Here is a 72,089-nt window from a genome sequence, read left to right on the forward strand (position 1 = left end):
CTGATCCCCATAATGTCAGATAACTATGCTTATACTATGTAACAATTTGCTTTCTTCTTGATGGCATTCTCTGTATACCAATTCAGAGGCATATTCTAGTTATCACAACTTATAGCTAGTATCAGAAGAGATATCTGGCTGTTAAATCCATTTTCAGTTGCTCTCTATAGATTGTTTAAATGTAAAAAAAAAAGAGCATATTTAAAAAAAAAGTATTTATTTTTAAGAATATGTTTAAAAATAAATAATTCACAGAAGTCAACAATGCTCACCGAAATATGAAATCCATCTCGACATACTGGTACATACAAAGCCATGTATGTACCAGTATGTCATGTGTGCTTGGATCATTTTTTTTTGTGTTGAACAAAACTGAATGTTTTATGTAAAATAATTGTTATCAGAATTGAAGACTAAGGAAAGAGAAAACTAAAATATTTATTATGAAACAGTTCTGATGTCTTTATATGAAACTATAAACTATTTTTGTTCTGTTTGTTTGCAGACCTTAGAAATGGAGTTGAAGCATAGAAAAGGGTTAGATGAAATAATCAAAGATGAAGATCCTAATAAGAATGTTTTTAATGATTCTCTTTATGTCATTGTGTTTAGTCCAATGGCAAAACAGGAAACAATTCACTGGCTGATTGACTTAATACAGAGCAGAAAGAATGAGGGCGGGGCAGAGCTTCTTGTGAGAACCACACCCGGTACTGGAGACAAGGTACAGTTTATAAATAGCAGTTTACTTGTAAGTTATTAAGCTGTCACTCTACTTTTGCATGCCTTTACTATTTCAGTTTTGTTAATATTTGTGAAATGCTTAGTACATATCTAATAGTGGTTATTTCTATCTCCCCATCACACACACACACACACAAAAAAGAATTATCTTTTGAAAAACAATCTTTTTACTTACTTCAGTCCTTCTTTGACACTTTTCACATTATTCTTTAAAAACAATCTCTAACAAAGGGTAGAGCACTTGAATACTACAAAATTTCTGTAATCATTTTATAGCGAAACAGTGAAGTGAATTCCATTCAATCGTCTTTTTATCCAGCCATAAAGTGTCAGGGTTCGATCCTTATTATGGGTGTGCAGTGACAGTACAGAAATAGTCATAAACTTTTTTTATATAAATACTACACTAAGCTTTTTTTGTGAAATATCAGGGATAGCCTTAGGCAATAGGTTTTCAAACTATAGCTTAGGGCACTGTATTAGGGTTCCATGAGATTTCTTATAAGGGTGCTTTTAACACCTTTTTTTTTTTTTTTTTTCTCTCTTCAGTGAAAAAGCAATAGATAAGATAACATAAAAAAAGAAGTTTGGGATAAGAGTTTGAAAGATATTAATTCATCCAAGCTTCAGAACTGTCCAGAGTGGTGGTTTTCAAAAGGACCCAAGAGGTTCTGTGTATGTTCTGTTAATTTTTTACTATTGATTTTTTATTTAATTTGGATGCATTGTTTTATTATTAACTACTATGATTTTAAAGATGTTAAGGTTTTTCATAAGATTTAGCTTCAAAAGGGTTTCTACAGCCAAAAATAAGTTTGAAAACCCTGTCCTACGTGAAACACATACTCTGTGTCCTTTCACCCACTTCTTCCAAACCACAAAAGCAGATGTAGGCTGTGGTTTCTGGTAAACTGGGAGACATTTTTTCTGAATCAGAATTTTATTGGTTATCAGAATTGTGGAATGGGTCACCCTTTGATTCCATGTTGCAAATTAAAAAAGAATGTTTATAAAATATTTACTTTTGCAGTTAATAAAATATTTAACATATTAATGAATTTTTGAAAATGCAGAAAAATTAATTATAGTTCATATTTCTTTTATATTAGCAGGGAAATTGAAATGGTGCCTTCATTATTTTATTTGTATTTTTTGTTCATCGTTTTCCTTTTCATTTTAACTTGTTTTTTGCTGATTGTGTCCAAGGTGACCACCTATTTTGGTTATATGGGTGGTCCATTCCTTGAAATTGATTTGAGATATGTAGTCAGTGGAATCTGGAGGGAAAGTACTGCTTTTTTTTTTTGCTAATTTTTTTTTATTTATTTATTTTTTTTGATGCAGAGGAAACAGTATTGGTGATGTACTTATGCCAAGAGAGATTAGAAGTTGTAGTAATTCCCAATAAAAATAGTCTTTAATAAAGATATGTGATCCTGTCTAGAAATCTGAATGTTACTGAAGATAAGCATGAAGGCAGCAGGGGATGTCCTATGTTATTTCTTTTTTGCAAGAAGTAATGCAGGATTGAGTTTTAGGAGAATTGAAGCTGACTAGATTTTTTCATTCCATTGAAGGATTACCTGGAGATTGGCATCTAAGGAATTGGTTGTGGATATTTGAGAAATTGAAGCTGTTGTTGCAGAACAGGATATCTCAAAACGGATGGTGGAATGTAGTGTGTTATCCCTGATAAAACTGTGGTTAGGATTTCCAGTAAGTGGAAGAAGGTCATTAATATACATGAGAAGAGTGGAAGAAAGAACTGAACCTTGGGAGAAAGCTAACATTAAAAGACAGAGCCAGCTACCATTACCTACAGTGAGAAAGAAAACTGGCTACTCAGTTGCAGAAATCAGAAGGCAAGTGATATGATGGGAGCTCATTTATAAGACCTTAATGCCAAACTCAATCAATAGTAACTACTTAGTTTCAATGAACATTTCCATAGAATATCTTCAAAGATGAGTAACGCAAGTCATGATATCACTCATAGATCTCCATGTTGCTTGCTTGCAAAGCTGCAGCATATTGCAGTATAAATACTAATAGAGAATAATTATAAAATGTTGTAATTCTTAAGTACAGTTCTTAACTTTATATTCAGTAATTTATTGATTTTTCTCTCTTAATTATATTTTCTTTATTTAGGGAGTTATTCTGGAGCTCAGTGCACAGCCTAGTCACCTACTTGAACTTGCAGAATTAATGGAATTAAAGAAAGTTGATAAAAATGGAGTTAAAAGAGAATTTACCCTTTCAACCATTGATCTCTTTCTACGGGATGGTAAGCATTAGCATTAGTAGAGGCATATGATGCAAGAAAGCAAGCTTATATAGAATCAGCCAAAAAAAAAAAAAAAAAAAAAACCCTTCCCATTTCATCCATCCATTCACTCCAAATGTTTGTCTAGTTCTGCCTTGAATTTATTTAAGCTGTCAACTTCTACAACAATAGATGGAAGTTTGTTCCAGCAATCAACTACATGCTGGCTAAAGGAAAACTACTGCACATCTATTCTATAACTGTCTTTCCTCAATTTGAATTTGTGGAAAGACAGTTTTAGAAAGTTGTGCACTGTTGCTGTATGCTTTGTTTTTCTCTGAATGTTGAGTAATTCTTTTCAGTTGCACTTAATAAATGAGTTTAAAGTATAAATAAAATGTAGATTGAGGTGTATGTATATTGAAATAACAGTATTTATATTTCAAATATTGTATTGCAATTTATATTTGTAGTTTGTTACATTGTTCATGTTTTGCTAGTATATGTTTTGGAATCTTGCAGGAGTTCATATTGGAGTAAGTTCCAGCCAAACTAAGTGTAATAATAAAATCAAATATTGTATCATACATTTTAAATGTTTTTATGTATATATTTTAACAGGTTTTATAGCTGCTATTAGTAAGTTTAAAAGCGTTGGGGAAAAATTAAGGTTAGGCTTCTAGCTTGCACAATATTTTTATATGAAATATACCTTAGCATTAATATATTTTGATAAGGCCTCTGATTAAGCCTGTAGAAATAGAGCTGCTACCTAACTATAAAGTTTCTTCAGTATTTGTGAATATTTTTCTATTATTAATATTATTTTCTTATATTATTAGAGAGAGGTTTGAGATTCTTGCTTTTTAATAAGTTTTTTAATAACTTTATTTTATATAATATTTATATTTATATTGGCCACTCGTGTTTATTTGATTTTATTCTTTAATATATTTATGCTGATTATATAATTTTCAATAAGAAAAAAAGTGTTTTGTTTTTATTCCATGACAACCTATGTCAGAGGAGTTTACAATCATTTTGACAAAGATGCAATCATTACCATATTTAGCAGTCATGTATAAGATTTTTGCTTATTAGTCACTATGTGCATTTGATTATTAGAAGAGCAACTTTTTCTATAATTTTTAATAAATAAATAAAGAGCTTACTAGCCCTGTTTTGAAAAATCTCCTATTTACTCTAATCATAATTGAGTAAATTATGATTAGAACGAAACATGATGGCTTATGCAAATTATATATGTGGATGAGATATACAGTAGAGTGTTGAAAATTTTAACGTCAATAATTTGAAATGTCAATAATCCGAATGAGCCAGCATTTATTTATTTTTTATGCTGGTGCCATAAAACAATTATAAATGCCAATTACTGTGATTACATTTGCAAATTGAATTTTGATTCTGTTGGCAATTCTAATTAAGCGAAAATTGAATGACTATCCACAGGCTATAAAAATTAAGATATGAAGCACAAATTTGCACTTTTATTTTACAGCTTACCAATTAACAAAATTAAATGATACGTGAAAATTGACAAACAAACTGAATGCTGAATCGACAAACGATCAACAAACTGAATGCTACCCAATTCAGCTACCCTTGCTGAAAAAAAGTGAGAGATCTGTCACAAAGAAACAAAGTTTGAAAAAGTTGCAGCAAAAAATAAGAAGTAATTATTTTTGTTAAAAGCCTATACTTGTGTTATTGTGTATAGTTCCATCTGGTTGAAAGTTCCATTTGTTTTGTTACCTATGAATAAAAATATGTAAGTAGAACTTAGTGATTTTATAAAACTATATTTCCAGAACAGTATTTTTGATAAGTTCAAAAATCCAAACAAATCAGAAGTCCAAACTACTCCCAGTCCCAATTAGTTTGGATTATCAACTCTTTACTGTAGTTGTAACAGCTTTAGGACTTTCTGATCCCCACCCCCCAACAGATTGTTTCCTTTTACTTGTAATTTTTTATAGGCCAGTTAACATTATAATATTAGTTATATTAGCTGGCAAATAATATTAGCTATATTATAATATTGAAACATCATTACAGCATTTTTTTTTAATGTATTTTATCAAAAAATATGTCAAAGAAAATTTTCTGTTTAGCCATGTTAATAAGCTTTTAAATGTTTGGGTGCAAAAATTAGCCCACACAACAACTTGACATGCATTTTTTTTTTTTTTTTTTTTTTTTTTTTAGAATATATGAGATTTGAGCCAAAAGTTCCTGGAATGGAGCAATAAAATTAATTTAGACTTACTTTAGTTACATTTTAGCATTGTCCCAATCAAAGAAGTAGTGCCCTCCAGAGTTTATACGTTGATCTCAGCACTTCCCTTGCTGTTTGTGGCATCTGGGACCCCTGTTTTATGATGCTGTCCAAATACCTGTCTGTGATTCAGATTGAATCTCTTCAAATCTTTTGTCTTTTTTAACTGGATTTTCATTTTGGGGAACAGGAAGAAATCATAGAAGACCAGATCAAGAGAATAGATGGGTGTGGGATCATAGCCATTTTGTTCTTGGCTAAAAAGTGCAAACTAAGAAAGTTGTGCAGACTGGCATGTTTTCGTGATGCAGAAGCCAATCTGGAGTGTGTCAATTTTCTGAATGTTTTCTCCTGACATCCTCTCTCAAATGCCTTGGGATCCTGATGTAGAACTGGTGATTTACAGTTTAGTCTGGCAGAAGGAACTTGATTAACAATTCCCTCACCATCAAAAAAAAAAAACAATTGGCATGCTTTTATTTGATCTAACATGCATTTCCTTTGTTTGACATGGTGATGATTTGGACAATCGATGATGCATTGAAGTGTAAAGCTTTATTTTTTTATAAAACTATATTTTCAAATACAGACATTGATTTATCATTTAATATCTTAGGAGTTACAGTCGAAAATGTGCTAACAACATCTGAAAAACAGTCTCTCATTCTGGAGGAACTGATAAATTTACAGTCTCCTGAAAAAAAAGTGATTGTAGGATATTCTCATATTAAACTTTATCCTGGGCAGTCTATAGGTGAGTACATTTGATATATGTTGCATTGTGCAATGTTTAGTATATAAATTAAGTAAATAATTTTAATTCATATCACTTTTTTAATTTCTGTTATCTTGTTTTTCCTTCCAGGGAGTTAAGCGAAATGGCCTGTTCTGGCCACATTCCATCTCTTATTTTGTCTACTGGTTCATTTCCTTTTATATTATAATTTATCAACTAGTAATTTATCATCTCTCATTTTATTTATATACTGAATGTACTGTTTTCTATATTCAAAAACTGTTTTTATTATTGGATTTACCTATAATTCATTAGGTATTTTTTCATTTTTTCTATATCTATGCATATAACCTGATATTTTTTTTTCACTCTGAATCCTGTTTTTGTGCTTCTTTTGATTATCCATCATTCACTTCTATAATAATAGAGGTCTAAAGTTTATATCTGAGATGTGATGTCACTCAGATATCAGGGATGCAGAATTTGAATATGGGGAGTATAATGTATACAGAAAGGATAGACAGGATAGAACGGGGAGGACTTATGCTCTTAGTTAAAAAGAACATAAAATCTAAGGCAGTGCATCCAGTTGACATGGGTGGCCAGTGCAACGTTGAGTCAGTTTGGAGACTTAAGCACTGCAAAAGCAAAAATGAGAGTAGGAGTGTTATAGGCCTAATGACTCTGATGAATATAATGAACAACTGTATAGAGAAATAGAGTGGGCCAGTAAATCAGAATGTCTTTTAATGGGGGATTTTAACTTTCCAGATGTTAATTGGAACTTGTGGGTTTGTCACTCACAGACTAGCAGGCCTTTTGTGGATTTATTGGATTGGCTGTTTTCTACAGTAGCATATTAGAGACAACAAGAGGGAGTAATACTCTTGATTTGATTATCAGCAGTGATTCTTCAGCTGACCGGGCTAGCCAGGTGGGTAAAGTGCCTGCCTGGCAACCCAAAGGTTGTGGGTTCGAATCCCGCCTTGTGCTTGGATCACAGTAAAATGCAAAAACTTTGGGGGGTGCATTATGGCCACAGAAGCCGATGCGCTAACAACTAACAAAAAAAAAAAAAAGAAAGAAAAAAGAAAGTGATTCTTCATGCATTGAGAATCAGCAGGTAAAATAACCTAGGTGATAGTGATCACAGTATGTTGATTTGGGATTTACTTAAAGGTATAACTACCATCAAGGGTAAGAGGAAGGGTTTTTGCTTTCATACAGAGGACGTCAGCAGTCTCAGACAGTTTTTAAATTCTATATAGTAGGACCAACTGATGATGATGATATTACAATCAGCAGATTCTAATTAGGAAGATTCAAGGAATTAATCTTAGAAGCTTAGTCTTTTCATGCTAACTAAGAAATACTCTTCAAGGTATAGGCCTAAATGGATGTCAGATGAACTGATGAGACATGTGGCAGAGAAGAAAAATGCATGGGATTCACATAAATTATCGGACGACACAAAAGCATATAAACTAGTCTATAATCAAGTCACAAAGTAGGTTAGGCAAGCGAAGGCAGATTACAAAAAATCTCTGAAGAACAGAAAGATAAACAGCAAAGACTTCTTTACGTATGTAAACTCTAGAAGGAAGAGGATAAATCAGATTGGTCCGCTTGATATCAAGGATTTGATTGTTGATGATCCTGCTCAGGTAGCTGACAAGCTGAATGAGTATTTTGCATAGATGTTCACACATGAGGATTCTTTAGAGAAGTTTATCAAACTCTATCAGAGAGTTAAATGATTTTGTAATAACTGAGGGAAAAGTGGAAGAGAAAAAGAAAGGCACCCAGGGTGGATGGGATCTATCCAATTCTATTAAGGGAGGCTGTGAAGGAAGTAAGCAAACCCTTAGTCATAATTATGAAAGCATCCTTGGATTCAGGGAATTCCCCAAAGAGAAGAGATGTGTGAATGTGTCCCTATTTCACAAAGGTGATCAAAGGGTGGCATTACTCCAGAACATATTCCTGTTGTTAATGTATAGACAGTTCTCTCTCTTCATGTACATTACACAAACAATTTAAAATCTTAAACACTTCAGTCAATTCTTCTTGTAGATGTCTAGTTTCCAAATGCAGCAATTTATAGAATTCAAGTTTTTCCTGGTAAAGGTACCCTTTTGTTTCCCTATTCTTGTTACTCTTTTCCACCTAACAATTACTCCATCCAACTGATGTATGTCCTTTGTAAAATGAGACTTCCAGATTCTGTATGCAGTATTCAAGGTACAGCCTAACCTAGGTACAGCCTAACCAAGCTATTGCCTTAGATAAGTGGGCTTCAAACTTTAGATACCCGAGGAACCCTTCTCAACGTGAAAAATCAGTGCGGAACCCATTAATAAATACGTTTTAATGTAATACATTTTATTTGAACAAAATGTTACAATTAAAGTTTCAATAATACATTTCATACAATGTAAACAGGAACTATTTATAAATGCATTAATGAACCCATTTATTATTTAGTAACTAAATAATACTAAATTTACTGATTATATGCTAAATTTTAGTATAACATCACTAACAAATAATATAAAAAAGTATACTTCATTTTAATGACTTGGATATGCTTGTATTTTGCCACAAAGAAAATAAAAAATTAGTATTATTGATGACAGTTGCAAGCACATTTCTGGTTCTGCATCCATTTTATTCCTGTATTTTGTTTTTGTTGCTGTATACATGGAAAAAGCCTTTTCACATAAATAAGTTGTGATAAAAGACATAAGAATCTTTATTGCATGATCAGACACTTCAGGATACACTATAAATTTGCAACCAAAAATGGCAGATAATTATCTGCCATTTTTAGTTTTCATTTTCAGTGTTAATTTTTAAATTTGAATCGGTAGATATATCAATTAACTCTTCCCTCTCTTTCATTGATAAATTTTCACTTTGGCACTGATTAAATGGGTTTTTAATCCAGTCATATGATTCTGTTTACACTGGAAAATATTCTCTGATAGTTTTTTGTAGATTAAGCAAATGCTCTATTATGTATTCTTGAACAATTTTTTTGAAGATTCAGATCATTTTATATCAAGAAGTCACTTAATTTTTCAAAACAGTTTACATCGTTTTTCGTACATATGAAATCCATAAATCAAATTTCAAAATTAATGCATTTATTTTATCATTAACTTTAAATATATGAATTTTACTTCCTTGGAGGATATATTTACTTCATTTAAAATTGAAAATATATCTGCAAGGTATGTCATAATCTGAATCTATATGTTGTCATGTAATTTTGAGCAATAATCATGTTTCATTTGAGTTTAAAAAAAAATTTTCACTTTTTTTTTTTTTTTTTTTTTTTTTTTTTAGCTCATAAAACCTGCTCAAAATTTTTCCTCATGATTGCCAGCATACCTCTATGTGTAGGAGCAGTGTTTTGTGAGAACTAGATAACTCCTTGCAGAATAATGAGAATAATCTTGAGTTTAGCTTCCTGGATTTCATAAAATTAATGATTTTCACGATGTCATCTAAAACATCTTTTATTTTTTCTGGAATTTGTTTTACAACAAGAGCATAATGGTGCAGACAGCAATAAGAATGTTGAATATGTGGGGCTATTGTTTTTATTCTTGATATGACTCCTCTCTTTGCACCCAGTAAAGATTTTGCTCTGTCAGTACAATTGTGAAAACATAAATCCCAAGAGGCTTGCACAAAAGAATCCTCTTGGACAGTTAAATTAAAAATATAGCCAAACCAGCAACGTCTGAAGATTCATCTAATTGCATTGTGAAACCATGGGGACAAGATTTTAATTGCGATATTAATTCATCCTCACAAAAAAAAAGTGCCATATTTCTGATGTGTATAGCAACCATGAGAGAGAGAGAGAGAGAGAGAGAGAGAGAGAGAGAGAGAGAGAGAGAGAGAGAGAGAGAGAGAGAGAGAGAGAGAGAGAGAGAGAGAGAGAGAGAGGTACGCTTTCAATTTCTTTGGCATATTTCTCACAAATCTTACAGGTAATTAGATCTTTGGCCACAAGGTTTTATTAATTTTTCGCCAAGTGTACATGCCTCCCCTTTAGCAATATGACAAATAATGAGGTAGGAAGCCTCAAGTGATTTTTCATTATCCTTATACATAAATTTTTAAAAATATTTTTTCTTGCTTTTGAGCTCTTCATATTTACACTTAAAATATTCTGTTTTTGCCTATCAAATGTGGGTGGTTACTCTCCACATGTCTTCTTAATTTTGCGGGATTTAGACTACTATTGCTTACAACTTTTTCATGTTCGGCACATATTCCATTCCGCTCGTCTTCATTTCCAGACCAAGTAAATCCAAAACTTAAGTAACTTTCATCATATTTTCTTTTTTTCGAACCACCTTCATGTAATTTCTGTTTTTTAATAGGCTTCCGAAACGGCTGTTTTGCATGTTGAGTTTCCGGAAGTAGATGGTGAAACAATTGCAGATGCTGCTGAAGAATTTTCATGTTTTTCTTCTGTTTGTTCAGCTTTTTAAGTTTTCCAATTTTTAACCAAATGTTCATAGTGAAGTGCAAATCTAATAAATTAAAATTCTTTAATGAGTTTTTCAGCTATCATCGATCACAAAATCTGTTCCATTGTATAAATGGAATTAAAATGAATGAAGACCTTACCTTGTCGCTGACTTCTCTCTTTTAAATGAAACAAAGATATGAAGATTTTACAATTTCACTGTAATCATAAGAGTAAACTGTCATGTTGAGCTGACCAGCAACAACTGCTTTTAAAAAAGGCAAATATGTAGAGAGGTGTGGGAGAATGAGATTAAATCAACCTTCGAGGTTGATTACAGTCGGAAATACCTACCTGTTTTGAAAAGGGTGCGAATTCAAAAATGATGTTTTTAAAATTATTTAATGCAACCAAAACGATCAATTTTTATTAGTGAATTCAAACTGTGTTCTGTGGAACCCCTGGATGATTCTCATGGAACCCTGGGGTTCTGCGAAACACAGTTTGAAATACCACTGCCTTAGACAATGGGTTAATCACCTCTTTTTTCCTACTGACAAAATTCATATATATCATTAATGGAACCTCATGAGAACTCTTAGCAGCATGTCTGCTGTGCTTAGGGAATTTCATGTCAGATTACAGTTACCTCTAGCTCATTCTCCACTACCTTTAGTTTGATACCATCTAAATGGTATGTTATTCTGCAATTGTTACTACCCAAATGCAGTACTTTTATTTTTTGATATTAAACCCAATTTGCCATTTTTCAGCCATTCTGTGTGATTTATCCAGATCTTAGAGTAAATACCTTGATTAAACATACTGTCCTCCTTTGTATCATCAGCAAACTTATAAAGTAAACTTAATGTGATGCTGCTCTTCTCCAGTTTTGTACAGCAATTGTTCATATGGAACAGTATCTGAGTGTATGATGTCAATTTTTTTCTTTTTTTGCATCCAGTTCGTTTGTAGCTGCCCTATAGTTATTCAAATGGGCCAGAGGTCTCTTCCTAATGATCCATGTGATTGTTGTATAACTGGGTTCCTGTCAAGGTGATCCTATGCAACTTCTTTAGGCATTGATTGTACTCTTTTGTTCTGATATAGGAGTCAAACTTACAGGTCTTTAATTAACTGGATAAAGCTGATAGTTGGCTGGAATTGAAACTCTTTGTTCATTTCTCTTATGTCTACCTTTTATATGAAAGAGAGAAATGACTGCATAAATGAAACTTGTATCTTCTGTACTAGCTTCACATGGGGGTGAATAATTACCATAAATAAGAAAGAGAAACTTTTTATTCTTTTGTTTATGTCAGTAGTCTAGCTCTGGTAGAATGTTATATGAGAATATAATAAATTAGAAAAAAAACATAAATGAAACAGTAGGTTGACTGAGACCAACTTCTCATCACTCATAACTGTCTTAATAGTGGAGTCAAAAAATGCAGGTTCACATGATCCCAATCAAGCTTGGGGCAGTACACCCATAGACGTGTATGTGTATATATATATATTATTTTAAGTAATATAGTTTTTTATTGGTGGTTTAATTTTACATGATATATTAACAAACTCCCTATGTTAACATATGCTGATTTCTCAGTGTGTTATGTAACTTCTGTGAAGTGTGTGTCTAGTAGAACTTAATCAAAAGTACAAAGTGAATAGCTTTGATTATTTTCCCTCTCTTTTAAATGCTTTCTCATATAACTTCATTTTTTTAGTACAGGTATTGAAATACTGGAGGGTTATTAGTTACATATTTCCACTTCATAATCACAATGAACTAGAGCTATTGGAAAAAAAGTGGCTTACTTTTCCATTTCATAATCAACCTCTAGGTAAGCATTTTTAGTGTTAACCTTTATTCTGTCCTTTCATTTAATATGAAAAAGTATTATTTTTCTTTTAAAGTGGAAAGCATTACTCTCATCTTTAAAAAGGAAAGTACACAGAAAGCAATCGCATAGTTAAATGTTGTTAACTGTTGCCATAGTTTCACCAGTGCTGAAACTATGGAAACACTTTAATTATAAAGGAGTAGTTGATGCTACTTCATGCATATTTATCATGATTTTCAGCTGCAGAAGTGTGTAGCACTCACAGTGATAGGAACTCAGTACAGTAAAAACTTTTTTTATTCAGTGCTTAGATAACCAGAAGGGTCTTCTAATTAGCATATTTATATTCTAGAACAAGAGTGGGGATCATTATTTACAATATATTTTTTTTTTCAGTCTATATTAGCTAAAAATGTAAATGACATACAGGTTAGTGCAAATGCATCATTTCAGTGTGCAGAAATCTATTAAAGTAGTTAAGAATTGGCATCATGTAAGTATATCTCATATTGTGAATACCTTCACAAGTTGCCATGATATTGCACTACCTTGAATAAGTAACACTTCACTAATGAAGAAGACTATTATTACTTCTTCTTGGCAGATACCTCCACCCAGATGGAATCATTTTGAACCTTATTGGCTTCTCATTGGTGGTTGGTCAGGTACCCTGGTGTTGCAATGAAGACAATCCAGTTATGAAGTATAACTCCACAATATGAGAGCTGCCTGGTGGTGTGCAACTAGTTATCAGGCTGAAATCATTTTAGGACTAAAGCCTCATGTTGCATAGAAATTTACTGATATACTGACATTAGTGAAAATGCATCATTTTAGTGTGCAGAAACCTACTAAAGTAGTTAAGAATTGGCATCACCACCCACTTCAAAACATAATTCAAATTGAGGAAGGATTTTTGCAAGAATGATGTGTAGAAGTTTGCCTTCAGCCAGTGGATGTTGATTGTTGGAACAAACTTCCATTTGTTGTTGTGGAAGTGGGTAGTTTGAATAAATTCAAGGAAGAACTAGATAAACTATTGGAGGAGATGGATAGGTGATGTGGGAAGTTTTTTTGCTGGTGCTTTATAAGCTTGCTTTCTTGCATAATTTGCCACTACTAATACTAACATACAGGTGGAGTCCAAGTTTTTTTTTGATTATCAATCTTAGAACTAAAGTATAAAGAACATGTACATTTAGTAATACTGTAGATTTTTTTGTTGTAAACCATCCATCCACACACACACACACACACACACACACACACACACACACACACACACACACACACACACACACACACACACACACCAGAAGTTGTCAGATACTTCCTTTGCTTTTGCTTAGGAAGTGTCTGAGATCTCTGCTTAAGCATTTTAATAATACAGTGCTAAGCAAAACATGGAAGAAATAAACAATATGTAATAGATATGTCGATAAACTGTACACCTATTCACACTACAGTTGTCTTTCCATTTCTGAAAGAGAGAGGCTGGAGGCAAACAAGCTTCAACATGTTAACCCTCCCCAACATTACTGTCATATATGAGCAAAATATTAATTATTATTTGCAGATAATACAACAGATCAGTGTCATATCTACTTCTCTAAATTGTAGTAAGATACGTATTATGTTTAAACACAAAAACCTGTATGTGTAGAAACTGTGATGTGATGTGAAATTTTAAGAATTATTTTCAAAATCTACACATAAAAATTGATTGTAAACAGCTGATATATTAGTGGAAGTAAAAATCATGTTGGCCAGTGTAATTAATGTATAGTTGGTCTACTAATTTTAGTTTGTTTATAAAATCAAGGGATTTCAGTTCATTTTTAGTTTTGCCTGACTTTTGTGCCTTTCTCTGTCATAGTCTTAATGATGATTTCCCAAAGTGGGATCAGAAATATATCCTGAAAATTGATTTCAGATTTAGATTAAAATCCTCCCATGTCTAACATTCAGTAACGCCACTCCACATTTTGAAAATAGTTCACTGATGTTTTCTCAGAAAAGGACATTTCTGAATCATTTTCTAATGCTGATTTCAAAAATGACTTCCATTTGTTTCCATCAGATCGTTTCTTCAAAAATCATGAAAGAAAAATTTGAGTTTTTTTCAAATTTTTATTAATTTTGGCAGAATTTGTTCACTGAAATTATAACAAAATGCTGCTTTTACCAGATTTTGATATTTAAATACATTGAAAACACTGGTAAAAAGGGCACCAAATACTACCTCTAATTTAAAAACTGATCTACGATGGGTCAAATTTTCATTTCTCTGATATTCTTGCAGATCCCTCTACTTTAGTCCCTCTTCAGCATCCAGCAATAGTCAGCCATCGTTTGACCTTCCACCTCCCCTGGTATCTCGTCTCTATGTCTTTAATGTCCTGGTGAAACCTCTCACCTAACACTTCTTCACTAACACTTCCTTGACTTTCTGGGAAGCAGACAATATGGGAGTGTAAAATATATACCTTGACACTCATGTTGTAGCCCAGCTTCTTAAAGTTTGTTAACATATTTCAACTATATTCTTATATTGTGGATCCTTGTTCCCTAAGAAGTTCTCAACAACAGGCTTGAAGCTAATTCTTGTTTGTTTTTCTCTTTTATCATGGTTCCCTCAAAATCTCGGTCCCCTCATCTGTTTACAAATTTGAGGTACAACAGAAATACCTTGTTTTAGCTTCTCGTGGGTGATTGATGGGAATTTAGTACAAAGGTAGTTGAAGTAAGGAGCTTTCTGAGGTAAAGCTTTCACAAACTTTTTCATCAAACCCAGTTTGATGTGCAAGGGTGGAACTTTTGGGGTTTACCATGGTTTATGACCTATGTTCTTTGATTCAGGCAACAAACTGCCCCTCTTTGGCCAAACCTTGACATCCTAGTGCTTACTATACTTGATAGGCATGTTACGTGGACAGATTGCTATCCAAGTAACATGCCTATCACTTTAAAGTCAGTCCAAACCAATCAACCATGTTTTTCATACTTAATATTTGCTAACAACTTCTTCAAGTTCTTATATGTTTCTTTCAAATGCACAGAGTGAGCTACTGGAATTGACCCATATTTGTTTCCATTGTGGAGAAACACCTTTGAGCCTCCTCTTTGCTGACTCAATAAAAAGTCTCCACTGTGTAGAATTGTAACTAATTCCTAAATAGTTCATCAAGTCATTTATATTACTACAAAAAACCATAGAATCTTCCTCAGAAAAGTAGGGGACTAGTTCTTGTTCTCTGTGTCTGTACCATGAGAAAAATGTCCCATGTGCTAGAAGATTTTTCTGACTTAAGTTTAGAACCAAGGAGTTCTGAATATTCCTTTATTAAATTTAAATCTCTTACCAGATGATTGAGTTCATGCTGTGAAAACAGTTGAGGGCTGGACTCAATGTCTCCGTAGCCAGGTGGGCAGGAGCAGCTGTGCGTAGCACACACTTCTTGATTAGACTGGGGTTCAAGCCAGTGACCACCAAATACGGAGGATGCGGAAAAGTCAGGGAATGACCACCGCATATCCCCGGAGCAATATGGTCTTAGTTGTTAATGCTCTTTAAAACCAAATAACAAACAAAGAATCCCGGTGTAGACTTCACTTTCAACTTCAGAATCTCCATTTTCAGCACTCTCTGCTGCTACATTATCCAATATAAGTGGTGGACATGGAATCATCAGGTTATCTCCATGTGGGACTGGTCTAATGGCAGATGGAATATTAGGATACACAATGCCCTTCTTACTCTTTGCATCCCTCTACATTAACTAGAGAAAAGTAAGTCATCACAGTGGTTTGTAGGCTCCCACCAAATCATGGGAATTACAAATAGCCTTCTTTTTACCATTTTCTCACAATCTCAATGCTTCAACACAGGCTTAGCAAACTATGTGGAGCCCATTGTTTATCTTGATCACCGAGTTTAACTCCAAAATAAGTACAATACACTTTTTTTTTTTTTTTTTTTTTTTTTTTTTTGAAAATTCTGTAATATCTTGTCTTTGCTTGAAGACTACATGACTTCCACAAAAAGCAAATTAAGTTTGGATTGTTCAAACATTTGTGTGAAGACGTACTTACTTTTCAGCACAAGTTTGACATGATAACCTCAAAAATAAACTGAGCTTACACTGATAAACACTGCTGCATGGAGCTCTCAAGGTCAAGAAACAAATGACTGAAGGCAGCACTGCCAACATATGAAGATTTAGTTTACAAATTCTCAGCATTTACTCCTATCTTAATACATTCAATAATACAACTCATGACATCAACTTAAATGATTTGTGAAAAAATGGTATGTTATAGAAAAAAAAAAATCAAATAACATTTATGAAATCAGCATAAAAACTGGCTTAGAAACAGTTATTAGTTTATAAACATTGAAAACCATGCAGAGTGGTGTAATCTAATTAGTTAGTTCAATAATTAATTAAGTTAATTAATGTGGTGCAGAATGTTTTCATTCCACAAAGAGCTTATCCTTGCTGTTCTGTGACTCAGGGTCTATTGCCATGCTATTTCATGTATAATGTGAAACTATCAAAGTATCTTGAGTATCAAAACTGATGTGTAATAGTCACATTACTTTTGATACTCAAGCATAGTCTTAAATTTTGTTGAAGCACATCTGAAACAGGTTGTCAAAAACAAGAGACCCAGGTGTTGATAGAATGTTTCATTTTGTTACAGGACAATATGTGTGTGCATGTGCACACACACACACACACACACACACACACACACACACACACACACACACACACACACACACACACACACACACACACACACACACACACACACACACACACACACAGTGTCCTTAAATGACTGCTGGAGAGTGCTTGACCATCCCATTTGATGTTAGATGAAGCTGGTTGTGCTACAGTGGTACCAATAGCAACAACCAAAAACTCTTTTACAACCATAAAACACTTGGAGAGGTTGGATAAATGCCTAAACAGTTATGAAGGTTAAGAAAATTTCAGAAATAATGGCTCTTTGGTCAATAAACAAATCTTTTTGTTTGACTCACCCTCATATAAATTTAATTAGTTGAAATGTCATCTTTCACAATTGCAAGTTTTGGTTATGGTGAAGTTTTAGTTTAATTTATTTAAACCATTTATGTTTAGATAAGCTCTGAGCTTTTGAGATTATCAGTTACTACTGAAAAATACAATTTAATATAACGTTTGGCATGTTGCATTGGTTGTTTTTATCTAAATACTTGAAATGAAAGCACTTAATTTGTGTAAAGTTTAGAATATGTTTATTATTAATAGTCTAAACTTCTTCAGTGATTATAATCCTGCTATTACATCCTTGGAAAAGTACCAAAAGACCGAACTGACAAACTGTTGGAGGGGGAGGGAAGAGAAAGATTAAAGAAATTTAGTCTGATTATTTTTTTTCTTTACAGAAAGCATCAGATGTTATTTTGGTGAAGCTCTTGCATTCTATTTTGCCTTCCTTGGTTACTACACTTGGGCTCTGCTGCCACCTGCTGTAGCTGGTGTCATTCAAGCTGTACTGCCATCAAGCTTTACACATGCTTATGCTATTTTTGCTGTGTTCAATCTGATCTGGGTGACTTTATTCTTGGAAGGGTGGAAAAGGAAATCCAATGTTATAGCTTTCAACTGGGGAACTTTGAAAAGTATAAATCTTCCAACATTCCACCCAACTTTTCGAGGAAGGTCATTAGGAACTGACCCAATTACTGGAAATCCCATTCCTGTTTATCCAGCTTATAGAAAATATTTTAAAGTAAGTTTTACATATTTTTATTTAAACATATTAATTGTAAAAATTGCTTAAGGAGTTTCTTATATGATGGGATGAGGTTCTCCCACTCCAATGTCCTGTAAGCATCTGATGTTCATATCATGTTATTTTGAAATAGCCTATAATGGAAGGCACCTTAAAAGTAGTGATGGGCATAATCAATTATTTTGGTTATAAGCAAATAATTTGATTATCAAAAATCATTAGATTATTTTGATTTCAATCACATCATTCAAATAATTCATTCAATTATGACAATTCATTTGATTATGGAAGATCATTATTTAAGTGATTTCATTCAGTTATTTCGATTATTGAAATCTCTCGATTACTAATCATTCAATTATGCCCATCACCCCTTAAAAGATAATTTTGAAAAGGTTAAATGTTTTTGGAAAAAAAAAAAAAAAAAAAAAGTGTGTAAAATATTTTTTATTAAATAATAAAAGTAGATCCAGGACCAGCCTATCTGAGACCTGTGAAATTATTGGGATATTAATTTTCCATTTTTTCCTCCAAAAAATTAACCCTATAAATCAATGTTAAAATAAAGCAATAAATACAATGGACATTTCAGACATTTCAAATTGGAGCTTAAAAAATTAAAATTATTTAAAGATAACTTATTTATGGTTAGAGGAAATGAGGGCTATTACTGTAACAAAATTATCAAGTGATATAAATTATGTTTGACAGAACTTTTGCTATTTACTCTCTCCTCCATAAATGAGAAATAGATTAAAATATTCTTTGTACACAAAATCATGTAATCCAATATAAATATTGTGACATACTTAAACTATACACAAAATATGTTAAGTACATTTATTAGTCTAGACTAGGTCTGTTGTCCACCAGTGGTTGTATGCTAGGAGAGTTCTGGAAATTTATTTTAGATATTTATTATTGTTATTATTACGTTTTATCTATGATTTTAGTACTGTGGCCTGTGTGTCAAGTGTCAAGGTAGAGTTTGGTTCCCTTGTGGTCAGAAGATGGCCAACCCTGGTTTAAAGTTTCACGGGAAATTCTTGTTTTTTTAGCTTTTATTATATTTTTTAGTTTTATTTGGTTTATTAACTCATTATAATTTTGTATTTTAATTATTATTTTTATATAGTTTTATTTTCTTAAAATTTTATTCACAATCGATCAACTGGATATATGAAAACTTTCTTTTAGCCAAAGGGTCATCAACTATTAAAACAACCTACACAATATGCATTAATAATCCTGTTGTTATTGGCTTCCTTTGTCTTGAAAGCATTGCCCAAAACAGTTCAAAAACATAGATGATCTGTTTTCATGCTTGATTTTATTTAGTTTAGGGTGCATTGTTAGGTGCTTGAAGGCACAATCAAGCCTGAATACTTTTTGTATTGAGGCTTGATTGATTTAGGTTTAGGGCCCCTGCCTATGTGTAGTTTGTTTCACTTGAAGGTTCAATAAAGTTAATTAATTAACTAGAAATTATGTGAATTAATGTAGTTCATTTATTTGGTGATGTTTCTTAGTCTGATGATCTTTTAAACAACATTATTTTGGTGCAAGTCGCATCAAACAGAACAAGAGTTAGAAAACAAATAAAATAATGAAAAGAAGTTTAGAAAGAATGAACAAACTGATTGCACTTTTAGTTAATTTTTTATTTTAAATATATTTATATTTTATTACATGTTTTAAGTTTTGTTTGTTAAATTTCAGCTATATTGTATATCCACTCCAATCATAGCATTGTGTCTTCTTGGTGCCATCATTGTTATGCTAATTTATTTTAACATGGAAAGATATGTAATGGATCTTTACAAAGGCCAGACTGATATTGAGGCTTGGATAGTTATTCAAGTGCCTGGGGTAATTTATGCTATCCTTGTTGTGATCATGAACTTAGTATACCGAAGGTTAGCAAACTACCTCACTGAGTGGGGTAAGTTGTATTTTATTATTTTATCATCAGAGATAAAAAGAAATTTCATATTATTATTGAATGTAGTTTATGTATGAAGTAACTTTCCTTTCTGCTCTGGCTGTAGTCTGGCTGTGCAAGAGTACAAAGTTCTTTTGTAGTGTGTGTGTGTGTGTGTGAGAGTGAGATTATGAACAAAATTCTTTTCTTATAGAGAAGTTATGGTGACATATGACGTAGGGAAATATCTGAATTTTTCTATAGGCTTTATGAATTCTCAATGTTCAAGAATGCTGTCAAGGAATCGAACCATTGACTCTATGATCCTGACTTGCTCCTACTTATTTCTATCTCTTCTGATATTTGGAAGCATTGAACTACATTCACTCTCTCAAGTGTGATAGATGTTTAATACTCAAGTATTGTGACTGAATGGCTTAAAGATCAAACTTTTAAGCCATTCAGTTGTTAAGATTATCAACCCTAACTCGAGTTGGGTATGCAGGGTCAGTGAGACCCTCTCAATATTTCAGCAATTTGTGCTCTTCATCTACTTTGTTCATACAACTGAAACAACTAATAACAGTTTTTGAAAATGTTTTGTTTTATTTCTGTACTGAAAATTCCAGAGGGATCTGTTAATTATCACACAATTAGCAAAAATTCAGGAATTAAGTTAAACCTAATTATATGCACACATTGAGTGTTGTCTTTACTTACAGTTATTGATAGTGAGCTTACTTTACTGACATGCACTTTCCTCCAATCTCTGGCATTGTGATGTTGAAGGAATCAAACTGTGGCGGCATGTGCTTCATGTTTCATGCAGCGAGCACTCCTGTTATTGACAGACTGGCGTCCAGTTGCATGCATTTGTTAAAGCATGTGGGTTTTTTAATTGCATTTTGCTTGCCAACAGATTTAAAGGGAGTTTTAATTTCCAAAATTAATTAAAAATATATGTTTTTAATATAAAAAATGGATTTTTCACAATTGTGTTCAGAAAAGATTGAAAATGAAGATGGCATCAAAAAAGTTAAACAGTTTTGAATTATTTTTTGCCAATATTTTTCAGATACACACACATACAAGGCTGAAGTGGCCTCACATGCATAGAGGATGGACAGTCCTTTTTGTAATTAAACTCAGTAATTTTATTGAGTTAAAGTTTGCCTGTGGGGCTGGAAGTTGTACTTACACAGAAAAAATATTTGGTACAATTTCATATCATGTATATTCAAGTAGATGACTTTTTTTTGTCTGATAAACATGTTTTTCCCTTTCCCACATCATCCAGTGATTTCATCAGCTGGAATTCATTAATTCCACTGCCTGAAACTGTATAAATTGCTATTCAGGGTTTTCACTACATGTTTTCTTCACAAAAAACAGAAGTGCCTATAAACAAGTTATCCAATCTTACAAGCTACAGAGAAGTTATGCACTCCTACTTATACAGGCTATTCCTCTCTTATATAATTCATATACTATTACTATTTCATATGTTATACTGTTACAAACTATTCCTCTCCAGTATAATTCATATACTGTAGTTCAGGTAGTCATTTAATAACTTTTAGATGAGAGTAGTTGGCTATAAAAAATTTCTTTGTTTTACTTTATGTTTACAATACTATTTTTATTATTGCAGAAAATCATAAAACACAGGCCTCCTTTGATAATCATAGGGTTGTGAAGCTGATTCTTGTAAGTTTATGTTCTGTTCACTAAATTTGTATTATTTATATAATACAGACCATGAATAAATAAGGTTAAATAATAGGACTTTCATCATGATTTTATAAGCCAGAAAACTCTTAATTTGTTAAAAATATTTATTTTTTGATCCACAGTTTTTGATTGACATTGACCAAACATGTATAAAAAGGCAGTGATTAAAAAAAAAAAAAAAGTCCTTCAATAAAAATTATATATAATCAAATTAGAGATGCTACTAAAATGTATTACTGTATAATATATTTTGATGAAATATATTTTTTAAAAACAATAAAAGCTGAAATAGAAGTAACATAACACTGAAAATTTCAAAAGCAGTATTCCTTTTTTTACTTCCATTATTTTTTCTTATAATGCATGCAATGTAATTTACCAGACTGGCAGGTACGGGTGTTCTTACCAAAACTACTATACTATTGCTGGAGGACAGCATTTTTGGGATGCAATAAAATGTATGTTTGGTTGTCATGATTGCCATTTGTATGATTTCTCATATTTCCATTAATTATGCATTTTTCCCTTTGGGAAGATAGTTATGGCAATTAGGTATATTAGGTAGAGTCTTTTTATTGAATTTCATTCACAGAGATATATATCCCATCTAAAAAATGCATTTGAACATTTCTGCAACCCAAAATACATTATTTGCAAAATTCACAAGTGATGCAGTTTTTTGTCTGCCACTGTATAATGGTTTTATAAACTTGAAAGTTGAAGTGACTAATGATTTAATAGTTTTGTTCATTGGTTATAATTTTTTAACATGACGAATAAAAGTTTTGTTTCATTGCAAATAACGGGTGTAAAAACATTTTTAAATAAAAAAAATATATATATATATTACATTTAATAAGTATTAAAATCCATTAGTAAAAGGTCTAGCATTACAAACCATAATTTGATTGACTAATTATAAAACAAGGATGAAAGTGCTGATTTTTTTAAATGTATTGTTACTCTTAACAAGGCATAAAGCTTCGTAGATACTGTTATTCTAAGATTTTTATGTATACTAAGAATATTAACCCCAGAGACTCACATCTGGTAGTATGGACTTGGCACACCCAGAGCCCGGAACTGGATATCATCATTCTTCTCTTCCTTGGTGATTCCCTTCTACTTCTGACTCTTGTTCTTGTTTTCTCTCTCTCTCTCTCTCTCTCTCTCTCAGGGTAACTCAAATTTTTTTTTGGCTGGTGTAGAATAAGCCTCAGGCTTCCTTGCACCATATGGCCAATAATGATAATAACAATATGAGTGCACTGAACATCTGTAACCAAAGCCAAGGTAGCAGTTCTATGCAGAAGAAGGAAACATGGAGTTTGAATGCCAATTTATTTCTATATTTTGGCACTGGGAATTATCCAGTTTTATTTTCAACTTTCCCTAAATTTGATATTTTGTATATCATTATGACTAAAATTAAATATTAGTTTTCATAATTCTTAAATAACAATTTTTTAATTATTGCCTGTTTAAATCCTTATAATGCATTAAATGATACCACTGCAGAATTATTGATTTTATACAAGTCTGCATTATATAAGATAGTTTTTTTTTTTTTTTTAAAGTTTGCTTTTTTTTTTTTTTAAAGTTTGTTTCTTTTTTTTTTTTTTTTTTTTGTCTTCGGTTGATTTCAGAGTAGTGAGCATAATATATAAAAGCACTGTAGCTGTACATCTTAAATTTTCTTGTATTGCAGTTATAGAAACTTTCTTGTAACAACTTAAATACAGAAAATTTGAAACAAATCATAAGCCTTTTAATATTAAAAATTAAATATTAAAGAAAGGTAGGAAAAACTAGTAATGAATATTAATACAAGAATGAAATTATGTGAAACTTTCTCATAAAATATTTTAAAGACAGAAGTTGTAGTTAACTTATAAACAGTCTTTATTAATAAAACTTTTTTTATTTTTTTATCAGTTTGAATTTACGAACAGCTTTATTTCCATGATGTATATTGCCTTTTATGTTCAAGATATAGAAATGCTCAAATGGGTAAGAGAATTGTTTTTCACTAATACCCTTGACTTTTAGTTTTAGAACTACTTCTGCTGTGTAAGATATTAACAGAAGTGAAAAATAGACTAGTATAAATTATTACTGAGTTTTAGTGTAATGTCTTTTTATGAACCCGGTATATATAATAATAAAAGTATCCAGAATAACCAATCCACTTGAACCCTCTAGTATTCAGATGATTATCTTAAAACTTGATTACATTGTATATTCTGTGTGTATTTTTAAATATATATATCACTGCAAGTTTAGTTCATAGTTACTTTCAAGTTTGTTTTTTCTTAGAATCTTCTACCACCTTACTTTGAGTAATTTTTTAAATAAAAAAAATACTAAAACTGCTAGAGAATATGAAATGAAAAATATGTTCATTCTATTGTTTTTGTAAGAGAGAGAGATATCTTAATTATCTAAAATAGTTGCTAAATTTCAATAACAGCTGCATTTCAGATTATGCATTCAGATAATCTTCTTTGTCTGTCTTGAAGGAACATTCTTGCAGCGCTAAACATTTTGTCTGCATGGTCCAAGAATGGGAGTCCTGTATTGTAGGATAAAAATGGAGATTTCATAATTGAAGAGATGTCTTGTAGAAATTTGATTGTAGTAATTCTTGTGGTAATTGATAAAATAATTATTGAGTTTCATATTTTTGTTGTCAATATTTGTTTTAAAATTAAAAAAATCATTTTCATCTTTGGTTTCCATGACAGTTTTAGGAAAAGATTTTTGAGTTTACTGCCAAATGACATTCGTCCTCTGGTAATGATTTATTTTCAGAATATATATTATAAATTGTTGACAAAAATATTTTGCACAATAACTGAAAGTTCTGAATAAATTCTGGGAGTTTTGTATAAAAATTTCATATTGGTATCACATTAAAATACCACAATGCTATTTAGTATATAAAATTTTCTAAATGTTTAGAGTTAATGACAAAGTATGACAATAAAATAGTAGAGCCTTTCCTTTGAGGGAAAACTGATAAAATTGGCAGTTTTTGGAATTATAAATTATTAAAGTAATTTATAACTTTTATCTTAAAGTTTCCAGAGTTTCAAGGTTAATTTTTATACAGGAATGAATTACCTTGCTAGGCTGTTCTGGAATGACTTTTTGTTTCATATTTTAACCCACAATCTGAAAAAAGACAAAAATAATTAAACACTCCTCAAAATACAAACTTGTTATTGCTTTGGGCACTGATTAGATTTCTAAATTAGAAATCAACTTTTATTTTATGTTTGTAAAGAGTAGTAGGATCTTTTCTAGAAACAGGAACATGCAGTTGGGCACAAGTTACAGGTTGTAATTATAAAATCTGTCCAGTGGTTGAGCACAAATTACATATTTGATTGTGGGATCCTAGTAATATTTTTGCACAGGATTATATAGGCCCTACCTCACTTAAAATACTCACAGTTCAGGAAATTCAAGTAAGCCTTCTGATAACGAATTTTTTTGTTATTAATTTTCATTTAGATTTAGTTTTCTTAAAGAAAAATTACAAAAATGCAAGGCGTTATTTTTAAACTAAATTAACATGATATATGTTACTTTTCAAAATTTTTCAACTTTCTGAGTTATTTAGTCAATGAGGTAAAAAAAAAAAATGTATTAAGTTAAATTTACAAAAATAATCACTTAATAATAACTTCTAATTTAACTTAACTTTTTTTTTTTTAATTCTTTATACCTCATTACTACCAAAGTCTGACAAAAATGCCTAGAGGTTTAAAGTCTGGGAATCTTAGAAGGTATCCATAAGTTTTTCTGTAACTCACCCTGTCTTATTTTTCAGGAAATTGTGTTGAAATGGGCATAATTGTACATGTGACTGTGGGTGCATGATTCTACTAAAAGTACCCCTATGTATCTGGAAACAGATTTTTATTCTAAACTGCATTATTCCCTGACATTCCAAGATAACTTTGTTCTATAACAGTATGTTGAAACTATCTCATAAAAGAAAAGTCCCATCCACATGGTAATTCATAGTAGATTACATCATCCTATAAAGAGAGAAATTTATGGATTTGCATTAGATAAATACACACAGTTGTGATAATCACATGCTCATTTAGTTTGATCATCACTTCATTCCCTGTGGTTACTTTCTTGAAATATCTACCTTTGTCTGTCTTTCTCACAAAATTGTACATATCAATTTGGATCATCTTCTTGTGTTGCCTGCACCAGTCTTGATGTATAGGGTAGTTGACATTTCGGGTGATTGCTTTTAGTTATCTCTTGACAGCTTGGATATTTTAATGTTGTTAACATTTCTGTGCCCTTAAAAGTTATCACACAGATAAGGCGTTAGTATTAGTAGTGGCATAATATGCAAGAAAAAAAACTTTTATAAAGCATCATCCAAAAAACAAAAAAAAAAAAAAAAAACCTTCCCACACCCTCTCCAATAACTTTAGTTCTTCCTTGAATTTATTCAAATAACCCACACAACAGATGGAAGTTGAGTAAATCCCACATCAGTATACTGTAATCACTGCCACCCAGTGGGTCTTTTATCTGCAGATTCTTAATGCATGAAGAATTGCTGCTGATAATCAGATCAAGAATATGGCTTCCTCTTATTGTCTCTCTAACAGAGGCAGACTGAGTCAAAAAAATTCTAATTCTTAACAGGGAAAACAAACACAATGTATTGGAGCTCAGAATGTAATATTGAAAATCACATCATCTTCCAGCCCACAGAGGTTTCCCCAATAAGTCTTATGGCCAGTCTGTCCCTGCTCTCTAAAATGCTGCTGTAGAAAACAACCACCCAATAAATACACAAAATTTTGCTAGTGCAGGGGTCAGCAATCTGCGGCTCTTTAACTTTTAGTGCACACGTATGACAGGTGACCTCGATGCTTGAGGTGAGCAAAGGCTTTCCTGGATGGTACATTGCAACAAAAAGGCAGCTGTGGCACAACTCTCCAGTAATTGGAATGCTGGTGATGGGAGTAATGTGTCACAACACACGGTACATAGAACCCTGCTGAAAATGGGGCTGCGTATCCGCAGGCTTCTCAGAGTGCCCATGCTAACCACAGTTCATCATGACAGTACCTACAATGGGCACGCAAGCATAGAAACTGGACTTTGAGTGATTGGAAGAAGGTCGTCTGATCTGATGAATCACATTTCCTGTTGCACCATGTGGACAGCTGGGTATATGTGCATCATTTACCTGGGGAAGTGATGGTGCCTGGATGCACTGTGGACGAAAACAAGCCGGTGGCGGCGGTGTCATGCTTTGGGTGATGTTCTGCTGGGATACCCTGGGTCCAGTCATCCATGTGCCAGGCACTCTGATGTCTACCACCTACCTAAACGTCATTGCTGACCAGTACACCCTTTTATGGCAATGGTCTTCCCCTCTGGCGGTGCCGTCTTCAGCAGGATAATGCGCCACCCTGATTGTTTGAGACTGGTTCGCAGAACATGAGGAAGACTTCCAGGTATTGCCCTGGCCTCCAAATTCTGCTGACATCAATCCCATCGAGAATCTGTAGCTTTTGTTGGAACAGCAACTCTGATCTGCAGCATCTCAACCACGGACCTTACCGGAGCTCAAGGATCTGCTGATTACGTGTTGGTACCAGATACCACAAGACACATTTAGAAATCTTGTAGCGTCCATGCCTCACCAGGTATGAGCTGTTTTGGCTGCATGTGGAGGACCAACATCATATTAGATAGGTGGTCATACATATTTGGCTCATCGGTGTATATTCATCACAGCAATTAAGCCTATAAAATGCCCCTCTCTTCATTTTTGTAGTGCTTATGTCATAGCAAACTGACTCAACATTTTCACTGGCTACCCATGTCAGCTGGATGCACTGCCATAGATTTAATATGCTTCTTAATTAAGAGCATAACCTTTCCACCTCTACTGTCCTATCTGTCCCATCCCTGTAAAACCAGTCTGAAAAAAATTCTACCCCATGACCCTTGCACCTACTCTCTAGGGCTGAATTGGATTGACAAGGCTCTCAACGTATTCTCCCTCCTATTGGTTCTGGACAGAATTGCAGACAATTTTAAATTTAATCCTAACTCGCAACTTTTTTCCCAACATTGCCCTATACTTGTTAAAAGTTTTTGTTAGTTTTTACTCTTGTTAAGAGTTTTTGCTCTTCTTAAGAATTTTTGTCTCATATCGATACTTCCATATAGGACTGCACATTTTCCACTTTAAAATACTTTCCTCTGCTCAAATGTTATTTTCTTATTTTCCCTATCAGTCAATCAGTCACAGATTTACCTAAAACATGGGAATGTTAATTACTTGTTTATTTTATGTTTGCATTTTACTTTATAAAATGCAAATATTTTTATTCAAATCAATTATGGCTCTTGAGAGTTGAAGTATTTATATTACAAATTTTGTGTCATATCAGTTAAACTCGGGTATTTTTGTTTGAAAAAAAATGAAAAAAATTTTACAAGTATGTTGCCAGTTTTATCAATTATTTGTATGTTTATAATATAAATGTCTAAAACTGTATTTTATAACTTTTTATATTTATTTCTATTATTCTAGCAAATAGCCATTATGTTGATTGTGTATCAAATACTGAACAACATACAAGAGGCTATATTTCCTCTATTACTGCTCAAACACCGAAAATATATAAGGACTAAAAAGAGAGCAAAGCAAGTCTCGGGAAGCAAACAAAGTTGTCAAGCTATTGAAGAAAGTGATTTGATCCCTTATGAAGTAATTTTACTTATAAAATATTGTATGTGCAATTTATGCTAATGATATATAAGTATATTGATTATACAGTTAATTAAAGGCATATTAATATAACGATTAATAATAATCAGTGTTATAAAGCATGAAACAACATTGGCTACTTCATTCAATTTTTGTACTTGTTTCCTTTTTGTATATCAATGACTGTTGCCTTATCAGGCAGTGTTTAGTAAATGTGGATTTTTCCCACTACACATTTTGAGGGGCATGAATTTTGTATTCATTTATTATTGATAACTTGATGCAAGGAAGCAATTCTTATACATCATCAGCAAAAAAAAAAAGCTCTTACCCTTCCCATATTTCCATTCCATCCAGTCTGTCCCCAAATTCATGCAACCCATTCCAACAATAAATCATTTTCTGACCAAAGGGAGACATTTACATATCATTTGGCAAAACCCTTTTTCAATTCAAATTTGTATCTTCCTGTGCTTGTCTGAAAAATTGAAAATGCCATCAGAAAAGATGGCATTTTCAATAAAGTAATTTAAAAATAATTTTCAACTAATAAAAAGTGCGGAGAAAGGCTCCACACTTTTTATTAGTTGAAAACTATTTTTGTATCAACCACTATCTTAATGTTATTTTAGATATTAGTTAGAGAATACTGGAATATAGAGAAGCCAAATCACTTGAGAATAGCCCATTTAGTTGAACTTGCACAAACACACATACCATAATAATTCAACAGCTGTAAGGTGAATAGCCTTGTTTAGGCAAATCACTTTGGTGAAAGTGGAGAATATTAAGCACTAGTATTTGATAGTATGCCAGAGCTTTCTACTGCCAGAGCTGTAATTCTCAATACGTTCTACGTTGATATCAATATTGTTGTAAGATTTTCGATTTTTTTCATTTTAATTGCTGGAGAGTATCATACAGAAGTGTTCTACATATTATATTGAAGTAAATTTCTCTTATTATTTTACAAATAAGCTGTTATTATTTTACAAATAATAATATTCTGTATAATCATTTGTATTATTATAGGAGGTGTGCAATATGGAAATGCAAATGTCCTATAATCAAAAGAATATGTATATGAGTTTCTGCTTGTCTTATGCTTTACCAGCAAGTGGGGACTGAATTCCTGCAGTATATTTTTTGCAGAGTTGAATCCTGGTGCCACTGTTATCAGTTATATATTAAAAAAAAAAAAAAAAAAAAACTTGCAATAGAAACAAGAGCTTTCTACTACCAAGATGAGTCATGGCGTACCCTACATCAGCATGTTATGAATTTCTTGCTCACATTTTTATTTATTGGATAACATTATTTATGGAGTTTCTGCCATGTGGCATCACAATAATTACCTAATGGTAATGCTGCAATATATTTGGTAGGCAGTAAAGGTGAGGCATACTGAGTACTGGTGTGTTACTGCATGGCCATTTGCTCTCCCATGTGGTGAAGGTTACAAAGATTACACTAGACAATTTTCTGTGGAAGGTGATTGAACATCCTCTCCATAGTCCATATCTTTCTGCTTATGATAATGTTTAATTTTGGTCTTTGAAAAAAAATTTCTGAGTGGTTTAAAGTATTTTCACATGGATATGATGTGAAGATTATTGTAAGAAGGCGATTTAATAATTAGTCTCTTGTATCCACACCGGGAAAGTGGATTTCTTTTTAGTATTAGTATTAATATTGACAAATGATGAAAGAAAGCAAGATTATACAGCATCAGGCAAAAAAAAAAAAAAAATCCCAATTCACCTATCCATCCCCTCCAATAGTTTGTCCAGTTATTCCTTGAATTTATTCAAACTATCCACTTTCACAACAACAGATGGAAGGTTGTTCCAGCAATCTGCCACCATCCTTCCCTCAAATTTAATTAATGACCCCTCATGAGCATAGTCTGGGCAATAGGAAGGACCCCATTAGCATTGGGCTGGCTCAATCCATTCAAAGCCTTAAACACCTAAATCAGATCACCCCACAGCTGCCTAGTCTCCAGACACAGCAATTTGCAGGAATTAATCCTTTCTTCGTAAGAGTACCCCTTTGTTCCTCCTCACCAATCTCACTGCCCTTCTCTGTACCTGCTCAAGTAGCTCTATATCCTTCCTAAAATGAGTCCTCCAGACCTGTATGCAGTACTCAAGACGTGGCCTGACCATTGCCTACATTGTATTAAGAAATAGTGTCTCTGTCTACACGTCTCTGGTTAACAACACAATTTCCTTTCTGTATCTCATTTAATTTTCGAAAATTAAATCGAAAATCCTGATATATTTCCTGATTTATCCTCATTAATTAGCATTAGCATTTTTTTGTAACATTAAGACAAATGTCTAATATGTGGTAATTTTTTTTTTATAGTTTTCTTTATAATATAATTTTGTCAAAAAATGACTACTTGAATTGAAATGTCTAGGTACTGTGCGTTGTTATATAGTTGAATAGCAAATAAAATCAATAAAAAGGTTTCCAGTTGTATATTATTATTATTTTATTTATTATAAGAATATTATAAATTATAAGGATTAATAATATATTATTAATAAAAATTTTAATGTAATATATTACAAATACTTCTATATAAATATAAAATGTTTTTTTTTTTTTTTGTTTTTTTTCTTCTAAAGGGGACTTATGATGACTATTTTGAGATGTTTATTCAGTTTGGGTATGTGTTCTTGTTTTCGTCAGTCTTTCCCTGGGCAGCTCTCCTTGCATTTTTAAGTAACTTTTTAGAAAGTTGGTCAGATGCATTTAAATTATGCAATGTTCACCAGAGGCCTCCAGCAGTATCAGCAAAAGGAATAGGGGTGTGGCAGGTTTGTATTTCTTAGAACTAATTCTTTTTCTGTTAGGTACTGAAAGATTTTGAACTGTATTGCATTAAAAAGTATACGTAATATTAAAATAAAAATGTTCAGAATTATTGCAAAATTTGAAATTGCATTAGGTCCTGATATAATTGGATATCTTGAAATATTTAGTTTATTTCTCTCTAATTTTTTTTTTTTTTTTTTATAATGAAAACCCCAAACACAAGAGGTATTAGAACATATAGTACTTAGTACCATGCATGGGTTGAAGGTTGAGAAGGTAAAAGAAAGTATTTGTTTACATTAGACTTGAACTTCTGTAGATTGTAATTTTCAGGAATTTACTTCTGATTGCAATTTTCATAAATCCGATTTAATTCTGTTATTGAGTAGTTCTTTGAATAATGAAGTCATCTACATTTATTTTTCTTTCTACATTCTTGAAACATTTATCAATAAATATTATCCTCCGGCTAGAAGATTGCAAAACTGAGAACTTTAAATAAAGTAATAAGTATCAGAAATGATTACGAATTATTAATAGATGAGTGGTTTATGATGTATATTAATAATTTGTAATGAATAACAACCACATAACATCCTTCCCAAACTGGCGCTTCCATAGCCAGGTGGGCAGCAGCAGCAGTGCGTAGCACACGCTTCTTGATTAGACCGGGGTTCGAGCCCGTGACCACCAAATACGGAGGATGCGGAAAGGTCAGGGAATGACCACCGCATATCCCCAGAGCAATATGGCCATAGTTGCTAATGCTCCTAAAAACCAAATAACAACAACAACTTCCCAAACTATATCAGAAATTAATTATAAATATGTATGGTATGCATGATCCTCCTTCAATTATGATTTGTGAAATTTGTGAGATAATTGCATTAGCTCAAATCTTAAATTTCTCAAGGCATTTTTCATAGTTGGATTAAAGTGTAATCAAAAAAATTCCTCATGATTCATCACTAATTATTGATGCGATTCTTGCATTAAGGAGTTTCATGGCGGTGTAAAGGAGACATAGCCAATTTTTGTGCAGCATTGAAAACACTAGTAATCAATAAGATTGTGAAAAAGTAGAACAAAATAAAAGTTAACTTTTATCACAGAATCCAAAAAAAATGCCTGCATAAATGTATCAGAATAGAAATATTTCATATATCAAGGTTCCCCATGATCCATCACTATTTGTGGGTCTGGCATTTTTATGATAAAAAAAATCGGAGATTAACTTGATTAGGATGAGTTAAAAAAAAACAAGACTACTGTTATCTTCAATATAGAAACTGGAAGAAATGTAAGGTGTTAATTTGTGATAAGTTCTTTTTGTCCTGTGGATTGTGCCAGTTATATCTTGAAGTAATCTTGGAACTTGATATGTGTAAATTCATATGCCCTTTCTCTCGTTGAATGTTTTTTATGCATATTTGTTTGTGACCCCCCCCCACCTTCTGAATTGTGCTCTGCTTATTGAGTGATGATTCCCACTTCTATGACACAAGTCTGAGAGCAACAGTGCGTAGCACACGCTTCTTGATTAGACCGCGGTTCGAGCCTGTGACCACCGCATATCCCCGGAGCAATATGGCCTTAGTTGCTAATGCTCCTAAAAACCAAATAACAAACAAACAACAAACAAGTCTGAGAGTGAAATGCTTTCATTACAATATGTTCTTTTTGCTTTTTGTAGATCTGTCCCTTTATGGAATAAATTCTGTGGCTATTTTGTTTGTGTGTTTGTTTATTTTTATTTTATTTTTTTTTGTATTTGGTTTATATGTTTGCTAAATGCTTAAATAACAAGATGTATATTATTAGAATTTCATAAACTATTGTACACATGTCAATAAGTAACTCTTACTGTAACTTGGTGTTATTTTACCATGATTTTTTTTTAGATGACCAGTCTATCCTTAGCTAGATTTCTGAAGAAAATATATTGCTATTCTGCTATAACAAGTATCAGTATAAAGTGTTTGGAATGTCACCAGTGGAGAATCGGTGCAATACACACAGTGTTTGCAATTTTTGTGGTTCCTTTTTTTTTTTTTTTGTGTATTTACTAGTAAATACACTGAAATGCAAATACACAAATGAAATATTGTTCAAGGTTTAGGCCTGAATAGATGTTAGATGAACTAATGAGACTTGTGGCAGAGAGGAAAAATGCATGAATTGCATATAAGTTATCAGGTGACACAGAAGCCTATGGTAGATATACGCTAGTGTGTAATCGAAGGAGGTAGTAGTAGTAGTAGTGGCATGTGATGCAAGAAAGCATGTGTATGAACTTATACAGCATCGGCCAAAAAAAAAAAAAAAAAAAAAACATCACACAATTCCCTCCAAATGCCTGTCCAGTTCCTCCTTAAATTTATTCAACCTATCAACTTCCACAACGACAGATGGAAGTTTGTTCCAGCAATTAACCACCCGCTGGCTAAAGGCAAATTTCCGCACATCTATTCTACCTCTGTCCTTCCTCAATTTCAATTTATGTCCCCTTAGGTTCGTAATCTGAACAAGTGGAAGGATCCCATCAGAATTCAGCGTGCTCAACCCATTCAAGGCCTTATATACCTCAATCAGATCACCGCGCAGGTGCCTAGTCTCCAGCCACTGCAATTTGCAGAACTTAAGCCTCTCTTGGTAAGAGGATCCCTTCATTCCCCTCACCAATCTTGTTGCCCTTCTCTGTACATGCTCAAACAAATCTACATCCTTCCTAAAATGAGGCCTCCAGACCTGTACGCAGTACTCAAGGTGTGGCCTGACCATTGCCTTATACAGAGGGACATTCACCTCCTTTTCCCTGCTAGCAAAATTCCTATATATCATTGACAAAACCCATATGACCTGCCCTGGCAGCCTGTCTGCATTGCTCAGAAAACTTCATATCTGACTGCACAATCACTCCCAGGTCTTTTTCATTTTCTACCACCTTAAGTGTAGTACCACACAGTTGGTATGTTTCTCTGGAGTTACTTCTACCCATATGCAGTACTTTTGCATTTGTCAAGGTTAAACTTCAGTTGCCTGTTCTTATCCCATCTGCCCAAATTATCTAGATCCTGTTGCAGTAGCACACTGTCATTACTGTCATTAACAAACCTGCCAACCTTTGTATCATCTGCAAACTTCGACATTAAGCCTGATATACCTTCATCAATATCATTGATAAATGGGTGCTGCTCTTCGTGGACTAATAACATTAGTCCACGAAGAGCAGCACCCATTGATTACCACCCTCTGTCTTCTCCCACTTAACCATCCTTTTATCCATTGTAGCAACTTACCCTTAATACCATTCTGCTCCAATTTGTACAATAGTCTTTCATAACATTGTCAAAAGGTTTCCTGAAATCCAAATATATGATATCAAAATTATTTTTTACATCCAGTTCCTTTGTAACCACATCATAATATCCTATCAAATTTGTCAGACAAGACTTTCCCTTAACAAACCCATGCTGTGTCTGAATTATTCCTGCAGTCTTGTCTAGATGATCCTGCAATGCATCTTTAACCAGTGACTCCATTATTTTACCCAGAACAGAAGTTAAACTAACTGGTCTGTAATTACTCGTCACCCTTCGATCCCCCTTTGTGAATTGGGGATATATTTGCACATCTCCAGGTTAGGCAAGCGAAGGCAGATTACGAGAAATCTTTGGAAAATGATGCTAAAAGAAACAGCAAGAACTTCTTTAGTTGCATAAACTCTAGAAGGAAGGGGATGAATCAGATTGGTCTACTTGATATCTATGGTTCAACTGTTGATGATCCTGCTCAGATAGCTGACAATCTGAATGATTATTTTGCATCTACATTCACACATGAGGAGGTGCCTCCGTAGCCAGGTGGGAAGGAGCAGCAGTGCATAGCACATGCTTCTTGATTAGACCGGGGTTCAAGCCAGTGACCACCAAATACGGAGGATGCTGAAAGGTCAGGGAATGACCACCGCATATCTCCTGAGCAATATGGCCTTATTTGCTAATGCTCCTAAAAAAAAAACCAAATAACAAAAAACAATAACACACATGAGGAGTTATTAAGGAAGGAGAATGCTAGAAGTTTATCAAACTTCAACAGGGTGCTTAATGATTTTGTAATAACTGAGCAAAGTGAAGGGAGAAATTGTTGAAGTTTAACATAAGAAAGGCATCTGGGGTGGATGGGATCTATCCAGTTATATTAAAGGAAGTAAGCAAACCCTTAGCCATAATTGTGAGAGCATCCTTGGACTCAGGGGAAGTCCCCGCAGACTGGAGATGTGCAAATGTATCCGCAAATCACAAAGGGGATCTAAGGGCGACATGAGTAATTACAGACCAGTTAGTTTAACTTCTGTTCAGGGGTAAATAATGGAGTCACTGGTTGAAGATGTATTGTGGGATCATCTAGACAAGGCTGCAGTAATAATTCAGACACAGCATGGGTTTGTTAAGGGAAAGTCTTGTCTGACAAATTTGATTGGATACTATGATGTGATTACAAAGGAACTGGATGCAAAAAATAATTTTGATATCATATACTTGAATTTCAGGAAAGCTTTTGACACTGTTGCATATGGAAGACTGCTGTACAGATTGGAGTAATATGATATTAAGGGCAAGTTGCTACAATGGATAAAAGACTGGTTGAGTGGGATAAGACAGAGTCGTAATCAATGGATGCTGCTCTTCATGGAGTAATGTTATTAGTGCAGTCCCCAGGGTTTGGCGTTATGCCCACTGTTGTTTTGTATACATTTAGCCCGATTTACACTGGGGTTAGGTTCCTGGGGGTGGCAGGCACAAATGGAATCAGCGCAAATGGAACCCTTTATATAATGTAGTCAATTGAAAATCACAGGCTTAGGTTCCGAGCACCAAACATTTTACCCACCACTTTGCATTGATTGTTTTATTTTATTAGCATTCTTCATAGTTGCAGTAATAGTCGATGGAGGCATATTCATAGCCCTACACACATTAGGGCAGCTTTCACCAGCTTCCGTCCTCCTAATAACCTCCATCTTATTTTCCAATGTGATAGATCCATGTGCCTTTTTCATGCTTTCATTTCCACTAGGATTCAATGAACTTCTTTTATCAGACATGCCGTTTCTTTATTCTATTAAATTAAAAACTTTATAGCATGATTGGCAAAAACACACACGGCTCTCACTATTATTAATTATTATTTAATTTATTAATAGCACAATTAATAAAAAATGTTAGCATAATAAATTTCCAACATGTGTAAATGATGTAAACAACATCCAACTGAATGCTTCACCTCATGGACCTTTACCACCCGCATCCACGAGTTTCTGCTTTGAGGGTGGGAATTTTTTTCATCTCTTATTGGCTATGATATGGATGCTCTAATTGTTGGTTGGCTCAGATTGTCCTAAATCACGTGAACAGTGCATGATACATAGTATAGTACAATGCTGATAAATTTTGTCTGACGATTTTATACTTTCAATTTATAGAAAAAGTTGCAAAAAAATAAAAATAAATAAAAATAAAAATGGCCTTGTGGTTAGTGATTGGCGCTATTGCGAATCGGTGCAAATCTGACCAGCGCAAAACGAGAGCTACCTGTATTTATCAATGATATTGATGAAGGTATATCAGGCTTAAGGTCGAAGTTTGCAGATGATACAAAGATTGGCAGGGTTGTTAATGACAGTAATGGCAGTGTGCTACTGTAACAGGATCTAGAAAAGTTGGGCAGATGGGCTGAGAGTGGCAACTGAAGTTTAACATTGACAAATGTAAAGTACTGCATATGGGTAGAAGTAACCCCAGAGAAATGTACCAGCTGTGTGACACTACACATAGGATGGCAGAAAACGAAAAAGACCTGGGAGTAATTGTGCAGTCAGATATGAAATTTTCAGTGCAGTGCAGGTAGGCTGCCAGAGCAGGTCATGGGGTATTGTCAATGATATACAGGAATTTTGCTGGTAGGGAAAAGGAGGTGATTATCCCTTTGTATATGGCAATGGTCAGGCTGCACCTTGAGTACTGTGTACAGGTCTGAAGGCCTCATTTTAGGAAGGATGTAGAGTTGCTTGAACAAGTACAGAGAGGGGCAACAAGATTGGTGAGGGGAACGAAGGGGTGGTCTTACCAAGAAGGCTTAAGTTCTGCAAATTGCAGCATCTGGAGACTTAGGCACCTGCGAGGTGATCTGATTGAGGTGTATAAGGCCTTGAATGGGTTGAGCAGGCTAAATTCTGAATGGGATTCTTCCTCTTACTCAGATTACGAACCTGAAGGGGCATAAATTCAAATTGAGGAAAAATAGTTATAGAATAGATTTGCTTAATTTTGCCTTTAGCGAGTGGGTAATTGATTGCTGGAACGAACTTCTATCTGTTGTGGAAGTTGATAGCTTAAATAAATTCAAGAAGGAACTGGACAAACTTTTAGAGGGAATGGATGTGTGAAATGTTTTTTTTTTTTTTTTTTTTTTTTTTTACTGATACTACATAAGCTTGCTTTCTTGCATCACATGCCTCCTCCTCTGCTACTACTACACCGAAAGGGTGTCGAAATAGGACAACCTACCCTTAATGGAGTAAGTGAACTGCACTATGGGAATAAAATATTGTTCGGGTGAGTGCAGTCAACAGTCATGTGTATGTGTATAGTAATAAATATAACAACCATGGGAAGAGACTGTGATGCTACCAACTTCCAAGGAGGTAGTTTTTGATGCAAAGGGCAGGGTAGTGTGTCCAACTCTGAGTTAGTGCATCCAGTGGGCTGTCCCCAACTTACCATTGTGTCAGTGTACCAAGAGTGTCAGACAAGGGGCATAACAACAAACTTGCTCAAAATGTGTAATGCAAAGCCAATGATAAATAGTGATAGACAACTGTACTATCTTGTGTGGACCAGCAAAATGGTCATGGTGCCACAACTAACTGCATGTACAACGTGGGACAGTCCAGAACACTTTGGAGCAGGACTGTTTGATGTACTCTCCATTGGGTGGGCTATCAGAGCAGATGGCTGATTCAATCACATCTCCTCCTAACTGTGTAGACATATGCATGTTACCTGCAGTTGGACAGCAGATGATTGGCAAGTGTGGTTGTTGGACAAATTGCATTTCCATTTGTATCATGCCAACAGAAAGGTATGTGTGTGGAAACAACAACAAGAGGTGTATCAAGCCATTGATACGGGTAGTATCCTCAGCAAAAATATTTTATTTACTGCTGTGCAGCAATATCAGAATCAAGACTAGAAACTTAGGTGAATTCCTCTGCAGAGAATGTAATAACACAAATGATCTTAATTTTAAATTAATTGATTTTTTTATTCATTAATTTGCATTCTGCATGGTATATTTTGATTTTGAGATACCTTAAAGATAAACAGCTCATAATTTTCCAAATGAAAACTTTTATTTAGACTATGTTTATTGAATGAAATTTTAACTAGCTTCATTCATATGAAAATTTTCTCCTTAGATTGCATTTGAAGCTCTTGGAGTACTGGCTGTAATGACAAATTGCACTTTACTTGGTATGTCTTCTTCTGTTAGGTCATTGGCACCTGATCTCTCTCCTATACAATGGGTGCTGTTTGCTGTAGCAGCAGAGGTAATTACTGTTTTACTCTTTACTTTCTAAACTGTCAGATTCTCTATAAATTTGATTTTTCTTGTGTTTAATTTATAATTTAAGCACTGTATACAATTTTGAAATTAGTTTAGCTGTACAGTTGTGATTTTTGGAAGGAATTGCATATTTTGACTTTTCATGGTTTCCATGTTACTCAAATACTTAACTTTTTTTTTCTTCCAGACTCTTATAATTACCAGTCAAAGTTTTAAGTTTTCTGGAGTTTGGCCTGTAGATTCACATTAACTCAGCATAATAACTGAAGTGGGATTAAGTTTTGAGAGCATGCTTTGAGATTCATGTAAGTGGCCAAGACAGGTTACTTGGCACCTCACTTTGGTTAAGGTGGCTGCTGGTCAACATTAGAATGATAGCTATGTTGTCTTTTGCAATTTAACCAGGATGATGACTGCTAGTTTTGTATGCCAGACATTTATACATATAAGGAGGCTAAAGTTTGGAGAAATATGTATATGTATCCCACAATTGACAACTTACCAATTTCTGTCCATTCCTTAGAAACAACTTCAGAAGTGACTACAAGGACTAATAGATTAACAGGTGCCACTGGCAGAGGAGAAAGTGATTCTTGCACTGCTTCTATTGGAATGAGCAGCAGCCTGGAAAATAAGATGCAGGATATTTCAGAGACTGCTGGGAATCATTGGGGTACAAGTAAACACATGGGTTGTGTTAGGGTGGCTAAGAGGAAGAGCAGGTGCATGTATACTTGCGTGTACACCAATGCTAGGAGTCTAGTAAATAAATTTGATGAATTTGAGGTATTGCTCAAAACATCAAAGGCAGATATTGTTGGGATTTCAGAGACGTGGTGTCACACAGATATAAGGAATGCAGAACTGGAATTTGGGGAGTACAATGTCTACAGAAAGGATAGACAGGATAGGAAGGGAGGAGGGGTTATGCTATTAGTTAAGAAACACATAAAATCCAAGGAAGTGAAGCCAGTCGACATCTCTGGACAGTGCAGTGTCGAGTCAATTTGGTGTGACATAAGCATTGGGAGATCAAAATTGAGAGTAGGAGTGTGCTATAGGCCTAATGACTCTGATGAGTATAATAAGAAACTGTACAGAGAAATAGTGGGCCAGTAAATCAGAGAGTCTTATTATGGGGGATTTTAATTTCCCAGATATTGACTGGAATTTGGGGGCTGGTCACTCACACACTAGCAAGGCTTTTGTGGATTTATTGGATGATTGTTTTCTACATCAGCATGTTCGGTAGGCAACTAGAGGGAGTAATACTCTTGATTTGATTATCAGTAGTGATTCTTCATGCATTAAGAATCTGCAGATAAATGAACCACTAGGTGGCAGTGATCACAGTGTTCTGAAGTGGAATTTACTCAAAGAGGTAACTACCATTAGGGGTAAAGGGAAGAGGTATTGCTTTCGTAAAGGTGACTACGATGGACTGAGACAGTATTTAAATTCTATACAGTGGGATCAACTGATGATGTTACCAACAGCAAATTCAAAATGGGAAGCATTCAAAGAACTTATCTTGGAAGCTACTAGGCTTTACATACCAACTAAGAAATATTGTTCAAGGTTTAGGCCTAAATGGATGTCAGATGAACTAATGAGGCATATGGCAGAGAAGAAAAATGCATGCGATACATACAAATTAACACGTGACACAGAAGCCTATGATAGGTACAAGTTGATCTGTAACCAAGTTACAAAGGAGGTTAGGCAGGCAAAGGCAGATTACGAGAAATCCTTGGCAAAGGATGTGAAGAAAAACAGCAAAGAGTTCTTTACTTATGTAAACTCTAGAAGGAAGGGGATGAATCAGATTGGTCCACTTGATATCGATGGGTCAACTGTTGATGATCCTGCTCAGGTAGCTAACAAACTAAATGAATATTTTGCATCGACATTCACACATGAGGAGTTATTCAGCGAGGGGAATGCCAGAGGTGTATTCAACTCTGGCAGTAAGCTAGAGAATCTTGTAATAACTGAGAGTAAAGTGGAGGAGAAATTGTTGAAGATAAACACAAGAAAGGCACCTGGGGTGGATGGAATCTATCCAGTTATATTAAAGGAGGCAGCAATGGAAGTAAGCAAACCCTTAGCCATAATTATGAGAGCTTCCTTGGACTCAGGGGAGGTACCCATGGACTGGAGATGTGCAAATGTGACCCCAATTCACAAAGGAGGATCAAAGGCTGACACAAGTAATTATAGACCTGTGAGTTTAACTTCTGTTCCCGGAAAATTAATGGAGGCACTGGTTAAAGAAGCACTGCAGGATCATCTAGACAAGACTTCGGTTATAGCTCAGACACAGCATGGTTTTGTTAAGGGGAAGTCTTGCCTGACCAATTTGATTGGATACTATGATGCAGTCACAAAAGAACTGGATGCAGGGAATAACTTTGATATTATATACTTGGATCTTAGAAAGGCTTTTGATACTGTTGCACATGGAAGACTGCTGCACAAATTGGAGCAGTGTGACATTGGAGGCAAATTGCTGCTATGGATAAAGGGGTGGTTGAGGGGGAGAAGACAGAGTGGTAATCAATGGACACTGCTCATCGTGGACTAATGTTATTAGTGGAGTCCCTCAGGGTTCAGTATTGGGTCCTTTATTGTTTTCTGTATTTATAAATGATATTGATGATGGTATATCAAGCTTGATGTCCAAGTTTGCAGATGATACGAAGGTTGGCAGGGTTGTCAAGGACACTACTGACACTATGCTGCTGCAACAGGATCTGGAAAGGTTGAGCAGATGGGCTGAGAGGTGGCAAATGAAGTTTAACATTGACAAATGTAAAGTACTACATATGGAAAACAGCAACCCCAGAGCAACGTATCAACTCTGTGGTACTACACTGACAGTGGTAGAGAATGAAAGGGACCTGGGGGTGGTTGTGCAGGCAGATATGAAGTTCTCTGAGCAGTGCAGACGGGCTGCAAGAGTAGCTCATGGTGTATTGTCAATGATATATAGGAATTTTTCTAGCAGGGATAAGGAGGTGATTATTCCCTTGTATAAGGCAATGGTCAGGCCACACCTAGAGTACTGTATACAGGCCTGGAGACCTCATTTCAAGAAGGATGTAGAGCTGCTGGAACGAGTACAGAGAAGGGCAACAAGATTAGTGAATGGAACAAAGGGGTACTCTTACGAAGAAAGGCTTAAGTTTTGCGAATTACAGTGTCTGGAGACTAGACACCAGCGAGGTGATCTGATAGAGGTGTACAAAGCCTTGGATGGTTTGAGCATGCTCAATGCTGATGGGATTCTTCCTCTTGCTCAGAATAATCACCTGAGAGGGCATAAATTCAAATTGAGGAAAGACAGATGTAGGATAGATGTGCGGAAATTTGCCTTTAGCCAGCGGGTGGTTGGTAGGTGGAACAGACTTCCATCCCTTGTCGTGGAAGTTGATAGCCTAAATAAGTTTAAGGCTCGGCTGGACAGGTATTTCGAACGAACAGAGGGGTGAAGTGGAAGTGGTTATTTTTTATTTATTTATTTTACTTTTAATTTTTTTGGCTGATGCTGCATAAGCTTGCTTTCTTGCATCAAATGCCTCTACTAATGCTAATGCTAAGTGTTGAAGAGGATGATTATCTCACAGTAATCATCCTGTTCATGATTATTGTGATTTCGATGATGTATGCACAAGCAAATCTCCACATTTCTATAATCACTGAGAATTGGACGAATTCATCAAGGACTTAGAGGCATTTCATTTTTACATCTTTCTCTGCAGTTACTGAGTCTTTCTGATCATGCATGAATAGTCTGTTTGAAAGAGTCGATATTAGTCAAAATCCAGTGGAGCTACTAATGAACAGACACGTGCAATGAGGTTTGAAGGCTATTTTGCTTCACAGTGGGAATAAATTTTCATTGATTCTTTTAGATAGTATGAATAAGAGCTGTAATGCTCAATATGTTCTACATTGATATCAATATTTGTAAAATAATAATAAGAGGAGTTTACCTCAATATAGTATGTAGAACACTTCCATATGATATCCTCCAGAAATTAAAATGAAAAAATCAAAAAACTTACATTAGAGTAACAAATAATTAAAAACCAATTTAGCACAATTAAAAATATTAAAAAAGAATTTAATGAAAATTTTCAAAACCATTTTCCTTCCTAACTTCTGGTTTTTTTTTTTTTTTGGTAGTTGTTGGCGCATCGGCTTCTGTGGCCATATTGCACCTCCCAAGGTTTTTGCAGTACTACTTTGATCCAAGCCCGAGGCGGGAATCGAACCCGCGACCTTTGGGTTGCCGGGCAGGTACTTTACCCACTCGGCTAGCCCGGTCGGCCCTAACTTCTGTAAGGAAGGAAAATCGTTTCGAAAATTTTCGTTAAATTCTTTTTTTTTAATATTTTTAATTGCATTAAATTTTTAATTCTGTTAAATTGGTTTTTAATTATTTGTTACTCCAATGTAAGTTTTTCAATTTTTTTCGTTTTAATTTCTGAAGGGTATCATACGGAAGTGTTATACGTACTATATTGAGGTAAACTCCTCTTATTATTATTTTACAAATATTGATTCTTTTAGTTTACTCAGTTAGTATTAGTAGTGGAAAATAATGCAAGAAAGCAAGCTTATACAGTACCAGTCAAAAAAAGAAGAAAAATCTTTCCCACATCACCTGTCATTCCCATCCAATAAGTTGTCTAGTTCTTCATTCAAACTACTCACTTCCACAACAACAGATAGAAGTTTGTTCCAACAACTGCCCACTCTGGCTGAAGACAAACCTCCACACATCTATTCTACAACTATTCTACTGTAATTTCAATTTATGCTACCTCTGAGCAAGAGGAAGGCCTTCAGCATTGAACTTGCTCAATCCATTCAAAGCCTTAACACCTCAATGAGATCATCTTGTAGGTGCCTAGTTTCCAGATCCTGCAGTTTGCAGAATTGAAGCCTTTTTTGGTAAGTGCACCCTATTCCCCTTACCAATCTCATTGCCCTTCTTTGCAACTGTTCCAGCAGATCTATGTCCTTCCTATGAAAGACTATGAAAATAAAAAAGTAAGACTATGAAAATGTGAAGCATTAGTTGGAGAAGCTTTAACTGTGTAAGTTATAAATGGGATTATATGTAGGAACTTTAGGATGCTAGGATTTCTTCTTGATTTGCAAATTAGTTAATTATGCATCCTTGTTATCAGAGCTTTTGGGTCTCTAACTGATTTCTTCCATTATATATGTGTAATGTTCTAGAAATTTCCTGACTCAAAAAAAGTGGAACGTGGTTTATTCATTGGATCACAAGTTAAACAGGTGATACGTTTGATGAGTTTGAAGATAAAATGATTTCTATTTAAAAGAATGTGTGAGACTATGAGAGTTAGTTGAAAATTTGATTCAGCAGCATGGAAAATTACATTAATTCTCTTTTAAAGCTCCTAAAGTTACCTTGTATATTTATTTGTGCAAGCTGCATAATAACTGTATGGAAGATTGCAACACAGAATGACCTCAAGCTATAATATTTGCTCTCACATTTTGACTTTTTTAAGTTGAAATTTGAGCAACTTTAGTGAAGAGAGTTGGAAAAGTTTCTATCAGGACATTTGATCAATTAACAGAAATCTTTTTATACACTGGCATGACTGCATAGGTCAGAGGAATTTACAACAAATCATATTGATAAGAATACAATCTTTAACCATATTTATCATCATCTGGTGCCTCCGTAGCCAGGTGGGGCAGGAGCAGCAGTGTGTAGCACACGCTTCTTGATTAGACCAGGATTCGAGCCCGTGACCACCAAATACGGAGGATGCGGAAAGGTCAGGAAATTACCACCGCATATCCCCGGAGCAATATGGCCTTAGTTGCTAATGCTCCTAAAAACCAAATAACAAACAAACATATTTATCGGTCACATGGGCTGGAACCATCAATTTGAGTATATGTACTGCTGTACTTTGATGCTGGCTACTGGGCTGTGTCAGGCCTAATTAGAAGAGGTATCAGGAGAGCTGTTATGGGTGATTACATCTGCTGTTTGGTTTGAGGTGATTACAAAAGAAAGGATGTTCAAATGTTCATTTTGAACATTTAGACATTAAAGATAAATTAGGAATTTAGTCAAAATCCTAATTTATCTTCCTTGGCAGTAATTGTACACAAATGAGTTTGTTTCTGAGATGATTTATTGACTTCCTTTAGTAAAAGGATGTGTTCTTAGCCTTTTACAGAAGTTAGATAAATCTAGATAAATAAACTTCAGAATAGTATTTATATGCAAATTAAATTTTTTTTTTTTTTAATTTCTGGAAAAATAGGACGCTATGAAAACAAGAAATATCATATTTGTAATCATTATATCCAAAATCATAAAAAGGCAAGAAATGAAAATAAACAGAAATTTTTACAAATTTGTTGCATAATTTATTATTTAACTGCATATTTTTGTATTACTCTTGAAAATTAATAATTTATATTTATCATTTGCTTACAGCATATAATTATAATTGCCAAAGTTATGATAGCTTATTTAATCCCAGATGTTCCCAAATGGGTTATAGTAGCAATTCAAAAGGCACAATATGAATCTCTTAAAGCACTGAAAGCTGAGGTGAGCACTTTAATTATGAAGTTCATTTTTAAAATAGACATTTTCTGTAATTATTTATTTTTTTTTTTTATCTTGTAATGTTTTTTTTAAACTATTTCAATTGGAAATTACTAATTATATTTCAATAAAAATATTTAAGAGTGTGTGTGTGTGTGTGTGTGTGTGTGTGTGTGTGTGTGTGTGTGTGTGTGTGTGTGTGTGTGTGTGTGTGTGTGTAACATTCAAACTTATAAAACACACTTATAAATTAAGTTGTAATAAAATCAAATGGAAAAATTGCAGTAATGTTTTTTTTTTTTTTTTTTATCATGAATTTGTGCTGGATGAGCAAATAATAAATTGCCACAACTATAATTTCTTTTAATTTCTGGAAAAATAGAATGCTATAAAAATATTGATAAGAATATTGCAACCACTGACACCAACATTAAACAATTTATTTAAAAATAAAATACATAGGCATTGGAATAACTATAAAAGAAAACCATTATAATCATAAAAGATATAATAAAAAAAATAAAAATACACATTATAGCAATAAGAATATAATATACACAAAACAGCAAATAAACAATAAAATAAACATACAAAAAGCTTTCGAGACATAGGGACCTCTTTTTTTCAACTTTGTTTTAAATTTCCAAATCATTGACAAAACTTATAGCCACCTTCTTCTGGAATCAAAATGACATAATTTTTATTAATTTCTTAGAAAGTGGAACAGCTATCAACAAAGAAAGATACTGCTTGTTCCCCGGAAAAGCTTAGTCAAGCTCTGAAAACTAAAAGACCTGAAATGAATTGGCAGGACATCAAGTTTCATCAGGATAATGCAGGGCTGCACACAGCGCAGATGACACTTTCAGAGATTGCCCACCTGGGGTGGAGCATAATGTCTCACCTGCCCTATAGCCCTCACCTTATCCGATCAGATTTTTTTGTTTGGTAGACTGAGGGCATACCTGCTTTGTAAGGTGTTTGAGAGTGATATGGAACTCATTTCATTAAACATTGGTGCCTCCTGATTTTTTCCCAAAATGCATTCACTGCCTGGAAAGAATACTGGAGAAAATGCAGCAATGAATGGGGAATGATTATGGGGAAAAAAAAACATGCAGGTGCCAGTATCTGAATAACAGTCTATATGGTTAAGTGCTGCATGTACTATGACTGACTCAGTAGCATTTGAAGAACCAGCCCAAGGTGTATGTGTTTCATCGTGTAACACAGTAGAGATGCAGAATAGTGGCCCAGCTAACTACATAGCACAATGCAAAACCTCGTGGAATAGCAAGACTGTTATCCACAGGGACTGTGCACTCGACAGTCATATCACGAGTACTATGCTCACTGCAAGATACAAGGAACTGCACAGTGAGTATGGGCACATCAGCACCAACAACTGCTGGCTTGTGGAAATCTGTCACCTGGTCTGTTAAATCCTGTTTCCAACTCTGTCATGCTGATGGCATATCTACATTGGAGAAACCCAGCATGAGGATATGGTGCCTGTGCCTGGATGCGCTGTTGGTGTTCATCAGGCTGGAGGCAGTGGTGTTGTGGTTTGGGAACTGTTTACATAGCATGCCCTTTGTCCTCTGCTCACCATTAATCGAAATCTCAATGGGAATGTCTACCTTTCTATTGTTGATAACCAAGTATGCCCCTCTTGATCAGCATATACAGACAATTCCAGCATCTATCAACAAAACAGTGCACCATACCACAAGGCCTGGTAGGTTGTTAACTGGTTTCAGGAAAATGACAGTGAATTCTCTGTACTTCCACTTGCCTGATCTCAACCCACTTGAACATGTTTGGGACCTACTGGAAAAGGACATTTGATGCTGCAACCATCCACCTGACACTCTGCAGGCATCACTGGATACATTGTGCACCGCATGGGTAGTAATATCACAGGATACTCTGCAGCATGCAAAACTTTGTGGAATCCATGCCAAGGCTTCTATGGGCTTGTATTACAGGCAAGAGATGGCCCCAAGAAGTATTAGGTTACATTGCTAATGCAAAGCCAACTCCGTATATGTTTCAGTATGCTACAGCTTTTAAATCTTTTAAACATTGATATATTCACCATAAAAAAGTAGAAGTCATCATGATGTTGTGTGCCCTCTCCATGTTTCTGTAATAGCAAAAGTCACTCTCTTAAATCTTCAGGAACCACCTCTGTAATGTTGACTTGCAACCCCAGCAGAAATGGAAGAAAATGTGATAGTTAAAATTTTGTTACTTCAAAGAAATATACCTTATATTTCTTTTTATAAGACAGCATATAAGAAAAATGAAATTGGTAGGAGGTACAGGCCATGTTTGTTATTTTATTTTATCCTTAAGAATAAAGGTACAATTTGAGATGCTATTCTATGCTACAGTATAACTGTATACTGTGGGAAGAAAGATGAAATTTCAAAGTGCTGCTAAATCAGTTTTGATGTAGCCATTCATTGCATATCATTCATATGCAAAATACCACATCATCTCTGTTTGTTTCATTTTTTATCCTCTTATTTGATTTCAATAAAAATATAATAATTATTATTATGACTAAATATTGGAAGTTAGTATACAAGACTCTCAACCTCTTTTTGGCTTTTAATTTTTTTTATAAAAAAATTCATTATAATTTTCTTTTTACAGTTTTCCCAGTGTTCATTTTAGTGGACTTTCACTGTGTATGCCATATATATATATATATATATATATATATATATATATATATATATATAAGAGAAAAAAATATAATAATAAACATTGTGAACAATGTAAAAAATCAATAAAGGATTATTTATTTATTTATATACTGAAATCAACAAAAACCTGCATTCAGAATATTTTGATCATCATGAAAATGATCTAGCCTATACCAGTCATGTCATTTACAACTTTTTGGCAAAATTTTTGCTTACTTGTCATGGATTATCCAGAGATATCTCGTTTTTAGTTTAAAAAGTTATTTGGAACTACACGAAATATCTTGGGATACAATAATACCTGAAGCAAACAATAATACCTCCAAATTTAGGACTGAAATGTATTTTCTCGTGCATTTATCTGGCTAATTTTGCATTAGCCAGGTAAATCCTGAGATTTTTCAGCATTTTCTTATGCCTTGTAGCAGACAACTGGCTTTCATTTTACTTAAACAGCAACACTTCATATTGTACAGCAGTGTAAGAACAGTAATGTGCATTCCTGTGCTACCAGTAAGCAAAATATAATTTGCCATCTTAAATGCAGAATACTGAACCCACAAAAATAATTCACTAAAACAATATTGAAAAATATTTCGGCATCCTCTTGAACTGCTGCCCGTAAGCGATGCTTACCTCACCTATCCACTTGGGGCGACCATGTGTCAGAATGTAGTTAGTTCGCGATTATTGCTTGTGCATTCCACTTGATTTTTTAACTTTATTTATATAATGAGTAATGAAGAGTTTTTCTTTTCCTTTCTTTTAGCTCAAGCGCTACTTTATTAAAAAAATCTGTATAATTTGCACACTTTTTGGCATACACTAGATAACTCGGGATAGCCCAAATGGGTTAATTACCCCCATGTATTTTCTACAAAAAAATTAATAAAAAACACAAAACACTATACAATGAGTACTTGCATGATGCATACTTTTAATCTGTAAAGTAAAAAAAGTCGATCCGTTACGACACATTTTCCGGAAAAAAAATGTTCCAAAGGGGTTAATCTAAACTAAAATCTCTTGTATGATAACAGATTTTAAGAAAAATTGAAATTTGGTACTTGCATATCTTCCATATTATACAATAATAATCTTGCATATTATACTGTTAAGCAGTATAATATGCAACTTTATTTCATGCAGTTCTGACCTAATCTGATGTGCCCTTTTGAAGGTGTCCTTCCTCTTGCTTTGACTATGCACGTGAGAGGGGAATAAATTCAAATCAGGGATGAATGGTTGCAAGTTAGATTTGTGGACATTTACCTTCAGCCAGTGGTTGTTTGTTGGAACAGAATTCCATCTGGTATTATGGAAATGGGTAGTTAGAATAAATTTGTACTAAATTCGGATGAACTAGATGAACTATTAGAGGGGATATTTTTGGTGATACTGTAGAAGCTTGACTTCTTACATCATTTCCTGTTACTAATACTAATGCGAGACCTGATTAGGTGAGAACTGCTTATGTTTTTAATTTTTTTTTTTGTGTATTTTCCTATGGTATATTATATTATAGAGGGTCACCAATGGTGAAGTGGACTGTGGTCTGCATCCGGATCATCAGCAATTTTTCATAGACTGCAAGTGATTTGAACCCCTGTCAATAATTTGTATATAAAGCAATTATTTTTGTTTCATTTTGTAAATTCCATTAACTTGGTGCAAAAAACTTAAAAATAAATCAATCATATATTATGTAAAGCTCTTTTCTTTGCATTCCAGGATAAAAGGAAATAAAAATGCTATAGTAATATTTACGTGATGTTTTATTAATTTTTATACCACAAAGGGATTGCTATGACAGTGAGTTGCATTTTTTTCTAATATGGTCCACAAAGAAAACTAATTGGTGACTCCTGTTATATCAGTTGAGTTAGCACATTTGTTGAAGTAATCATTATGCTTATACTTTATCTACAACACTGCCTAATGAACAAGGATAAGACCAATATTTTATAATATGCTGCATTTTTTTTAATTGTTTGGACTATTTAAATTTGTATAACATGATATAGTTCAATAAATAAAAATTTCCCCTATGTTGGACTAAATTATGATTCATATTGATTTAGACAACTTCTTTTTTCAAAATCTTGATATAATGGAGTTATGTATATTATTATGTGTGATAATATTTTGTAATATAAATTAAATGTATTGCTAACTGTTTTTGAAATATTTCTTTTAGAAGAAAACAAAGATGAAGGCTACTCTTAGAAGGTTGCAGTCCATACGTGAGCAGTCCCCTGAGTCAAAAATGCACTCCAAAGCAGATTGAAGTTTTATTTATTAATCTTCTTTTCCTATTTATATTTCCAATAGATTTTAATTGTAAATTTTTGTATTTGTGTGCACTTTTGTGCCGGTTAACCATTTTGTTGAACACCTTTTTGTGTTTTCTGTACAAACTATTTAGAATAACTTTATGAAGTGTTGCTGTTTAATATACATGCTTTAAGTTTTTCTTAGTCCTTAAAAATACTGCTTTGGATAATTGCTATAGCCAGTCAGAATGCCTGTAAAGATATGTGTAACATTACTTAAAAGTAAGTTGTGTCGTTCAGTGCTTTATTCAAAGAAATTATAATGCATTTAGCTAAATTATTTCTTTTTATATAAACTGCTTGAAATAGCTGAATTATTTATCCATTTTATTGCATAGGCACGGCCTCACTTTGTACAAAGCAGTGAACAAACTTGGTTTTACATTTTATATTGCACTCAAAATAAAAAGCAGTGCTCCAATGGAGGCATATATACCTACCTACTTTTCTGATTATCGGATGGCGGTTTTCTAATAAAATTAGTTTCTTTCAATTTTAGTGAAGTTTGTTATTTTTTCAACTATGCCTATACCTTTAGAAATGAAATTGGGTAGCTTCTGGAATAGCAAATACAGATACAACATCCCACAATCCAGTTTTTTTTTTCTTTTTTTTTTGCATGAAACTTATGGTGCAAAACTCTATTTTTCTTTCTTTTCTTTTTTTCATTCTTTTACTAGTGCTATTGGATGACAAATTCTCTTCAAATATAATTATAATAATAAGTTAAATATTATTTAACTTATGTAACTTAGATGGCAGCTTTCATTCTCCTAATTCTATGTTTTGCAGCCAGCAGATATCAACTACTATAAGATGCTGTGGCCTTCCAAGCTCATAATAGAAAGTCTGTGGGCTGCCAAATGAAGTTCACAGTTTACCAATGTTATTTTTTTAATTTTATTAAATATATATTTTTTTTTCACTGTGTGTATAAGCACTTGTGATAAAGTTAGCCTTGAAGGCATGAATTTTATGACCCTGATCAGCTTGCATGACATTTGTGACATGTCTCTGTTCATTTCTTGTTGGTCTTTAATAACTGTGATTAACTGGTAGGAGCAGCCTTCTCTAATTTATTTATAGGGGAGGGCAGTGTTTTGGCTTATATTTTTAAACTTCTGATGAGCATCCTGTGCATATATTTATTTGGAAATAAATATTTATTGATATTAGTTTTTATTGATTTTTATGTTGTTAAACCTTTTATTTCTTTCTAAATTGAGGAAGGATATCATATGCATTGTGCCTGAAAATGAAAAACCCACAGATCAAAATTTAATTGATGGCTAACTTAAACAATTACACAAACTTTTTTCAGGTTTTTTTTTTTTTTTTTTTTTATTATTATGGCCACATTTGTTACTTTTTCCCTTTTAATAACATACCCTATAGCTGTTTACTACATTAAAAGCTATGCACTGCATTAAAGTTATCTGAACACAACCAAGAACTTAATTCCCAATTGCTTTCCCAGGTGATCTTTAAGATAGTGTATATATATTGTTCAGAAGACTGGAACCCTCAGAAAACTGAATTGTTTTGTATCCCAATTATGATATATTGTTTGTCTATCTTTCTATCTACTGTTTGGTTTATCTATTTAATCATACATGAAGAATTATGGCCTAGACTCATATCCTCAATAAAACTCATCATAATGTGTTTTATTTTCTAATTTTAGAACAGTTAATGTCCATAACACTTTTCCATGAAAAACCCACAGAAAGGTTGTCAATCATGGTAATTGAAAGAAAAGAATATTTAAAATCCCTTATATTATTCCTGTATGTAGATTTCTTTGGACTGAATATATTCCATGGGATATTTGTGCTTTAGCTTATTGTTATCTCTTTTTTATTTTTAAAGGGAACATTATCAAACTGTTTTCATAGGTAATCACTTTAATGTCTTCACTGTGCCAGAGTTTCTCATTTTCAAATTTTTGCTAATGATCCAAGGTAGTAAGAGAATAAATAAGAATCAAATGAAGTTAATAAAATAAATGTGTTTGCCATTATCAATACTATGGTTCTGATTCCTATTGGTGTTGAAGTAGACACTGTAAATCTGAATAACCCAGTGATGAAATACAAATTTGGGGCATAACCTCATTTTGTTCAGGTCTGAACAATGCCTACTTATGCACTGATAAGGCTACAGATAGAGTTGAAATTGCAGTATGGGTAATGACACACGTAAATAAATAACAATACGCTTCTCTGTTGGAGCAGAACTTTTTATTTAGAGTAGTGTAATACTGAGGCAACCTGCAGTGAAGTGCCTCCATAATATGAGATTACAATGGTAAGTAGTGCACCTAGTTTTTCACTGCTGCATGCAAAATGAGACTGTGTACTATATATACAGCAATGTTGTACTGTTCTCATTGCATGAAACTTTTGCCCTAAATTTACTTGAATATCTATTTTATTTATTTACCATAACATTTTTATGAAGTTTGTCATATGACTTTGCATATTAGTATGTGTTTAAAATCTGAAAAAAACTAATAACATGTATAAAAGAGAAAATATTAATATTTTTATGGATATAATTAATTCAACTTTTTTAAAAATATGTCTTGGTGACAGTAATCATGATATCCTAACATACCTGTATATACTATTTTCTAAGAACTGTGAAAATAACAAACATTAAATTTAAATGGTTCCTAGGCTTAATATTTAAAATTGAACAGTTCAGTCTTTTACATCTTTTTTTGATCAATTTTAGTAGTACAATCTTAATGATTAATTTTTATTTTCTGATACCTGGTGAAACAAACTTTCTATATGGGGCAGAAAGAACTGGGGAAAAAAAAGCTCTACAATGAATATGAATGATCAGATGGTATGACCTTCAGAAATAACAGTGTTATACCTTAATGGTATTAATAAAGAGTAAACCAGCTGAAACCTGATAATTTTTTTTATTTTCTAGGTTGAATCCTTTTTCTTGAGAAATTTTATTTTGTATAGTGGAGATAAAGAAGAGGAAGACACAGAATTTGATTGAGTCTGTGTACAAAAAAAAATTGTGTGCCACCTTGAGGCTGTCAAGTTCTATATTTAACTATAACTGACAAGGAGAATACAAGATTGAATCATCTCTGATTCATTTTAAACTTTGCGAGAACAATGTGTTCCTTAAATGAAGCAAAATAAAAAATAGCAGTGCAGCTCCACATTCAGAAATGGTTGACAAAATTGAGAGACGTTTATCTTCTCTCAATCTACTGGTAACAGTCCCTTTGGCCTAGGGCAAAAGCAAAATAATCCAAAGAAGAAAAAGAAAATAAAAAATGTAAAATGAAAATATTAAAAAAAAAAAAAAAAAAATTTAAATACTACAGATCAAAGGTGAGAACTGAACCCACTAGCTTTTGACAGGGAGGCTTTTATCTTAATCCCTAGGTCATGAGAGATGATACTAGTAGAGTGATAAGGAGAAGGATATAATATTATGATTTGTTAATTAATCAAGTAAAGTAAATTAGACTAGTCATAATTACTCTTTAATGATATATGTTTTTATCATATTTTGTGTTCATAATTTATTTTCTCTAACTGGTATTCTGTATCTTATATAGTGTATCTCTTATCAGTGACAGGGGGTTAGAGTTCAGCACTGTAAATAGAAAATAATGCTTAAAGTATGGGAAAAGCGGTTATATTTTCAGCGAGTTGTACAATGCAGAAGCTCAATTTTTAAATACTACAAATGAAGAAAATGTTATTGTTTTTGTAGAAAGATACCTAATTTTTTTCCAATATAGGCTTGCCCACTTACGCAAATAGTTTTAATGCCAGAAACTGTAGCAGAACAAATGCATGCTCTAATTTTATCATCAGTCACTTAATTAAAAGCACTTTTTAGCTTTTTTCGTAATGTCATTTTTTTCCGCTTTGTTTTTGTTGTTATCACTTCATGAATCTTTTTTGGCATTAGAAGCATAAAAAATACAACTTTTATTTAGATAACAGCTAGCATAAAAAGTTGTCTCTTTATGCTACTCTTAGCAGCATAAGACATTCATTAAATTTTTATTCTTTGCATTGCTAAATAACCCTTTAATGATAAAAATGAAAGCTGCACACACTGTTGAATATCCCTGTGGCTAAAACAAAACAAAACAATACGTTATGTAAGAAAATACTGTATGGCTTCAAGAAATGTTTTGAAATGCTTTGTAAAAATATTTGCAATTTCTGAATTGAGAACTAACCATACCATATTCCTTATGGTATGGTTAGTTCTCATGCAACAACATATAGTGTATTGTTGATAGTTATTTATTTTACTGACATTATAAGATAAAACTTTATGTATAGTATTTTTCTATTTAAGACAGTTTTCTATGCTGATACAATGCATAACTATATGTAACTTGTTTTTTATGTACAGTATATCAGAAGTAATTTGCATGTTTAAAAGAAAATACAGTAGAGCATAGAAAATCTGAATATCAATAATCTGAATGAGCCAGCATGCATTTTTTTTTATATGCTAGTGCTATAAAATAATTGCAGCAGGTGCCGGTTACTGTGATCACGTTTGCGAATTTAATTTTGATTATATTAAATGGCAATTCTAATGAGCGAAAATCGGAAGAATATTATCTACAGGCTATAAAAATGAAGATATAAATCACAAATTTACACCTTTTTCTCATGCAAATTACAAAATCAAATAATACGTGAAAATCGGAAGAAATTTATCTACAAGTTAGCAAAATAAATTTTACACTTATGTACAGTACATGTGTTAACATAAATAGTTAACATGCATACTAATTAAACATATCATTTTGTAATCTGTTATTCGGCACACTTTGTAATCTATTTCTGTTCACTGACTTCTTTTCTTTTTTTTTTTTTCTTCATTGTGATTTTTTTTTTTTCATTGTGATTTTTTTTTTTTTTTTTTTTTGTAAAATTTAAAACAGTAAAAAAAGATAAGCATCAATCAATAACAAATTACAGCTAATGCCATACATGCAAATGAGATACAGAGTAAAAAGATTCTGAACAGAGTTTTTACAGAATTTTATTTTACCATATTATAGTTTTCTTTGTCTTTTAAAAGGAAGCAGAAATTTTTACCAATTGAATTGAAGATTGAGATTTTGAACAGACTTTCAAAGGGAGAAAGCAGGTGTTCATTAGCAAAATTTAATGAGGTTGGAAATTTAACCATAACAGACATTAAAAACAACAAGGAAAAAATTTTAAAGTTCACATTGAAACTTGATTCAGATGGTGCAAAAAAAAATGAGAAAAAATATGAGAGCAGCTACTGATCCATCCCCCAAAGATGCCATTTATTTGTGGTTCATACAGGTACGAAGTTTAGGAGAACCCATATCTGGATCCTTGTTGTGTGAAAATGCTGGATTTTAACAAAAAATTTGGCAATCCCTCTGATTTTAAAGCCAGTGTTTTTATTTCTAAACTTACTAAACTTTTTTTTAGTATTCAGAACAGTATTTTTGATAAGTTTGAAAATCCGAACAAATCAGAAGTCCGAACTACTCCCAGTCCCAATTAGTTCGGATTATCGACATTCTACTCTATAATAAAAATGTTTTAGATCAGTTGTGATCATGGAGAGTCATGATCATTGGGAGATACCTGTGTAAGCTATTATTGTGTATGCATGCATCCGCAAGTGCACTGGGTTTTTCACTCACACTTTCATGTTTCTCATTATAATGCATTATAATTAGGAGTAGAATTTGTTTTTGGCATATACACATTCGCCTGTTGTGTTGTTATATGTACGAGAAAATTTCTCCTGATTTACAAATTTTTTAAAAAAAGTTCTGTTTATGCTCTGGCATGACTACCAGTTAATCATTTTGCCAACAATACAATTATTAACTGTATTTAGCAGTCATGTTTGCTCAAACTCGATCAACTCAAATATGTGGCTGCTGCAATCCTGTATTGACCACTCATCTACTCTTTCAGGCCACTTCCATACAATTAGAATGCAAATTTTCATTTTATATTACATAGTTTCACATTTTTTAAATTACAGCTAACCTGCTACTGATACAGTGTATTAATAACAATTGATAACTAACTGATACAGTGTTGACTAATTAATTATCCTCTATATTTTGTATTCATTTTTATTTATTCCATTGAATTAAAAATCATGCATTGATTCACAGTACAGTATATGATATTTTTAATTTTATATTCTTGTTTTTAATAAAACTTAAGTCTTTTATGTAAATTCCTATTACATTTATTTTTTGTTTGTAATATAATATTTATTCATAGGTAGTTTGATAACTTTTCTGTTTCATCAACAAAGATAATATCAAGAACTATTTCTTGAGAGTGTAAAATATTTTAGTGCAGTAATCCTTAGTTTGTTATGCAAATAAATTATTTCAAAATTTCCAGGCATACTACAATAAGGCTGTGGCTACACTGAATGCCCAAAAAAAGTGTCAGTTTTTTCCATCATGGTTACCATTGGTTAATTGTCTTCAATAACTTAGATTGAATTCAAAGGTCATTGTTTTCACATAATTAAATCGTCATTTAGGCAAAATTCTAGTCACACAGGATCATATACAATTAATATGATGCATTTTAAGAATACCATATTATAATATAAGTTTAGCTAAGAACAATTTAGTTTAGCAGTATAATAAAGATGAAAGGTTCCAAGTTTTATGTTATTTTAAAAAATAACAATTTTTTAATTTTAATACTTTGTATACTTTTTAAATTTTTAATAGTCTGTACACAAACAAAACAATAATTTGTTTTGTTGTGTACAGACTATTCAGATTGTGCAATTCTAAGGTACATTTAATATAAAATCTTTCATATATTTAATTCTGTTATAGTGTAGTATTAATATTGGCAAAAATGCTACAAGGAAGCAAGCTCATAGATCCAACCAACAAAAAAAATAAAATAAATAAATTGCTATTTTCCTATCATCACTTCTAATAGTATGTCCAGTTGTTTAAATTTATGGAGATTTTCTGCCTCCACAACACTAGGGGAAAGTTTCTTCTGATAATTACTCTCTGAGTGAAGATAAATTTCTGTAGCCATTTTTACAACCCAATTTAAATTTTTGCTGAATAATGTTTGTTGCTTGAGAAAGGAATGGTTCCATTAGCATTTAGTTTACTCAACCTGTTTAATGCCTTAAATATCTCAGTTAGGTCCCCATGCAAGTGTCTAGTTTCCAAATGTTGCAATTTATGGAACCCAAGTCTTTCTTTTTAAGGATATCCTTTTGTATTCCTGCCAATCTTGCTATTCTCTTCTCTGAACTCTTTCTGAACAGATCTATGTCCTGTTTGCAATATTCCAGATGTGGCATAACCATTGCTACAATAGAATAATCACCTGGAAAATATACTAATCCCAGCTGGAAAAGTTTCTGTATATCATTGACAGAATGCTGTGAGCTGTTATAATAGCATGTGTGCACTGCTCAGAGAATTTCATCATACCAAGTAATCAGTTTAAAAAAAAAAAAAAAAGCAGTAGAGGCTGATAAAATGAGTGTACTAATTTCTAGAAAAATTTATAAATAAAATTGATAAAAACTGATAAGATTTTACAAATAAAATTGACTAAACATAGACAATAACTTAACTTTCAATAGGTATACCCTTCTTCTTCAACTTTACATTATTCTGTGCACATAAATATAACATCAAGAAGGTGCATTATAGCCAGAGCAGTTAATGTGCCAATAAACAAACATGCCACACATATAACATCAATAATAAAATGTTCTGTGTTATCTCTTTGGTTTTCCTGTTTTCACATAATCATTAATGCAAGTTGAACTTTGAAGCTAAACTACAGTTTCATCACTAATTGATATATATATTTTTTATTATTATTATTTTTTTTTTTGCATAGTTTTTCCCACCGATATGGCTGTTATAAAGGAGAGCACCAGCCACATATTGCTCTTCATTTCTGAGTATAAGAATAATTATAGAACATTACATAATATAATCATATATGTAATAGAATATTCTGTACTTGCTTGAAAGATGATGACTAGTCTTCTCCTTATATCAGAGATATTATATTCAGGATTTAAATTTAAAATTCTGTAGATGTAAATTTAAACTCCAAATGAACAACTGATAAACTTCAAGCTACAGAATTTATACAACTGTGACTTTGAAGTGCAAAATTATCTTTTATGTACATAGCTTATGTGAAGCAAATTGCAAGTTTCACTCCAAATAAATAACACTATACCTCTTATGAGGAAATGCATTTGGAGTGCATGACAGAGGCTGCGTGGCAATTTATTCCACATTATGATACTTGATACATTTGTAGGAAACAGTTTAATATTCAGCAATGTATATAAGATTATATGCGTGGATGAATAGCATATGTAACATTATATATATGTGGCTTTTGTGCTACAGATATATTAACTCTATAAATTTGAATAATATGACACATCTTGGTTGAATTGGGTGAAACTTTTTGGCTTTTTATGAAGTGAGGAAAGGTGACACTGGCTGAACTCAGTTTTTTTTTTTTTTTTTTTATAATGTGCTACATTAGCTTGCTTCCTTGTATAATTTTTCTAATATTAATATTGCAAAATAATGTTAATTCATGATAGAGTGGATATTTGTAAACATCATAAGGTTTGAATACTAGAATACATTTTGATAAATTCCTATATGTATGATAGGGCATTGCTGATCAAATGCATTTTGTTCCTGAAGATTTTCACAATAGGTTACAGCCTATTATGGTAAACCTTAGCATCAGGTTACCAGTTCAAAATATTTTTGTATAAAATATATTTAAATACACATTGATTGACCTTTGATTTGGAGTTTTTGGCTATTTGTAATGTTAATTATTTTTAGTGACATTATTAGTGTGGCTTTTGTGAATCCGATCTTTTAACTCTTTTGGTACATGTTTAATTTCTTAATCTGTTCCCAAAACATATCTGTTTTTCAGTTTTGGTCTTGTTTATCACTTTTCTTGTATGACGTGTACAAGCACAAAAAACATTTTATACAAATGAGAGCACAGTGCTACAAACAACGAGAGAATACTCGTTGTTTATAACACTGTGCTCAAACAACGAGAAGATACTTATTTGATATGGCCATACTTCTGTTTTCACACATCCAATAATGCAAGCTTAAGGTAGAAGCTATACAGACAGAATAACAAACCACATTTTCATCACTGATTAATAGTTTATTTTAATAAAATATTAAATAGTGATTATTTAGTGAAATATTAATTTTTTAATTTTTTTGATAGATTTTTTATAGAAATGTAGATTCTAAGTATGAGTATTCTAAGTATAAGTATTCTAAGCACAATTACTGGGTGCTATTTTTTCAGTTATCGACTAAAGTTGAATTTTGCACTATATGCAGTAAAATTATACTTCGATGTCTGTCTGTCCAACTTTGCATCAAAAGGATTAATGCATACTTTTAAATTGACATTTTTGATATATGATTTTTTTCATTTGAAATGACTACTTTTATTTATAATAATGTAATGATTATACAACTGTCAATAAGTATGGTTTTAAATTTGCTTATTATTCAGTCTGTGCTTCTAATTATATAGGAATATACATTTTTTTAGTTTATAGCTTATAAATAATATAAATTAAAACATAACATATGACTCTAAAAGCAGTCATATCTATGAATTACAAACTTATAGTTAAGTGAGATCCAGCTGTACTTAGTTGTCCAGCATGAAGAATATGAAATATAAATAAACCATGTGAAAAGTTATCATGCAAAACTGTTTGAATGCCTGGTACTCTGGTTTCTCCACATGAGCATGAAACTTGCCATAGAACACATGCAAACTGACCATAAAACATTTCATTAACATAGGAGAAATTTCCATATTATCTTCTGGTTGCTGACTCCATTAGGCACCTCCGTAACCAGGTGGGCAGTAGCAGCAGTGCGTAGCACACGCTTCTTGATTAGACTGAGGTTCGAGCCCGTGATCACCAAATATGGAGGATGCGGAAAGGTCAGGGAATGACCACCGCATATCCCCGGAGCAATATGGCCTTAGTTGCTAATGCTCCTAAAAACCAAATAAATAAACAAACAACAACAACTGACTCCATCTCTGCAGGTGACACCACCTGATATCATTGCTAGTGTAGAGTGTGCTCGTAAAATTATTGTCTTTTGAGTTTTGCATTTTATTTGTATTGCTGATCAGTAAATACAAATAAACACATTTCTTATACATTTTAGTAACTCATATTACTTATAATTTTGAAGTAATTTTATGCATGTGGCATTACATGATGAAAGGTATGAACGTTAAGAGAATGATTAGAAAATTTGCATCAAATTAATGATTTCAAATGCACAAATTTTAACATAAACTTGTATTTAATATTAAAATAATGGAAAATAACTGTAACTCACTTGTATTTAAATCTTTGTCTAATCAGCATTATGTATGGTGACAACAGGTGAAGTCATTCTGAATCTCTGCCTGTCTTTGTAATGACTTTAATGGTTTTCACACGTAAATATATAAGTTGGATAGACAACTTGTGTGATCGAGACCTGTTAAAAGTTTCAGAGTGGAAACTTTTATATTCTTTCCTCTAAATGACCTTTAAGCTGTTCCACATCCCTAGATTTTCAAATTCCCAAACTATTAGTGAAATACAAGGGGGTAAGGTGTAAGGTGTAAGGTGTATTTAGTGTCAGACGGCACCAGGGGTTCCCCCCATCTCCGCGTAGTTTTCATTGTGGGTGTACCAGTTCACTGGAAATGCCAGAGATTTAAAAGTGTATGGATATTGTATATGTGTAGTGCCGTGTACCGTTGTTCATCTGGTCGTTTAGCCGCTGGACCCCTGCTGAGGCCCAACGTTGCCCCACCTTAGCCCCGTGGAGGCAGACCAGGAACCCAGTAGACTTAAGTTACTCTGGCAGGTCCTGCCACCTAATTTCCTGAGATTTCAGTGGCTAGGACCTAAAAAAGAAAAAAAAAATAAAATAAAAAAAAAAAAATAAAAAAATAAAAAAAAAAAAATAAATAAATAAATAAAATAAATAAATAAATAAAAAAAAAATAAATAATAATAATAATAATAAAAAAAATAATAATAAATAAATAAATAAAAGAAAATAAAATAAATAAAGAAATAAAATAATAATAAAAGGATAAATAAATAAAAGGATAATAAGAAAAAAAAAAAAAAAAAAAAAGAATGTATTTATATTGCATGCATATATGCATGTATACAAGCACATATATGTACACACAACGTGCATACATGTGCCAACGTCAATCGTGGGGTTGACGTCGCTTGAATTGGGCCAGAACGTGGGTGAAGATATTTTGGATGTATTTAAATTTAGGTGTGTGGGACTTCGCTAGCGTGAAGATAGAGAGGGGGGGAAGGCTGAAGTCTGGGGGGAGAAAGACAGAAATATGGAGCCAATAGGGAAGACAGCCCCAAGTTTAGTGTGGCATGCCCATGCCCCACCAGAGTGGAAATGAGGGGGGGGGCGACGAGAGAATCGTCTCCCCGGGGGAGTAGGGTTTAAAGGTGAAGGGGGCTAGGGTGCCCTCTTCAGGCTGCCGTGAGGCTTTGGGAGCTAGGCTGCAGTTTGTTGTCTCTATTCTTGTCCACTTGATTCAGATTGGGACACTCATGAGGCAATCCCTGTCCCCCCCTTTTTTTTTTTTTTTTTTTTTTCTCCGTTGATTCTCTTTTCTTCTTCTTTTTTCCTTATTTTCTTTATTCCTTTCTTTTCCGTTCATTTTCTTTTCTTCCACAGTTTTCTTTTCCAGGAATTGTCTCTGTCTTATGCGATTTATGTTACTGTACTATTTGGAATTTTCCTTCTATCCTGCTTCTCTTCCTTTCACCTACTTACTCATCCCCCCCCCATACTTTTGAAATGTGCAATGGAACATGCCGGGGCTATGTATACAGCCTCCGACACATGTTCACTTTCCCTTTGAAGATGGTATAAACGAAAAGCCCCCATCAAGCTTCTTAACACAAGTTATCTGTCCAGCATGTCTAGTAAAGTTTTGAGAAAACAGGATTCCCATAATGTTTTTTATACAATGTCAATGTCTTTAAATATATAAGATGAAATAACTATAAATGCTTCAAGGTAAGCAAAGAAATACTTGAATAATAAAGTTGTTTCCCAGAAATCGTTTCAACTACAATATCCATGTAAATAAATGACGTTCGCTCAAAGCTGGATTTATTGGGGTGCAGTTGCTCCAGGGCCACCCAGGGGAATGGGTACCCATCCCCAGACTAGTTCAATTACTATAAGAAAAGTTTTTTCAGCTTTTTAATATTTATATCTGGCAGAGTTTCAGACTCCCCAAAAGTAATGATTCTGAGTTTTAGTTTTTGAGAAATTTTTTTTTTTTTTAAATTGAAACCAACAACATGGAAGCAATGACATTATGACAATGCTACTGAAGTGGTTCAAACTTATAGTACATAATGAAGACTAGAAAAATAAGCATAGTCTTTGTTATTTCACACACATTTGAGCCACCTCAGAAGTAGTGTCATAACCTCATTGCTTTCATGTTTGCAGTGTCATAACCTCATTGCTTTCATGTTTGCAGTGTCATCATTGGTTGAGAATTGAATCTGATGATAACATGACAGGAAGACAGTGGTGACCATTGTCTTCATTACTGGATTGAAATATTTTTTCTATAGAGCAGTCCGTCCTGAGAATTTCAAAGAAATTACAGGGAGCAAGATATGCACTGTATGTAAAATGAAGAATGGCTCATCCTATCTCAAAGGTTTATAAGATGACTAGGGCAGCTGCCATTTTCATTTTCTGTGTGAAAATAAGCCCTTGTGATAGATGTGAAAATCTCTGGTAATAGTGGTGGTGGGAAATTTAAGAGGCAAAAATTTGAGGCATCACTTTTGGGGAGACTTCCACGTTGTGAAAATATGCATTGTTATATATGTATCTGTTATAATAATATTATTTATCAGAAAAACTGAATATAGGTTGGAATAACAACTTCTGTGTTTTAGTGATAATATTTTTAAAGTGAATGTGATATTATATTAAATGCTGTGCATTTATGTATAATTTATTTCTCAAAGATTTTCAGGACGCCATTTACTGTAAATCAAACTATTGTATATTCTTTATTTATATTTAATACTCAGTGCTCTTATCCCTGTTATAAAGATATCAGTTCCCTTATGCATTTTGCTGAAAAGCTAGTTACTAATCATTGAAGCCAGCAGCATTTCTAAATTTTAAGAACATTTCTTGTTCTTAAAAATATTTTCATAACTCACTAGTCATATGTAGGTTTGAATTCTGTTGGTGACTAAATCTGACATTTTTGTACAGTACCAAGCCTCGGACGTAAGGTTTGTCTTCCATTTTGCCATTGGAATTTTTCATTCCATCAACAGACAAACCAATCTTAGAATATGTGCAATTTACAGGCATGGTACCCCCATGCTGCTTGGCATGGGGGTACCTGGGCACTAATCGAAACAACCTAATTCACTAGTTATAGATCTTGTTTTTACTGATGGGCAACCAAAAATTGTGAGGTTATGTGATAACCACAGAACAGCTGTTAACTTGTGTCAGAAATTAAATTCACTTGAGATAAACACAACTAGGCTGATTTATAGCTTTCAAACACAACAGCTTATTATTACAACAATAAATACTTGTGTGGACAATGAACTGCACATCTGTAATTCAGTCATGTTCACATAGAATTGTGTACTTGTACACTGGTCACTAGGCCAGATAGCATCTGGGTTATTAAGGGATTTACAATGCATAAGTTACAAATAAAGAAAAGATGTTTGTTGTAACTTTTTATTAAACTTTTTTACTTTAATTTTGAGCTATGTATACCTCAAATTACTTCTATAATCAAAATATTTGTAAATAATTGCTGTTTACAATACTTGATGTTATCAACTAAACTTGTGATCTCAAAAGTTGTCCTTTATCAATATACTTTTTTACTTAAGGATTGTTAAATGCTTGATGTTATCATATGCAGGAATTAATATTTTAATGAAACAGTTATTTTTGATCATTAATAAAATCTCTTGTTATCATTGTGTCAGTATAATATGTGAAAATTCAAAAATAAAAATAGAACTTGATAAATTTCTGGAATTCTATATTAAGTAATGATCCTGATATTTGATTCTAAACGTATCTCCTCTGTAAGAGGAAGGTAGAGGTTATGTTCAGATTAAAAATTTTGACCCTTGGAATACTTTTATGTGCTGGAAACATGTCTCCTGTCTGGAAGCAGACTGGGTCAAAAATTCTTACCAGGGAAAACAATGTATCAGAGCTCAGAATGTAATATTGAAAATCACACCATCCGCTGGCCCACCAGGGTTTCCCTGGTAAGTCTTATGGCTAGTCCATCCCTGCTCTCACTGTATTGTAGTGATCCGGCAATGACTTTAAATTAACTCTTTATTCAAATTTTTTCAAAATAAAACCTATAAACCATTTTTCTAAAACTGTGGAACCTATAAGTTATTCAAAATATTTGTCAGATTGATTTAGTGGAACATCTTGCAGAACAATATGCCTCTGGCCTACAAAGGAAAGGTATGGTGAGTGTTGAATTCCCCAAGAACTTCTGTTTCAGGCTAGTACAGAATGTCAAAAAGCACGTTGCCCTGTCATATTTTTAGGGATGTGTGCAGCATTATTACCAACAAGTTTAAGAAATTCAGTTTTAAAAATACTGAAAAAATTGCATATTTTAGAGATTAATCCAATTTTTCTGGATATAAGTAGTGTTCAAACAAGAAAGGAAAAAAAATTCAAGAAATATCTGACAATCCCGAAAGAAAACTTAAAATACATATTTTTTACATCTCCCACTGAAAGATTTCAGTTAAGAGAACACAGTGAAATTAACATTATAATGCAAATAAATTACAACTGTTGCAAAGATTTGTGTTTAAAATTGACTAATAAAAATCAAGGTGAATGTGATATTTATGGCATAGCTCTGATGAACTGGAAACTGCAGTGTTTCATACAACAAGATATGAGTCCAAGCAAAGTTATTAATTTTATTTTAAATACAGGCAACTCTCAGTTTACGAATGTTCGATTTACAAACATTTGCTATAACGAACGTCACTATTCACAATTTATTTAGTTAAAAAAGTACCTTTCAATTGACAATGAAATTATCAATTGACAATTGATTTATAGTGACCTATTCATTACAAACGACTAGGTCGCTATAAATATAGCGACCTAGTTATTTCAAATGTAACATCATAAATTAATACATATAAGTTGACAAGGGATAAGAAAGTCATATAACATAACTCGGAGATAATATTCAGTACCGAAATACATAGTGTTATAACTGCATTGGGATATAGGTTTAGGGTTATATTTTGTATTGGAATTTTATTGAACTTGAATAGAAATCATGACTCAGACCAGAGCAGCAAAGCAAAAGGCTCAAACTAGTGGAAGTGCTGTGGCTCAGGAGAGAACTGGGGGGGGGGAAGCATTCAAAGAATTAATCGTGGAAGCAACTAGGCTTTTCATACCAACAAAGAAATATTGTTCTCAGTTTAGGCCTAAAGGGAGGTCAGATGAACTAATTAGACGTGTGACACAGAAGAAAAATGCATAGGATACATATAAATTAACATGTGACACAGAAGCCTATGATAGATATAAGCTGGTCTGTAACCAAGTTACAAAGGAGGTTAGGCAGGTGAAGGCAGATTACGACAAATCTTTGGCAAAGGATGCAAAGAAAAACAGCAAAGAGTTCTTTACTTATGTAAACTCTAGAAGGAAGGGGATGAATCAGATTGGTCCACTTGATATCGATGGTTCAACTGTTGATGATCCTGCTCAGGTAGCTATCAAACTGAATGAATATTTTGCATCGATATTTACACATGAGTTATTCAGGGAGGGGAATGCCAGAGGTGTATTCAACTCTGGCAATCAGCTAGATAATCTTGTAATAACTGAGAGTAAAGTGGAGAAGAAATTGTTGAAGGTAAACATAAAAAAGGCACCTGGGGTGGACGGGATCTATCCAGTTATATTAAAGGAAGCAACATAGGAAGTAAGCAAACCCTTAGCCATAATTATGAAAGCTTTGGACTCAGGGGAGGTACCCATGGACTGGAGAAGTGCAAATGTGACCCCAATCCACAAAGGAGGATCAAAGGGAGACATAGGTAATTACAGACCTGTTAGTTTAACTTCTGTTCCGGGGAAATTAATGGAGGCACTGGTTAAAGAAGCATTGCAGGATCATCTAGACAAGACTTCAATTATAGCTCGGACACAGCATGGGTTTGTTAAGGGGAAGTCTCGTCTGACTAATTTGATTGGATACTATGATGTAGTCACAAAGGAACTGGATGCAAAGAATAACTTTGATATCATATACTCGGATCTTAGAAAAGCCTTTGATACTGTTGCACATGGAAGACTGCTGCACAAATTGAAGCAGTGTGGCATTAGAGACAAATTGCTGCTATGGATAAAGGGATGGTTGAGTGGGAGAAGACAGAGAGTGGTAATCAATGGACACTGCTGTTCATGGACTAATGTCCGCCAGGGTTCAGTGTTGAGTCCATTGTTGTTTTCTGTATTCATTAATGATATCGATGATGGTATATCAGGCTTAATGTCCAAGTTTGCAGACGATACGAAGGTCGGCAGGGTTGCTAATGACACTAATGACAGTACGCTGCTGCAACAGGATCTAGAAAAGTTGAGCAGATGGGCTGAGAGGTGGCAAATGAAGTTTAACATTGACAAATATGTAAAGTACTACATGTGGGAAGCAGTAATCCCAGAGTAACGTATCAACTCTGTGGTACCACACTGACAGTGGTAGAGAATAAAAAGGACCTGGGGGTAATTGTGCAGGCAGATATGAAGTTTTCTGAGCAGTGTAGACGGTTTGCAAGGGTAGCTCATGGTGTCTTGTCAATGATATATAGGAATTTTTCTAGCAGGGATAAGGAGGTGATTATCCCCTTGTATAAGGCAATGGTCAGGAGCTGTTGGAACGAGTACAGAGAAGGGCAACAAGATTAGTGAATGGAACAAAGAGTTGCGAAGAAAGGCTTAAGTTTTGCAGATTACAGTGTCTGGAGACTAGGCACCTGCGAGGTGATCTGATTGAGGTGTATAAAGCTTTGAATGGTTTGAGCATGCTCAATGCTGATGGGATTCTTCCTCTTGCTCAGAATAATCGCCTGAGAGGGCATAAATTCAAATTGAGGAAAGACGGTTGTAGGATAGATGTGTGGAAGTTTGCCTTTAGCCAGCGGGTGGTTGATTGCTGGAACAAACTTCTATCTGTCGTTGTAGAAGTTGATAGCTTAAATAGATTCCAGACTTGACAAACATTTGGAGCGAGTGAATGGGTGAAATAAGTGTTTTTTTTTTTTTTTTTTTTTTTTTGGCTGATGCTATATAGGCTTGCTTTCTTGCATAATGTGCCTTTGCTAATGCTAATTCATTCAAAATTTCTTAAAGTCGCCAATAGATAAGAGTTCCTTATAAAACAAAATGCCAAAAGTATAGTGAACATAATTGTAAGATTTAAATAAACTTAAAAAATGTATTTATTACAATAATTATCAGAAAATCATTATATGATAATTATACTGAACTGTTCTTGGTTAATAAAACTAATCTGGCCAGTAAAAAAAAAACGTTGGTTTACATATCACTCCACGTAGAATGTTTTCTCATGGGAGAAAATGGCTGCATCTTTTAAATCAATTTCTGAGGAGTTGGCAATCTTTGAAGAAGAAGCAAATATGGAAAGAATCGCAAAAGTGAAAAGATGCATTTGACTGGCTAGCATGCTACAGTGAGATTTTTTTGAATAATAAAAAAAAAAAGAAACTGCAATCTTCTATAAAAACATATTTTAAAAAAGTGGAAGCCCGGCTGTTTCTTCATTATCAGAAACCCTTCCATGTACCTCATCTGCATCAATATTTTCCACATAAGTGTGACTTATGTGGAAAATACTGAACTCTGATGAAGATATTGATGAGTAAAAGTTTGAATACAGTACATATGTATGTACAGATATTATGTTAGTACTGTACACATTTTCTTTATTTCTATTTTGTAACTTTGTTTTTAATTTAAATTAACAAGCAAGATATCTCTTTTTTTTATTCTTTTCTCATTTGATTTTATGTTACGTATCATATAAGATAAACCAAAACCATATGATAAAATGTATTGTATAGATCATTCGATAGTAAATTACTGATAATGATTAATGGATTACTCGTTTTCTGCTTTTCAAGAATCATATGTGGAATATTTGATTGAGGTAACAATTTGCTAAATTTACTGTTTTGTGAATGTTTGTAAACAACATCGGCACAGCAGCTTTCATCCATTCATATTACCTATATGCTTTCTAAAGGAAAATTGAACAATCCAAATGATTTTATCCTTTTTGAAAGCACACAGTTGGTATTTATCTGTTTTGGAAAAGGTATTACGAAATATGTGTGGTATTCAAACAAGTGAAGCAATTGTAAGAAATAAGTTAATTGGTTTTCTCCTTCTAAAATACACTACACTGATGTGCAAAACTTAAGGACCACTCAAATTTTCACCTGTAGCTTCTCACAGAAGCGGTCTGGATATGGGAAAAGCATACCAAAGGAACCTAGAAATGATGAAGGAAACAAAACGGTACAGAGTGACTTTATTCAAACTAGACCTGGTGGAGTGCTGCTGTGTGTTTCTGGAAGTAATCCTTCAGGTTAACGATCGCTGTCTTCTGTTTCTCAATGAGGTCTATCAGGCCCCTTCTTCCTGGGCAATTGTCAGTCTCTCCACAGCAGATTTCTGGCAGTGTTAGCCATATACATATCTGCCTGCACAATTACCCCCAGCATATGATGCAAGAAAGCAAGCTTATGCAGAATCAGCCAAAAAAAAACAAAAAACAAAACAAAACACACCACTCCCATTTCACCCCTCCGTTCGCTCGAAATACCTGTCCAGTTGAGCCTTAAATTTGTTTAGGCTATCAACTTCAACAACAAGTGATGGAAGTCGGTTCCACCACCAACCACCCGCTGGCCAAAGGCAAATTTCCGCACATCTATCCGACATCCGTCCTTCTTCAATTTGAATTTATGCCCTCTGAGGTGATTATTCTGAGCAAGATGAAGAATCCCATTGGCATTGAGCATGCTCAAACCATTCAAAGCCTTATACACCTCTATCAGATCACCTCGTCGGTGCCTAGTCTCAAGACTCTGTAATTTGCAAAACTTAAGCCTTTCTTCGTAAGAGCAACCCTTTGTTCCATTCACTAATCTTGTTGCCCTTCTCTGTACCGTTTCCAGCAGCTCTACATCCTTCTTGAAATGAGGCCTACAGACCTGTATACAGTACTCAAGATGTGGCCTAACCATTGCCTTATACAAGGGAATAATCACCTCCTTATCCCTGCTAGAAAAATTCCTGTATATCATTGACAAGACACCATGAGCTACTCTTGCAGCTCGTCTGCACTGCTCAGAGAACTTCATATCTGCCTGCACAATTACCCCCAGCTCCTTTTCATTCTCCACCACTGTCAGTGTAGTACCGCAGAGTTGATACGTTGCTCTGGGGTTGCTGTTTCCCATATGTAGTACTTTACATTTGTCAATTTTAAACTTCATTTGCCACCTCTCAGCCCATCTGTTCAACCTTTCCAGATCCTGTTGCAGCAGCATAGCGTCAGTGGTGTCCTTAACAACCCTGCCAACATTTGTATCATCTGCAAACTTGGACATTAAACTTGATATCCCATCATCAATATCATTCATAAACTTGATAGGTGGAACAGGACCAGGGTATGTCTGCCAGGGGCAAAGGTTGATGACGTTGTAGAGCGAATATCATCTTTTAAGGGCACAAAAGGTGACATAGTTGTACACGTTGGCACTAATAATATTAAGAGTAGGAGACCGGCAGAATTATTTAACAAGTACAGGTCACTGTTGAACAAAAGCCGAGAATTAGGGTTGAATTTGAAAGTGTCTGCAATTCTGCCCAGACACGATAGGAGGGAGTATATGATGAGAGCCTTGTCGATCAATTCGGCCCTGGAAAGATTGTGCAAGGCTCAAGGGGTAGAATTTTTTTCAGCCTGGACTGTACTTGTTAACAGGAGAGATTGCTTCTACAGGGATGGGATACACTTAAATAGAAAGGGTGCAAGAATATTTGCTGATGCTATCGAGGCAGTGCTAGGTGGGTCGGAAAACTGCTAGCTTGGGGGGAGACAAAGACCAATAGATTGACAGTAGCCACTGGCAGAGGTGAAAGAGATTCTTGCACTACTTCTATTAGAATGAGCAGAAGCCTGAAAAACAAGATGCATGGTATTTCAGAGACTGCTGGGAGCCATTGCGGTACAAGTAAACACATGGGTTGTGTTAGGGTAGCTAAGAATAGAAACAGGTGCAGGTATACTTGCGTGTACACCAATGCTAGGAGTTTAGTAAATAAATTTGATGAATTTGAGGTATTGCTTAAAACATCAAAGGCAGATATTGTTGGGATATCAGAGACGTGGTGTCACACAGATATAAGGGATGCAGAACTGCAATTTGGGGAGTACAACGTCTACAGAAAGGATAGGAAGGGGGGAGGGGTTATGCTATTAGTTAAGAAACACATAAAAACCAAGGAAGTGAAGCCAGTCGACATCGCAGGACAGTGCAGTGTTGAGTCAGTTTGGTGTGACATAAGCATTGGAAGATCAAAATTGAGAGTAGGAGTGTGCTATAGGCCTAATGACTCTGATGAGTATAATAAGGAACTGTACAGGGAAATAGAGTGGGCCAGTAAATCAGAGAGTCTTATAATGGGAGATTTTAATTTCCCAGATATTGACTGGAATTTGGGGGCTGGTTACTCACACACTAGCAGGGCTTTTGTGGATTTATTGGATGATTGTTTTCTACATCAGCATGTTCGGGAGGCAACTAGAGGGAGTAATACTCTTGATTTGATTATCAGCAGTGATTCTTCATGCATTAAGAATCTGCAGATAAATGAACCACTAGGTGGCAGTGATCACAGTGTGCTGAAGTGGGATTTACTCAAAGAGGTAACTACCATTAGGGGTAAAGGGAAGGGTTATTGCTTCCGTAAAGGCGACTACGATGGACTGAGACAGTATTTAAATTCTATACAGTGGGACCAACTGATGATGTTACCAACAGCAAATTCAAAATGGGAAGCATTCAAAGAACTTATCTTGGAAGCTACTAGGCTTTACATACCAACTAAGAAATATTGTTCAAGGTTTAGGCCAAAATGGAT

The 72,089-nt window shown here is 33.6% G+C and overlaps 1 protein-coding gene across 1 annotated transcript; it reads left to right on the plus strand.

The window, feature by feature from the left end:
• The first annotated feature begins 19,956 nt into the window (after window positions 1-19,956).
• Window positions 19,957-50,646, plus strand: LOC150078734 (anoctamin-10-like). The gene is made up of 8 exons (XM_090382306.1): window positions 19,957-20,104; window positions 21,735-21,790; window positions 23,750-23,824; window positions 28,404-28,580; window positions 31,217-31,408; window positions 38,887-39,018; window positions 45,532-45,648; window positions 50,557-50,646. Exons 1-8 carry the CDS (start codon window positions 19,957-19,959, stop codon window positions 50,644-50,646), a joined length of 987 nt encoding a protein of 328 aa, XP_090238432.1.
• Window positions 50,647-72,089: the final 21,443 nt, after the last annotated feature.

The sequence above is a fragment of the Mastigoproctus giganteus genome, chromosome 10 (assembly GCF_048544385.1).
Source record: "Mastigoproctus giganteus isolate SK-2022 chromosome 10, ASM4854438v1, whole genome shotgun sequence".
Taxonomy (NCBI): domain Eukaryota; kingdom Metazoa; phylum Arthropoda; class Arachnida; order Uropygi; family Thelyphonidae; genus Mastigoproctus; species Mastigoproctus giganteus.

Coding starts and splice junctions, on each gene's coding strand:
- LOC150078734 (XM_090382306.1), top strand. CDS start 19,957: ATGGAAAGATATGTAATGGATCTTTACAAAGGCCAGACTGATATTGAG. Junction 21,791..23,749: donor GGGTTGTGAAGCTGATTCTT/GTAAGTTTATGT, acceptor TTTTTTTATCAG/TTTGAATTTACGAACAGCTT. Junction 45,649..50,556: donor TTAAAGCACTGAAAGCTGAG/GTGAGCACTTTA, acceptor TATTTCTTTTAG/AAGAAAACAAAGATGAAGGC.